Raw genomic sequence first — 62,542 nt, forward strand, 5'->3', positions numbered from 1 at the left:
GGCACGCAAAACGAAGCAGCAGATTATCATACAATTAAATAATTATTAGCTAAAATACCTAAAAAACGAGATTTCTATAGTTATAATTATTAGCTAAAATACCTGAAAAACGAGATTTCTATAGTTTTTAAGCAGCAGATTAACATGATTTTTTAAACAACTTTTCTATAGTTTTTTTTTGCATAAAAATACATCGTTTAACATTTAGGGAAGCACACGTACGAAAAAACGAGAGTAGAAGTTAGGAAGAGGGAGTATAGAACACAGATTTAGACTGAGTTACTAAAACACTTCAATTAAGCCTATTTGAACAAAATTCACTTGAATTGGCCAAAATGAAAAGAGTAATTAGACAGATTACAACCAGTTTAACATCAATCTAGGCCTAGGGTGCGGTGAGATTGAGACCACACAGTAGACAGTACATCAGAGAATTACCCCATCTCTGCAAATGCCATACATACTACAGGACTAAATTCCTCAGGGGACAGATCATCACATTTCACCAGCAAAGAGCCCAGCATAAGAAACCAAAACAAGCAATAGAAAACAAAGCCATATGAGTGAGTTCCTTTGACCAGATCAGGATATGTGTTGTTATTGCCTGTGTTGCAGCTGCTACTGTGTGTTGTGTGATGCATGGGAAGATATCTTTGTGTTGGCTTCTTTGTCTTTGTGCAGGTTTGTAGTCTTTAGACCACACATCCACTCCAAATACATGGTCTGCTTCTGCAGTAGAGAGAGTGCAATGCTTGTGATGCTAGCTTGTAGCTAGATAGGACCACACCTGTGCCTGCCTGCCTGCCATTGATGCAAGCAGACCATCTTTGTTTCAGGCTTTCAGTTGAGGACTCACAGCTGTACACATTCCAACTGCCATTCCCTCATCCTTCTCCTTACACTTTGCAAAGACTTCCTCTTTTTTTTTTACATGTAACATTGATCAGTGATTTTCGTACTAGTAGCACATAAACACATTTTGTCAGATGTTAAAAAGAAAATGCAAGAAATCTTAGGGCTCTCTACCCTTTGTGTAAGCTTTCCTTTTTCATTTTTTACATGTAGCATTCAGTGATTTCCATACTACTAGTACATATGCACATTGTGAAAAATGGTAACAAAAATGCAAGAAATATTATGGCTCTGTTGGAATATAGGAAGCATTTCGCTGACGATAAGTCGCTGTTTTCGTTCGTATAAAATTACTGAAATATGGAGTTTTTATTGTTATTATAATTCTTGCTCTTAAAAAAATTGTTTGTGCTTTGATAGGGCCAGGCAGCCGGCCAAGCCAGTGAGGCGCCCACTCACTTCTAGGTGGTACTCCTTTGAACCAACAAAATTTTAACCAAGCTTTGTCTCCAAGCCTGTTTTTGACTGCATTGGTGACTGAGAAGCTATGCAGGGTTTTTTTAACCTTTCTGGATTCTGATTTCTATTCACCCAACAGCAACCATATGATCTCTATCTCTATTCATGAACAATCTAGATTCAGAAGGAGAGAGGATAATAGTATATTATCATGTAACACTTTAGATACAAGCTATCAGATGCATCGATTGGTTGAACCATGTATTATAGTTTATCTTTTGTTTGGTCATCTTAACATTGTACAGTTGATTAGTTCGAGAAAATCTTCTAAACATGTTGATTTGATCTACTTCAGTTGGACTTGCAAATATATTTTTTTTTCTCCGGTCTTCTTGACCAGCTCGATCTGAGGTTTCATAAGATGGATGTAGATTGGAGCAGGGGCGAAGCTACATACAACTATGGGGGTTCCTAGGCATCCAGGTAAGAGAAAAGTTTTAGCTATGGTTACCCCATCTCCACCATATATGCACCCCCTCATCCCAATAATGTGTACCCTCAAGCAAACCATCAGGCCGAGCAAAGGTAACAAGGCCAACAGAGAAGCGCACAGCCATGAGGATTTTCTTGTGGTGCAGCATGTTTTGTTGACAAATTTGCGCTGCATAACAGCGCTGTTAACTACTTCACGGTGAAACAGAATGCACTCGGTGGCCAGCCGCAGCCTATGGTATTATCACCTATTAATCATAGCAGGCAAGGGGTGACGTCAAAAGAAAGTTTTGCAATTTGCTTTCATAGTTTCATTCCATTTTTTCGATAATTTCAAACGAAAAATTAAGCTGTTTTGTCTTTTTTTTTTCTTGAGATGCTGATGTTGGACGAGTAGTTCTCCAGTTTTGGCAACCTATTGGTTGTGATTTTAATCTTAACTTCTTCAGTACATTGCGCTGATAACTATCGTCATTGGGAATTCCTATTTTGGCAAGTAGTTTTATAATTTACTCCTAAGTTTTCGTTCTTATATCACTCGTTCATGTTAATGTAGATATTGAAATCAATGGTTTTAGTATTGTTTACCATAATGTTCTTTGATAAAACATGGTAGGTCGTACGTATATCATTTTCGAACATGGTAGTATATCGCTACTATAGTGGTGCATCACCCTCTATTTTGCTCTAGCTTCGCCACTGGATTGGAGAGGATGAAAACCAATGCATTTTTCTCTCTCTTTTGGTATCAAGGAATCAGGTCTTGATATGTGTGCAAAACTTTAGTAATAGCCTAACTACTGTCACATATGAAGGTTCTCATGGCTGTGATCTTAGGTTTTAATGACACTCTGGATCAGCATTTGTATCTATCTAGCCACAAAACTTGATTTTGAGCATAATAAGCACCACATAGTCAAATTTGTTTCAAATTATGTGCTTATGGAAAATACTAATTGAAATATCTGCTTATTTAATTAAATATTGGGTGACTAGGAAATGACAAGAGCTAATTAATTTTGATCTTTTTGAGATGGCACCAAATTAAATTCTTTTGTCAATCGATGCCTCGATTTCAAGTTTGACCAGACCTGACCCAAGATGTTCTAAAAGTCTAGACCCAATTCCTCTCGATCTTGGGACCCTCATGGCACAAACATGACACATTGATTAAACATATCCAATTTGAACCAGCCAGACATGCCTAAAACCTCTCAATTTTTGTACTAATTTTGAGTTCAGCTTTCCATGCACCTGCCAGCACAAAAACTACTCAACACACAAAAAGAACAGTGCTTGAGAGCAGCATCAGCATTAGTGACCATGCTTCAATGCAACTAAGCAAGGAATCCTTTTTTTTTTTCATTTTATCAGCTAAGCAACATCTGTCCATCGAAGCAAGAAAACTAAGCCATGAGGCCACATGAATGAGAGAGAAAGATGAGGAGCTGCAATGAAAGCTAGCATAGAGCAAGCATGCATTGATCAGGTTCAGAGATTCAGAAGATGGTGGTGGTGTGGCTTCAGAAAGTCACTCCATTGCATTGCCCATGGGGGCATTTTCATTGCCTGAGTGCATGCAGCTGCAGTTTGCAGGGCAGGCAGGAGAAAGAGAAAAGCTCTTTTTACCAGCTGTAAGGCAGTGTGCAGCAATGTAAGACCTGCATTAGTTAGTGGATGAACCCAGAAGACCCAACTTTAGAGGGTTAGGGCTTAAGGGCACCTCTCTGTGCATGTAAAGGATAATCATTATTATTGTATCCAAGAAAGTAATAATATTTCAGCATGTGTGTTGCTTCATCTTTTCTGCTAGGGCATGTGGCACATTTCAAGCCTCCTGTTCCTTGGTTTGCATTGTCATCAACTGAGAGTGTAGTTTTAGTGTTAAAAAAAACCTCCGAAAAGGAGGAGGGAGTTCCTGGTTTTTTATTATAGAAGAAAAGAATTGACCCGGTTTATTAAGGGAAACCAGCCCTAAAACCTTACAGCTGCACGGTTAATTAAAAGAAAACTAACAAAAAAAACCTCTACGAAGAGATTAGTTTTAATTTAGTTAGAGTTATCTTAATTGAAGAACAGGTGGGCTATCTTATTGTGTTAACCATCTCATCCCAGAAACTGAAGTCTTTCAATGGAAAGTACTATACTATACACATCTAAGTACTCTTATTTTAGTTAGATGTTGTAGTGACATTAGCTTGGTTTCTAATTAACACTTGCCTCGTGTTGTCTCTTCATTTGAACTCTCCTTTGTCCTGTGCTTCAACTAGTAAGTGCCAGAAATATCAAGCTCAAGTAGTTCCCCAGACTAAACACAGTGGTTAGGAGTCACATCACCCAAATGCTAATCTTCATGCAATTATTGTTGTAAAGTAATCTCATGTATCTTGTACTCTAATACCCTCATAAGCAACACTTGTCACCCCTTCCAACAACAGCAAACACAGCTGATACACAATTATTACCAGAAGGAGACAGTGTACTTATCAATCATGTTTGACAAAAGAGCTTTCTTTTCTTTACAGATCATCTCTTCATTTAAATTACTGTGAAAAAAATTTTTTGCAATGAAAACTATGCCATGTTCTTGTTTGAACATTTATAATGGAAGTACTGTAACAGTGGGGATTACCCATGCCTTTGTGGAATCAAGCAAGTGCAAGCTGGTTGTGCAATGTAACAGGGAAAAGTTTGCATTGGATTCTCACTTCTGACAGGGAGAGGAAGAGGAGAAAAACAGTGGACCAGAAACTGAATGAATGAATGAATGGCACTGGAAATTTTCAGCTGCAGCTGCAGAACAGAACAGAACTGATCAAGAAACCCACAGGGAGCTAGGTCACAGACATGCATGCATATACACCAAATGAAATCAGATTTCATTTCTCAAGAACAGGGAGAGGGTTACTGGTTACAGAAGCTTACAGTGACAACCAATCCAATATGGCATAGCTTGTAACAAAAACCAATGTGGTGTAGTAACCCCATGCAAGTGCAGTGCAGCTGAGTGAAACCCCACACTCTCTCACACATCATCCACTTGCAAGAAGAGAGGGAAAAAAATAACAGAGAGGCTGTATAAACAATGGCCAACCTTTTTCTGAACACTGCTGCTGGTTTTGCAACTTCTGCATGCAACAGCATCTTCACCATATGCAGACATGCAGTGCAATGAAACATGGCATCCACAATGGCATTTCAAATTGTGCAGCTTTGGACTAAAGTTTTCAGAGGAAATGTGCTCCATTTGGGCACTGGAATTTGGGGCTTCAAGTAACTCAAGCTCTCCTCTCCTTAGGAGAGCTCACTCAGCCCCTTTTTTCCTTTGTTCATTATCTCTTCTCCTTCTCACAAACCAAACCAATCCAATCCAACAACATTTGCCAAATGCCAACCAATGGCAATGGCTCAAAGAACCTAATAAATATTTTGGAAACTTATGTCAAAAAAAGGGAGAAAAAAAGAAGGGGAAAAGGAGAAGATCCAAACCAAGCGCCCCCTAGACATCTGACTAAAAATTGTGTGTCCCTGGTGGTGCTAGCTTCCTCAACGGATTCGCGGCGGCTCCGGCCTGAGCCGCTTATTCATCGCCGTCGCAGCGAAGGCGGCGGTGTCGGTAACATCATCAACAAGAACAGAATCATATGTACTGGTGGTGGTAATCTCATTGGAGTCTGAACATTGCAATGGTCGCTTGCTGCTCCTCCTGTTGTTGTTCATGTCCCCAACCATCATACTGTAGCAGGCATGTACATTCTCCTGATCAAAGAAACATAAATCACACCACATACCAAAGTCAATTACATATCTAATTTATAACGACATTTTCATAATCAAATGTTGCTCAACTACTACTTTGAATTAGTTTTTTTCTGTTCTATCTGTAATTATTCAAGTGACTGTCTGACTGACCTTCTCAATGTTGAGAAACACATCAAAGTTAATTACATCTAATTTTCATCATCAAATGATGCTCAAATCCTACTGATGTATGTTGGGAATTATTATTAGTTTGCTTCTAAAATGTATTGAAGTGAGTGAGTGAATGAGTGACTGACCTTGTCAATAAGACAAGATGGAGAAAGGTTGCTCATCTTGGACTCCAATGCTTCTTTTGTCAGTGGAGCTCCATAGGATGCAGCCAAGATTGCAGCTGCAGCAACAGTTGATGGCCTGTAATCTAGCACACTTCCAGCTGCATCAAACACAAATCAAAATCAAAATCAAATCAAATCAAATCAGAACAATGCAACAAACAAAGAACACAAATCAATCAGATGCCAGATATTTTTTAGAGAGAGAGAGAGAGAGAGAGAGAGAGAGAGAGAGAGAATATTCTGATTTTTGTGTGTACCTTCAGCTGTGGCAAAGATGAAGCCGACGGCGTTGAGGGCGACGCGGGCGGCGGCGGCGGCGCCGGCGCCGCCGTGGTGGTGGCGGTGCAGGCGGGAGGAGAAGCAGGGGAGGAAGTCGAATGGCGTGACGGCGCCCATGCGCCACCCCAGCGTGGACAGCACGAGCAGCTCCATCCGGCGGATGGAGTCCGAGCAGAACACGCGGCCGCCGCCGGCGTCGAACTCCGACAGCGCCGGCGACTGGTACTCCTCCATCTTCGCCGCCACGGACACGCACGCAATCGACAGCAGCCGCGCCGCCCACGGCATCGCCTCCCTCTGAACACACACAGATACCACGTCACCGGCGAGCTCCCAAGAAACAAAAATGGCGGCGGCGGCGGCGCCGCCGCCGCGGCGGGAAGGGATGGATGGATTAGCTAGATTACATCGACGCGTCGCCGGAGGCAGAAGCGGTCGAAGTAGGCGATGGCGAGGTACGCCGTCCGGTGGCCGAACCCGAAGTACCCCCTCGTCTGCAACGCAAACCAAACCATGGCGTGTCAGGTGTTCGACCCGGTTCTCGCATCAACAAGAGCTAATCGAGCTTAGCTAAGCTAGTGGTATCGAGCTCACTTCGAGGATCCACTTGACGGCGGCGAGGCGGGCTTGCCGGAACCAGTCCCCGTCGCCGTCGCCGTCGCCGTAGCCGTCGCCGGCGGCGGCGTCGAAGAGGGAGGAAGAAGAGGAGCAGCAGAAGCTAGCCTCCTTGGAGACCATCTGCTCCACGTACTCCTCCTCCTCCTCCTCGTCGTCCGCCGCCGCAACGGCATTGTAGAACAAGAACACGTCGCCGTCGTCGTCGTCGTCGACCACGCCGTCGCCGAGGTCGGCGCCGTCTTCTTGGCACGTCAGCGAGAAGCCGCACGCCGCCGAGCACTCCTCCGCCTCCTCCATCGACATCACCCCTACTGTTTATTCAGGTCGGTCAAGCAAGAACCATGCTACGGCCGGCGGCGATGGCGGCGGCGGCCGGAGAAGGAGGAGAGTGGGCAGCGAGAGTGAGAACCTCTCCTCCTCAATTTAAGTGGGCTCACGTTTCATTAACTTTTTTTTTTACTGCCGTGTTTTTTTTTTACCATTTGTGTTGTTGTTGACCATTGACAGTTCTGGTAAATTCAGGTTTGTACTAACAGTACGTCTCTGGGGTGTGAAAGCGCAGTCCGTGAAAAACGTAATCATCATGGATCTGGTTTAAGATCCAAAGAATTTAATGTGCCATTTACTCTGCAAATGATAAGAGTTTATGCTTACGCTTATTAGCCAAAATTTGAATTTTTAACTTTAAATATGGAGATGATTTTGGGTTTTTTTTTCATCGAATCTTATTTTTCAGTCTTTACTTTTAGATCGTTAAGAACACGTATATAAAAGTTTTATTCACAAATTACTTTTCGTTTGCAAATATGTTGTTTGGCTTATTTCACGAATAAGCGAAACGATGAGGCCTTTAATCACATTGACATCTATCTCCTCAAGAACTGTATTTTGGATGGATGCAAAACTTTGAGCAGAAGCATGGAATGTAGCTGCAATGTGATTAAGATCTTCCGTGTAAAATGACACCTGATAGTATGGTGAAGAAATCTCAAATTATATTGGTAAAATGATATACAAAAGTGAAAATGTTTTAAAGTAACCACATATTGGTTGGCTTCAGCTCATAAACCCTAAAAAATAAAGAGGGCCGGGTAGTAACGCATCCCCGTCCCCCCCCCTCCCCGCGTCGCTCTAGCGCAGGTGGCTCGGGGGTTGTGCGGCAGGCGGCGCGATGACGGTGGCCCAGGGGCCCTCAGTTGCGACTCAAGAGGTGGCGTTGCCAGTGGTGGCGCGGCTTGGCTGCGCGGCGGCAGGGTGGCAACTCGCCACTACGTCGCTGGAATGGTGTGGTGCAGCTAGGGCAGCTGGGTGCGGCGGTAGTAGAGCGGCCTACACGGAGGCACGGCCAAGCAGAGGGGCAGCTAGGTGCGGTGATGGTGGTGCCAGTGTTGGCGCGGCAGCCGGTCGGCTCAAAAGGTAGCGCAAGCGTCGGTGCGGTGATCGAGAGGCCAGGAATGGCAGTGGTGACGCCAGCGCAGACTTGGCTGGAGCAGGCAACGATGGCAGTGCCCCTTCTTGGAGCTCCTCCTCTTCTCCGTGGGGAGTTTCTAGGTTGGATTGAGGCGGTAGCTGGTTAACGGGGGAAGCTCTGACCGCCGACACGACGCCATCTAGGCCGGGTTCTCCTTTGGCCAAATATGGCGAGGAGGCCAGCGGGTGGCGGGACGGAGGAAGCCTGGGCCAGCTTCCAAGGGTGGCGGCAGGGAAGTGTGGAAGTAGGCCGGTGGTGGGGTGGAGGCCTCATGCTGCCACTGTCTGTGCGGTGGTTTCTGAGCTGATGGGCAATGAATTTCAAGCAAGGTTGCAGAGTTCTAGGCGAAAACCACGCCTCTCTCTCCCTGGGCGAGTTTCTCTAGGTGAAAACCACATCTCCTATAGATGGACGATGGCGGCGTCCTTGATGTCGTGACCTCCGTGGGGGCATCGTTTTCAGAGTCTCGTCTTGTGGTGTTGTCGTAGGCTCGGCGGCAATCAGCCACGCATAGCTAAGATCATTTTGGTTGGTTCCTCTCTCAGTGGGTTGTGCTTCTGTGGTTGGCATGTGGTTCTTGGTCGTGCACTTTAGTGCACTTCAGACCTCAATAGTTTTCTGTCACTTTTTCTTAATATATTCGGATGGCCTCCTTTGGCCTTCTCCGCGAAAAAGAAAAATAAACGAGCCAGAGAAACATAATTTAGAGCAGGACATTTATATTTCTACTCATAACGGTTTAAAAACCATGTCTGGAAATAAGAAAACAGTTAAAAAGGCCTAGAATAATGTAAAATTAAGTTTGAAAATTTAAATTTTGGCCGTGTCTTATAAGCCACAAAACAAACATTGACGGTAATAGCATGCATTATGCATCCAGCATCCATATTTGAGATACTACTCTAAACTGACAAGGCATGCTAGAATGGTCCTAACATTTTCACACAAAAAGTGGTATTTTAGTCTGTGGGCAAACCCTAGAATCTAGGAAAAATTGGCTAATGATCTGAAAAAAAGTAGGTTGAAGCCTCTGCAGGCTACATATAAAATAAGGATTTTGTTGAGAGTGTAATCTCAACTACCACCTAGCATCATCTTCTCCCCAAAATTCTAAATGCAGCCAAGAAAATGCCACATTTCCTCTGCAGAATGTACTCAGGGTTGAGACAAAAACACTCGGTTTAATTTGGCTACTAATGAATCAATGTGGGCCCCACCCCCATCAGGGAAAAACAAGCAAATTCTGTGGATGATCAGAGACATAATACAGCCACAACCATGGTATCTAATCAATAATAATGCAGCTACTCTATAGCATCTCACAACCTAATCCTCCCTAGCTACTGACAAAATTTGACAGATTTTTAACCTTGACAATTTTTTTCAGAGTTACTGTATGATTTCTTTTTCCCCTACCCATGTCCATGGAATTCTAGCCTTCCTCGTGAACTAGGACAAGCTGTCTGCAATGTCCCAATCTTGCTACTACATCCAGATGCTAATTAATAGTGGGGACATGGCAAATTTATATACACATATATATTTACACGAAATTTATTTACACACTTGAATATTTGGGGTCACATGACATGAGATGGTGCTGAAAATGTTGGGAGAGTGAACAAAAACCCAGGATTCAAGGGCCAATGTTTTGGAGTACCAAAACAGTGCCGATTCAACACGCATCGTCCCATGCCAAGATGCAAATTTCAGTAGTACCCCCAGGTCCCCCAATTGCTTGCTGCCCATTTGAAAACAAGGGAAGATGCCAAGATTTGGCCTGAACTCACACTAAGATCAAGGAGAGCAATATGGACCACTTCTTATCCTTGCTGCTCCTGCATTTGGTGATTCAGACAACATGACGAGCAAACGGTCCGCATCTGAAATCAAAGGATGAAATATAATGGAGTGCAGAAGTTAATATAATCAGGCATGTCAAATTTACATATTTGTTTTTAGATAATGTCAAACTTTCAGATGGAGTGAAAACAAATGGCAATCTGAAAGTTTTTATATATATATATGGAGCCTGAGTTTGTTGACAGTTCTTGTGATGGACTGAGACATAAAGAAATCTTTGAATACAAGCAAATAACAGATTATGGAGTTTGTAATTTGCAGAATTTGTACAATCGAATATCATAAAGAAATCTCAAATTCAGAATTGTACTTTGCAGAGAGAGCTTCAGTACCTCTTATGGAGTTTTGCTGATACAGTGCTCTTCAAACAAACATCAGCATGAACACGCAATGATGATAGCATCTAGTAACACTGATCATCAGGTTTCAACTTTCACCTGTAAGAACAAAACAAGAACCATGAACAATAACTTCTCAAGGAAATTATTAAAACGATTCACAGTTGGTCATGTTGAAATGTACTGTGACCGACGGTCCTGGATGTGGATGGAGCCGGTATACTGCATTTAAGGTTGTGCAAGCCATTCTGTCCAACATTTCCTGCAATGGACAATCGTACACAGTAAAAAAACCTGTCCTCCTACCTGAATTATAGGTTTCTTCGACATTCATTTATGGATTGCAAGCAAGCAGATGTGTGACACAGATCAAACAACCTCAGGACACATCATATCATCAAGTTTGCTACAGGACCCTGCATAAACCAGCCTTGAATTCAGGTTCCTCAGTCCCACATGAGAAAAAAAAAGGAAAATAAAACAAAGTGAAGAAAGAGGAGGACATAATATGTATCCTAGCCAACATTGAAGTTGCAGCATTCAAGGATCAAGCCACAAGTATTGACTTAACACTCATCAGCATTTCAGACTAGTAGGCAAACCTAATGCACACAAGGTGATCAGAAATATATTCAGAAAAGCAACTAGCAAGTAAACAATAGTAATCAGCATTTGAGAGAAGACTAGTATATTAAGAGGTAGAGTGTTCTTCCAAGCTGCCCCCACTTTGGTGAAGCAAGGGGTTCAGAGACTATAGTGATGCTATCTACTCTGCCACTTAAGACCACTCAGTGATGTCTTCTTTGACCAATGCTTCTACACCTTCACAGAAGCAAGATGATAAATAAATGAAGCCTAAGTTTGGTCATGTCAATGTCTCAATGCAAGGGGCCCTTCACCATCTCTCCCTATTTCAATGAAAGCAGTGAACTGTGCCAATCACTAGGGGACACAATGGGCCTTTGCTTGTGAGATGAAGCAAAGCATTAGGAGGAGATCTTGTCCACTAATCCACTAAAGCCACACAGTGGCTAAACTCTACTAGTGCCAAACTTGGGCATGCTAGTTCTAGCACTAACTTAGCTTACCCTTTTTTGAATCACCAAAACACCAATGATATTATATATAGAGTATGAAATGAACTAGATTATGGAGCTAAGTACAAAAGGGGGCAAAAAATCTTGTAGACCTATTTGTTTACCTTTTGTTTTCCAGGCCTATTTGGGGGTCAAGTCTTTCTGTCCAAAGAATAAGCTATTTCTTCTGAATCAACCAAGGAACCAACTCTACTGCTTCTAGCAGTAGACATAGTACCATTGCAGTGTAATGGACAACAATACCTCAAGGACAGGTTGATTGGATAGCTCAGGACAGATATTGTGCCACTATGTTACAAACATTTTGAACAAGACCTTCAACAGGAATTTGAGTGCAATTGAAACTATTTTGTAACTACTAACTGCATGTGATTTAATTCCCTCATAATTAAAAATGTACTTCCATGTTTCATTTACTCGAACCCAAACCTAACAGCGATTTATAGTTGATCACGAATAATTTTCCTTGATTATTAATTGATATTCCCGCAATTTATCCGTATAACTTTAACAAAGAAAATTGTCTGAAATTTGATGATTTTGCCAAGTTTCTGTCAAAATCCATCCACATCAGCTGCTTGACACTTCGACAGTACAGTATGGTATTTATATAAAATAAACAAAACCTTGCTCCAACCATCTAAAATGAAAGCTGTGTAGGCCCTTGGGAGGCTTTAAGTTATGCACTTGTGTTGCCATCATTGATGAAAAGCTGGATAAGTCCCTGCACGTCGGCTAAGATTATCAGCCAGGCTTTATGCCAACCCAATCAGATTAAAGTGGCTAATCAAAAAGTCTAACCTTTTACAAGCTTTAACCTAACATTAGGACAGCTTCCCAATGTTTGACTGGTACAAGGGTTCAGTCAGTCAGCAACACCAAGAGGAGCACATGCAAGCACTCATGGGAGGCACTTATCTTGAGTTTCACAAGAAAATGTTACAATACCAACTGTTGTAATATGCTGGTTGGCAGATGAGACAATGAACCACAATGCAAAGGAAAAGACAGCCGACTAATAGCAAAAAGGGACTTACTATCTCAGAAAGCATATATGTAAGTGACATGATAATGAAGCAAATACATGTAGATAAGATAGTTATACAAAGGTTAATGTAGCAAATACATGTAGATAAGATAGTTATACAAAGGTTAATGTAGCAAATACATGTAGATAAGATAGTTATACAAAGGTTAAGTGGGAGGGACCACTAATATGTAGTGGTCTCACCATTTTGTTGGCACCAATTACCTGTAGTGTATCTGTGCATGCGATGTATTGTTTGTGATTTTGATTCTTATTTTGCAACCATAATAGAATGATCCATCCTTCAATGATTCAATCTTACCAGGCAATTAATAACAAATATGCAGTATATATGTACAAAGTTAATTTTAAAAGTTTCCTTGAAGGCATGATAAATGGGAAGAGCCAACAGGACGTTGTACTTGATTGAAACCATAGTATGTGCAAATCTTGTATAGAGAAGATTGTTCCAAAATAATCGAATAAATTCTTCAGGTTACAATCTTTTGCAGACAGAATAGTTGGTACAGGAGATGTGACCAATCAGAATACTGTAATCACATGGAAGTTTCTGTCCAATGTCTGTGGTCTTGAGATCGGTGGAAACTTGCTGGCAAGTGACGGTCTGCCCCATCAGGCTATCACTATACGGATTTCATACAGGTTTCAACTCTTAAGAGTAGGAAGGACGTACAGAAACATCAGGAATTGAGTCAAGGATATAATGTGTTGAAATTGTAAGTATCTGGCAGAATTCTGAATAAACCAATGCCATGCTAGATAGAAACACTATTATCTGAAGCAAGTTTGGATTATGTGATTATGCCATGGTGAGGAGCCCAACTAGGCAGGAATCTCTGCTGTCTTTCTGGCACTACAACAAAACAATTTGAAGAATATATGTCAGCAACTCAGCATAAACTATAAGATAAATGATTACCACATTCCAAAATGACTTTTACAGCATTACCGTATGCAGAGAAGATTTTTACAGCACAAAATAAAAGGATGAAGCGAAAGATTCTCTCTTACAATATATTCGGGCTTCACTGAAATATCAAGTTCAGTTTCCATCATCATTTTCTTCAAGCAGGTACTCTTCTATTTGATCTCTGAAAAAAAAATGCCATAAACAATTTAGCAAATCAGTGCACTGAAGGACTGAATAGGGCAGGACTTTAACAGACGAATGGGCCAACTGCACATACTACACATGGTCACGTTAAATCAAACATTATCAGACAAACAAGCTCCAATATCCAAAGGTTCAATGTTTTCATTTGCTAAACTACCAATAGCGCTCACTGTTTATAACAAGAAATGAAGTACTCCATAAAGAAACAGAAACCACTATCACCTTAGCAAGCTATGGCTGTCAGATATGGTATCCATTTTTCCAGTCCATAATTTTGGTAGTAGTGAAAAGAAATGTTCATTCAAGTTTTCACCGGCTGGTAGAATCTGGAAATAACAGCTTTGACAACAATGAGCAGTATAAAGATCAATTTTCTTCTGAGCCTTGTGTTTTGTGCTTTCCAAATTCTGGAGTTCTGATTCACTGAACGGACTTCCACACATCAGACAGAGAATCTCAGAAAAAGTGGACTCATCGCTATCAAACTTCTGGAATTTTGGACGTAGTCGCGATGGTAGGAAATCATGATAGCCATCTGCCGAGAATTTGTTAAAAGAGAAGGGCTTGAGCTTTTGCGCAGTTCTTACAATGGTATGCTCTCGAGAAGGGTTCTCTTCCTGCAGATGGTAATAATAGCTGTAAAGATGTGTTGTCCTCCAAACAATTAACAAAAATAACTGCTGAGCAAGGATGTAGTTCAACTAAGAATAGGTGAAGTGTAATTTGACATGTAGTAATTGGCATGATAGGACTGAACTTACCCGTAGTCGTTTAATAAAGGATGCAACTAAACTGTTGATGCCGTTCAAAGGCCTATCGAGATGTTGCTGTGTTTTTAAACTAAACACATTCAGTTAGAATCAATGGCATTTCAAGAAATAAACAAATAAGGTTTTTTCCCCTTCTCTTACCTATCTAGTTCACAGAGGAGAGTAAGCTCTTGGGCTAGGCAATCACGGAGTGGGAGAACAACAGGTATTTCCCACCGTGTATCAACATACTGGACATCAGCAGGTAAAGAGTAACCTTGCCCCTGGGTAGAGATATCAATTTCATAGTGCTCCTCTAATTTCCATCATGTTCTTTTCAAGAATTATGAATTGGTAACAAAGAACATAATACAGAGAAAGCAGTACATGGTATACCTTCACAGTCGCGGACAGAACATGGCATGCTATTGCAGAAGCACATGATCCTAGCATGATCTTAGCGTACCCGTTTTCCATAGCAATCTGATCAACAACACATCAACATGAAACAAATAGACATTAACTCATCCACTGATCAAAAAGCATAATACAAGAGCAAAAAAGCACACTGACGGACCTTTTGCAACGAAAGCATGCGTAAGCACCGAAGGAAATCCTCCCTCCCAGTGTCATCACCAATCATATCCACCGCCTCCCTCAACCTGCGTTCCCCATCCTCCGATTCGGTGGAGAACACATCCTCAAGACGCGCAATGTGCATCGCTTTAACGCCTGTCGACAAACTCGACACGATCGACCTGATATCTTCAATTGCCATCTCAATCTCGTCTCTCGGCTTCGAACAGAGAACACTTTCATCCACGAATGCCACCCCGACACCGAATACCGGTAAGGCTTGTGAATTGCTCACGTCCCAGCTCTCAATCGCCTTGCACCGCATCTCATGTATGAATTGCAGCGCTACCCTATAATTACATCACGTAGTAGTACAATTACACTTCCACTCTAATGATCATAAACACATGAAGATTCTATGCAAAGTACTATAATACAATAACACTTCCACTCTAATGATCATAAACACATGAAGATTCTATGCAAAGTACTATAATACAATAACACTTCCACTCTAATGATCATAAACACATGAAGAATTCTATGTAAAGTATAATACAATAACACTTCAAATCTAATGATCATAAACACGTGAAGAATTATATGCAAAGGAAGAGTAATAACTTTATGTAGCACAAAAGAAATGAAAATTAGGAAGGAAAAAAAAAAGAAGAGGGAAGCGAACCTGGAGGCGGGGCCGCCGGAGAAGGCGAGGAGGACGGAGTCGGTGGGGCGAACCATGGCGTTGCTCGTGACGGCGAGCTTGAACTTCCCGAGCAGGTTGGCCCGGAAGCACTCGCCGCACAGGCCGAGGCCTCCGGCGACGGCGACGGCAGCGGCGCCGCCGCCGCACTTGCCGCACTCGCGGGAGAGTGACAGGCGGCCTACCTTCTCCGCCGCCGCAGCAGCAGCATCCTCCACCGCGGCGGCGGAGGCGGAGGAGGAGCAGTGGGGCCCGCAGCCGGCGCCGCCGCAGGAGGAGGCGGCGGCGGCGGCCATGGTGTGGGTACGCGAGGCGGGTAAGCACGCGAGCGCGTAGGTTTAGTTTAGGGCTTTGGGATTCTATACTACTCCTCGAATTGGGCCTAGCTGGGCCGTCTCAGTCCAGGCCCAATGGGCTTTGACCTGGGCCGTCCCTTCGAATTAGGCCCATTTTTTCCCTTTTGCTTTGAATATTTGAAATGAAACGCACCAGCTGGTGTTAGGTTTCAGTGTTTCATATTGATACAGTACTAGCACTTTGCTACGTGATATTTGGATGAATGTATGTTACATCATAGAAAATATGTATATGTTTAAATAATGTAAAAGTAATGTGGAGATGACGATTTGACATTGTTTACGTATTAAGTTTTAAAAATACAACAAAATCATAAATTATACTATGTCATGCTAACATGATATTTAAAATAATCGATATAATAATTGCTAGTAAGTGATGATGTGACGTACTTGTATATGATTTAAAATACTATAGATAATACTTAACAGTGGATGACGATGTTGTACACTTGCATACTGAGTTTTAGAAGTTAGTGATACCAACTATATTAGAAGTATAAGGGTTGTTTAGATTAGTGTCATTTCAAACCATGTCTTTTTAAAAAAAATTGCCAAAGATATACATTTAGTATTTTTACCAAACTTTGGTAAATACATAAGGAATCCTATCAAAATTTGACAATATTACCCACTTACCAAAATTTTGACATTGCCAAAATTTGATAAGATTTATTTTGATAAAATAACAGCCAGTTAAGAATAAGTTAGAAGATTATAATCATGTATAAGGCTATAATTAGAAAAAAGAGGAAAAAAACGTACTCAGGGTTCACAATCTCTGAATTTTGAACATCTCGAGCTGGCCCGAATGTAGATCTCAAATGTTTTTGTTTGATTATTTTTCAATTTCATTCAAAATTTGTCGAAATTCATCAAAATTAACAAAAAAAAAATCTACGTCTCATTGTGGCTTGAAATTCACTGGCCAATCGAGATTGTGAACCTTGTTGTCAGTTCGGTATGTTGGCTATTTACAAATTCATTTAAATCAGGTCAACTCCACGCATGAGCCAACATGAACAAGTAAATAAAATTGATAAAATAATAATTCTACGTGTGCTTAAGATCATGCTTCGAGGTGGAAACTGGAAATGAGATATTGAGACAATGGGACTTAAAAATTTGCTTCCAAAAAGAATCAAAAGCGACTAGATTTTGCATTGCTTACAAAATTCACAGCAAACATATAGTATCTTAATTTTACAAATTCTCTTCAAAAGTATATGTCTTTCATGAAGACAACAAAAAAATTGTCACATGCAAATTTGGGGGCAAATTGAACCGTCCCATGATGCAAGTGTAGTAGTGCACAATTAGCCTTGCTCGTCTTCAGTTCTTCACAAGTTTCAGGACCAGTTCCAGTTTGATACCGGTGTTACCTATGATCCTTCAGTAACTGATGACGAACTGGAACTATATAAGTAATTCCAGAATGGCTAATTTGTGTTGAATTCATTGCATGGTTAGTATGAACTCGTTGTGATTAACATGAACTGCATTGTCCAGTTGTGAGCTGAGACTTCTGAATCATGTATCAATGTTCAGATCGAGCCCAATGTTCATCCCGTTGTACGCAATTGGCGCATACATCCACATTTCATCGGAGCTGAGGAGCTGCAGGATTGGACAAAATATGATAAGTGGATCTTGTTACAGGATAATGGATGATATGAACTGAACTGTATTCTGTAGATGCTCACCTTGATCTGAAGCTGCAGGAACTTCACATAGTGGACTGCCTCCTCAAGCATGGTGCTGATATCAACCTACAAGATCAAGACAAGCATTGTTCTATTAGCCATTTGGTTCAAGAATTCCATGTCATGTGAGTGTAATTGGTAGCACTTATGTTCAGAAGCTTACTTTGGTGCCATTGGGCACAAGGTTCTGAAGTGTCTTGAGCCTCTCATTGATCCTCTCTCTCCTTTTCTGATTAAGCAGAGAACTTATGTTAGCATTTTTTTTTCACATTCAGTTGTTGAAAAGATTATGTTTTCAGGAGATGATCATGTTCTAGTACCCTTGCATAGAGGCTCTGGGGATCAGTGGCTGCTCCGCGGCCAGCCCGGGATTTGCCTTTCGAAGTAGCACCAGCATCTGCAACCTCCTGGGATGAACTGGAATCATTGTCAGAAATGGAACAGCTCCCATTTGGGATGGCAACACTTGCATCCTTCTCCACAGTTTGCTTGGCCTTCTTCGCTCGCTTCGGTTCAGCCTTTCTCGCGCATTTTGAACCCTGCATTTCGATCATTCCAAGCGATTTTTACATTAGCACTCCAAACATCTTCCTGAAAGATAACAAGAGTGAAGAATGATCACTGATGAGCAAGGACTTACTCTTGTTTGGCCATCAAATTCTCCTTCTGCCGACTGTTTTCTCTTGTTAGTCCCACTAACTGAATCAAGATCCTCGTGGCCCAGCTCGCCATTACCGAATGAATCAAGGGAATGGTTTGGGATCACATTCAGAAACTCAGTTGCACCTTGCACCTGGACCATGCTCAGGTCATGTGGTGCAATGCTGGAGCTGACACCCAGGGCCTCATTTGAGTCACTGAAGCAGTATCCTTCATACTCAGATGGAGCAGGAATGCTACTAGCATTGCTGTTGCTGTATGCAGTGCTGCTAGCATTGCAGCTATAGTAGCATGGATTGGAAGATTGATCAAACCATGGGAGCTGCTCATGGCCTTCCTCCTCACCATGGATGGGGAATGCACTGAAGAGCTGCGCCATCATCTCCGACTCATCGCCGTGCGATGGCAAGTCGAAGACGGTCCAGCTCATATCGGCGATCAGTCCTCCACCCTCCATTCTGATGTGAATTCAGGACTTGGAGGTAGACAACTGAGATATGAATATATGATGTCTTTAGGAGTGTGGCTTGACTGTTGAGGTGCTTGCTGGATGATGACAATGGCACAACTGTTCAGGTGCTTATATACTGTTCAGAAACCAGAATTCAGAAATGTTGCAGGACACACATTATTTGCTAAAATTAAAAAATTGGACCATGATTAAAAAATTGTCAGTCCACGATTGGGTTCAAGTGTATGGTGAAGATTAAAACAAGATTAGAAAATTTCAACTGCTAGTTGGTAGACAAGGACAGTGACTTATCCAACATTACAGTTATGTGGCCTGTCTGTGAAGGCTGGTTCAATGATTGGAGACATTTTACTAATCATTTGATTCATCAAGGACAGGCAAAGGAAGTAAAGAGTTTACCTCAGCATATAAAATTGTATAAATTGCAGAGAGTTGTGTTGGTTAAGGAGATGGAATAAATAAAGTTAGGAGATGCAGAGTGAGGCCTGCACGAACATGGAGGGAATCTCAACATTCTTAAGAACTCAATGAAGATATTACAGCGCCTCGGCGATATCGAGGCATGTTGCCTTCTTGGCTTCTCCTGTGGGCTGTTCATTCTGCCAGGCTCATTGATTCTGCAAACTTGCAAAGGATTCCATTTCCATAGAGTGGTTTTCTCATATATTTGTGTCATTAACATCTGAAACAATTAGACCAATCCAGTATACTTTATTAACTTAACCTGTGATAGAAACAAGATTATGAACACAGTTGAATCAATTTGGAATACAACAACAATGTACCTTGGGGAAATTCAACAGAACCCTTCCATAGGTTTATTATCAGATTGTCTGTTAATTGTCACTTCTCTGAAGGTCAACCAGAGTAAGATCTGCTGCAAGATTACCAAATGACTGCATAGAACTCAAATAAGATCTTATATTACCATAATGGCACGTTTTAGGAATAAATGAGCATGTGCATCATCAAACAAAATGGAAAGCCACAATGCAGGTCTCCATTTAAGGTGTCAGGTTTGCGAAACACCCGACAAATCTGAGTCTGCTTGAGATCTGATGCTGATATCCCCCCAGCAGGAATATGATCTGCATATTATCCAGCAATTAAAGGCTGCACATGACTCAGATCCACCACAGTGCACAAATCTGGTGTATTTCTGTCATGTCCTCAAGAGGGACTTCCTGCCTCTCCTTGGTAAACAAGAACAGCTAAGATGCTGGCAATGAAAGTGATATAAAGGGAACAAGATAAGATTTGTTTATGGCGCCATTCTTACCCTTTAGCTGTATGAAAGGAGCATGTAAGCATCTGATGTTATGCGGCCAATTGCATGGTTATGTATTTTTCAAATGCCTAAACAACCAACCAGATATCATTAGTAGCACAAACAATGAACATAATATAAGATATCATTAGCATATAAACACTAATGTTTATTTTCTGACTTCACAACATTCAACTTCATAGTCTGGGAAAGCCAAATTGCTTCTGAGAGACTGAGACTATTCCCTTTGGGACATCCTAAGAGATATTCTCTTCTTAGCATTTCTTTTTTGGGTTATAAATTAAGTGCACAAACTGGCCATGATAAATTATGCTGAGGAATAGCTGCATTCTAGTATGAGCATAATTGCTTGCATAGATAAACATACATATGCACTTCCATATCTACCATTGTTTCAGCCATGTATTTTTCTAACCTCCCTCAAAGTAAAGTCATATTTTCGACATTATTAAGAAAATAAAGAAGGAATATGCTGTGAAGATAAATTTCAAGAACAATTAAAGCACAGACATAACCAAAGCATTCGAAATCATTCATAGTTGTTGTTGGTTTGTATCCTGTTCCTTGAAGAAAATTGTAGCAAACAGATGAAGTAACTGAGGAAGGCATCAAGTGACAGCATGACAATACTAAGTGCTCACAATCCACTGAATTCTAATATACCAAATATATTACTATGCATAAAACAAAAGGAAGAAGACAAAACAAGTACTAGTTTTTTTCTGTCACTTTCAGTTGACAATGCTAACGCAAATCTTTACAATATTCTTGACTTTTATTGATTAGCTTACGCCAAATGTCAATATAATAAACTAAATTCTTCAACGGTGTATCCAAGCAAGTTATTGTCAAAAATAAATAAATATATTATGGAATTACACCCATGTGTAATTAGTAATCGAAGCTCTGTTCTCATGGTCAGGTAAACTAGTCAATTAGAGATGCTGCTGCTACTGAACTTGCATGTAGCTGCTTCCAAGATTTGCAGGCAGCATCACAAAGATATTTTCTGCAACTTGGATACATAGGCATCCATCTTCATCTAAGAAAGAAACATCAAGTCCTCATCACTTTACACCAAACAAAAAGCAACAGATGCCTCCCATCCCCCACTAACCACTATGAATAGTGCAACGGAAATAGGTCAAAGTAATAAGCAGATGAGACTTTCAAAAGAAGATGGAACAAGTCAGAAATTCTCACAGAAAAATAATGGTACAAATTAGAAGTCAGATTATACACAATAGCTGAAGGTCAAAAATAAAGAAATAGGCAGCTATCCAATAAAAAAAGGCAGGTACAAATCAATGCCTTCAATCTAGAACAATGTTCAAGTCAAACAAGACTCAGGGCATTTTTCAATCAGAATATCAAAAGAAGAAAGCATCAATCAGGTATTGCACTTAGATGCAGCTAGAGAAAAACCCTCAAATTAACAATCTCCACAATTCCAAATGGTAGTATATATAGCTTGGTATGAGTCTATGAGACCATACTTGTTCAAACAATACATACTATACACGAGGCATGCCCACATAGAAATGAAGTTTTATCATGTCAGATTGCTCATCACTCATCAGTGATAGGAAACCAAATATTTCACCAAACTGATAAACAAAACTAAATCATGACTGTTGAAGTAAATACGGTCACTGAACACTCGAGAACATTGTTGCCTGAGCAACTACTTTGTCTTCAGAAATTCAATTTTGACTGAGCTCTGAAAGATTTTAAAGTCACAAACTGGTACGAGTAACAATATAGCACGTCCACATGAAATCTTTAGTTGCCAGATGCAAACGCATTGTGCCGATCTAACATATGATCAGTGGCCACAGAAGATAAGATAGTGTCCAATTGTGTTTCAAAAAAAATGAAGTACCACAAACCACTGGGCACCTTGAATTGCCAGCATCATGATCTCCACAAGTCAATGCAGAAGTCCATGATCACAAATTGTCAGCGAAAGTTGTACAGGAAAGCAGGAATGCAATAGTGATAGCAAGCAGAACAACAAACTCCAAAATAGGTGATTCTCATTCCCCATGAATAATTGGCACTCCTTTAAAAAAAATTATGCCGTGTTTTGATGTATTACAAGGATCATTCAAGTCCGAATTCCCAAATAACTCATGTGCCTACAAATTTAAAGATGAGACTTTTATTGCAGAGCACTGGATAGAACAAGCTAATATTGTCACGACCGATATCTTAGTTGCTTCCAACATGCTTCGAGAAGGACACTGATATTAATAGGGACAACTTGAGAGGCCCTTAGTTGTTTCATTCCGCTTAGTCTGCCTTCACAAGGACAAAAACTGGCTTGTTCCCCAGCTTGTCCCGACCCTGAAAAAACATGGCATAGTTAGAGCACTGGATGTCATCTTAAGCCATGTTATTTCTAACCAAAGTTTTAATCTTGATCTAAATTCCTGGCAGTGACAAATGCAGATAATCCCAAAGTTTTTTAAAAATGAGATTTCGATCATGAAGAGCACATCTTTTGAATTATTCCAAAGTCTTTTCAATGAGTTTCTAGTCATGATTTGTTAATACTTCCTTTCTTGTAGCTAATTTCAAATTTAATGTTAATCTTTGCATGAGTATTACCCAAAAAATAATGTACTGCCAAAAGGAAACTTCCTACAGTCGACGACTATATAACAGTCAAGCACTACCACGAAAAATCTCCTTATTCACATCTAACTAAAGCTTCTTTTTCTTTTCTTTGCTTGAGCATGCAGATCAATTACCCAACACATACCCACATGCTAACTTAATACACTGTTCTGTATAAGAGAATCAGAGATATTGATGCGTCAAAAGAATTATACCTTCAGTTCTGGTAGTTCAATGACACATGCGCACTCAACAACCTCTGCTCCAGCACGCTCTACAAAGAGCGAAGGTTAATTGAGTTAAGTAAACCATATCACAAATCATAGGAATAAATCCCAAAAGTATATTCAGAATGTTAAGGCATATTCCATTCAAATATATTAAAAAAAACAAAGAAAACATGAACAGCATAGCTAAATAAACATAAGTCCTTCGAAACATCAATTCACTAAACTCCATATATATGCACTACAGCGAATTTATCTCAAAGTTTGGAAAATAAGTATTGGAGTCATATGGTTTTCAAATCTACAAGTATGAAAGTACAAATCGAATGGACCGGACATAAACTATATCTATTTTGTAGCTCAAGAAAAGGGGACTTTTTATGAATAGCATGTCTTATAAAATTTAAGTAGCTGAATTTAGGACATTATCTATAGTGTTCAAACTACAAAAACAAAGCTTAAACAGGACCTTACCAATAAGTTTAACGGCTGCAGATAAGGTTCCACCTGTAGCAATTAGATCATCAACAACAACGGCCCGGTCATTTGGCTCCACAGCTCCTACATGCATTTCTATTTTATCTGTACCATATTCCAAAGAATATTCTTCCGAGATCACCTCACCTAGTATAAACATGTAAGATTAGCCACCACATCTCTTAGGCAAAGGCATAGTTGTTCAATAACTGTAGGCAATGTATGCTAAATAACAAAAAGTTTAGTACATACCAGGTAACTTTTTTGGCTTCCTCAATGGAACAAATTTTGCACCTAGTGCTAAAGCAATGGGTGGACCAAAAATGAATCCTCTAGCTTCAACACCTGATATTTCACAACGAGGGAAATTATGAAAAGAAAATGTACAACAGAATATATGTGCATCTCAGTTGCATCATTTATAATTCTAACTTTTTAACCATGAATGCATGTAATGTCACAAAAGAAGTAGCACTTAATTTTACATTACCAGCAATTACAGTGATCCCTTTGTCCTTGTATCGCTCAACGAAGAGCTCGATCGTGTCACGAAATGCATCTGGCTTGAGAAGCATTGTTGTGATATCTTGAAACATAATCCCTACATAAAGAAACAGAAAGAAGAAAGGTTTTTATTTTATATCTGAAAACATGAAAAATATATTACACATAAAAATGTGGCGCATTTTTCATTTTTTATTTCTATAGCTATGTTGAAAAACTAACATGTCATTTTAAAAGCATTCTGGCCAACATAACACTAACCCAAGTTCCATACAACACCCCACTTCACCATAGAGAAAATCAATGTATGACCGTCTAGAGAGAACAAAAAAAAAGGGCATCGCACAAAACTAAGCTAACTAGCAAACAAGCAGCAGGACAAAACCTCCACTTGGATAAATAAAGATCTATATATAATCTATTAAACCAGGAAAAAAAACATTGTTAATTACTCCACTCAGACAGTTCATACTCAGTTACGAACTAACTACTGTTTAACCCTAAGTACAACCACACAATCTGCGTGCTTTAGACGACGATGAATAAATATCCCAGCGCAGAGCTGCTACACTCTCGTGAAATCCGAGATGAATATTTCACATGGCCGAAGCAAAAAGCGGGAGGGAGCGAGGGAGGTGGGGGGCGGAACACCAGACCTGGCTTGGGGAAGTCGGGGATGACGCGGATGGTGGACGCGATCCGCGCCACGCGCGCCTCGAAGCCTCCTCCCCCTGCCGCCGCCGCCGCCATCACCGCCACGCCGCGATGCCCCCGCCGCTGCTTCCCGCCGAGGGATCCGAGCCGCACGCTCGCACTCGCGCTCCCGCCGCTCGACGCGGAGGCAAAGCAGCAGCAGCGCGTGGTCGGGAGGCGGCGGAGCAACGACGACGGCGGCGGCGGCGGCGAGGTCATCTGCTTCCGCTCCTCCGCTTCGCCTCGCCTTTTTATTGGCCGGAGCAAAAGCGGGTCAGCAACCGAGATTGCCACGCGGAGCAACCCGAGCTCTTCTCACTGACGTGTGGGCCACGCTCTCGATGGGGCCCACGTGTCGGTGGGTGAGGGTAGGTTGGTGGGTGGGGTGCGAGAGAGAGAGGGCGTGGTTCATGATGCCTTCACCAACCCGTGGGGGTGTGTTGGATTGGGCCGACGACACGTGGGACCAGGTGCGGGCCCACGGCGGTGTGGGTGGGGGGGTGACATGTGGGGCCCAGGTGGAGGTGACAGCTTGGGCGGCTCGATTCTTGCGTGTGCGTCTTCCTTCCTTCCTTCCTTCCTGGGGCTGCAACCTACCGCAAGTGAAAGTGAAAAAGCCAAGGATTGCATCATCGGCCTAATCTAGAGTTGGATCATCTTTCGCGTGGTTCGGTTGCTCAAAATTTCAGGGTAAAAAAAATGAAGAGGTTCAAAAATTTTATGGGCTCACCTTCGAGCTGCATCAGTGTCCTGGCTGGGTTCGTTTGAGAGGGTTGAAAACCTTTTCTCGCACGTAAAACTAAGCGATGAATTAACAAATAATTAATTAAACATTAACTAAAAAATTTAAGAAATAAATTAATATGTTTTTTATATTTATAATTTTTTTTTATAAATATGTACCTTTAACCGTTTGAAAGCGTGCACGTGAAAAGTAAGGAGTAGAAGTTACTACTTTCAAAGTGTTCAAAAGAACACAACTCACATGGGAAAAATGTATAGTGCAAACCACATATCTAGTGAAAATATGAAAATTATTATTGGATCTAAAAATAGACGTATGAGATTTATCTACATCATCGAGAGTAAAAATTTTACTTACAAATTTAGCCATGAGTAAAAGTTTTACTGGGAATATAAATTTTACTCTTAGTAACATAGACAAATTAATCAAATGCGTCCATTTTTAGATGTAACAATAATGTTTAGGTTTCAACTGCATATGTCATTTGCACCGCATATTTTCCCACCTAGAGGAGTCCTATAAATATCTAGTACTAGTAAAAGGTTTCCTCAATTAGTAAAACCAGATCAATTTATCTCTAAATGGGCGATGTTGATGTGCGTTACTTTTGATCTAGTATTTTATGCTGACATATGGTACTTACATGACATTTCTTGTAAGTCTCTCTAAGGAAAAATGGATCTATCATTTTTTTTTGGGTGAAATCATGCATCATCCTAGATTTCTTAATGGCAACTTTCTTTCTTTCCTCTTGTGCCAAGCTCCAAATTAACTCAAATACATCCCACCTATACAAAATTACTTTCAAAAACACTAAAAACTAATTGCAAAGTGCATCTTCCCTTTTGGGCCAGCCCAACCCATCTAACTGTAAGCCACACCTAGTGCTAGCCCAGCCCACCCGATCCAGCCGGCCCATCTGCCCTAGCCACAAGGCGTCGCGCGCCGCCACGTCGTCGATCGGATCGGTGACCCCGCGGCGGCGACACGTCGTGCAGCAACCAAATTAAGACTTTCGGATAAGGGAAGGACGGAGGTCCTACCAAATTTTCTTCCTTAAATCACATAAAAACTTTTCACCTAGCACATCGAATATTTGATAGTATTAAATATAAAAAAAAACTAATTACACGGATACGAATCTTTTAAATCTAATTGCGTCATGATTTGACAATGTGGTGCAACTATAAACATTTGCTAATAATAGATTAATTAGGCTTAATAAATTCGCCTCGCAGATTACAGCGAAATCTGTAATTTATTTTGTTATTAGACTACATGTTTAATACTTTAAATATGAATCGGTATATATCCGATTTGACATGTCATAACTTTTCACACTTCTCAATTATGTGTCCGTATACGTTTAATACGGCATGGAGATCGCTTAAAAAAAAAAAAGGTGATCTTCACCAATCCCAGTGTAAACTACGAAATTTCTTACTGGTGGAAAGCAAACCCTAAATCCAAACTAGTCTCGCCGATGAGTCCGCCGCCGCCGCGGCGATCGAGAGCCCGGCCGAGGAGACCGCCGGACACGATCCACAGCTGGATAATTCTCGACCGGTGCGCCCACTGCAGCGACGGCGACGTCGTCGGCGACGACGACGACGACGACGTGACGGCGTCGGAGATCGCCCACACCTGCAGCGGCCGCCGCATCCGGGCCTCCCTCCGCGTCGCCGACCCGCCCGCCGTCTCCCGCCTCCACCTCCACCGCCTCGACGGGCCGTGGCCAGACGCCTACGACCTGCACCACGCCGAGGTCCTCGCCGCCCACAATGGCGCCATCCTCTTCCGCACCGGCGTCCCCTTCTCCGACCCGGGCTTCGTCGCGCCGGGGCACTTCCCCGTCGACTACTTCGTCTACACCGCCGGCGGCGGCGCCGCCGCCTCGCCGCCGTCGCTCACGCGGCTGCCACCTTGCTTCATCGGCGGCTTCTCCGACCCGGCCGAGGACGAGTACTACAAGCCGTACCGAGTCCAGCGGCAGCGGATCATGCTGGGCGAGAACATCGGCTTCCTCTCCGGCGACGTCGCCGGCGAGTTCACGGTGGCGGACATCAGAAACTACGACGGTAATTCCCTCGAGCTCTGCATCTTCAACCACCATGCAACCTTGCCGTCGCCGTCGCCGGAGCAGTCGCCGGAGCAATGGAGGATCCAGCGTGTACCCAAGATTGGCGACGACGACGAGCTCCCCAAATGGGTGAACGACCTCGTCCTCCCCCTGCACGGCCACTACCTCTGCTGCGTCGACTTCTACAACGGCATACTGCTCATCGACGCCGATAACCTGCAGCAATTCAGCTACATCCCGCTGCCGGAGGAGGCCATGAATGGCAGCCGCCGCGTCGACGACGACGAGGACGACCCCGACCCAGCTCGCCGCGTCTCCGTCACCGGCGCCGGCCTCGTCACGCTCGTCTGCGTAGACAAGATCGCCACACGCGGCAAGATCACGAGAGATTTCACCATCAAATCATGGGTCCTGACCAACATCCACCACCACCACAACAACAAGAGCAGACGACGATGGCGGCGCAGTTTCGCCATGGGATCCGACGAGTTCTGGCGCATCTGCGCCGAGAACCACCGCCGCCTCCCGCGACGGGGCGCGGCGGCGGCGCCTGCCTTTCCGGTGGTGAGCCTCGCCGATCCGCATGCCGTCTCCTTCCTCCTCAAGGACGATGGCAGGGACCTCTACTGGATTGTTGAGATCGACATGGTGAAGAGGGCCATGCGTTCACCGGTCGCCCTCTACATCCACGAGGAAGAGGAAGGAGAAGGAGAAGGAGAAGGAGAAGAGAGGGAATGCGGCGGTGGCAGTTGCATGCTCTGGAAGGCCTTCTGTGGCCATTACTTCATCCCCAGCTGGTTCCCCTCTTATTTGCATGAGGATCCCCATCCAAAGGTTTGATTATGCATGTCTTGTGTTTATTTGTGCCTATATATGCTTTTGCTCTAGCCACTGTTTAGGAACTACTCCATCCGTTTCTAAATATTTGACATCATTGACTTTTTTAAATATGTTTGATTGTTCGTCTTATTCAAAATTTTTTGTGAAATATGTAAAACTATATGTATACATAAAAAGTATATTTAACAATGAATCAAATAGGAAAAGAATTAATAATTACTTAATTTTTTTTAAATTAGACGAACGGTCAAACCTGTTTAGAAAATTCAACGACGTCAAATATTTAGGAACGAAGGGAACAATATTTTGGAACAACCAGCGAACACTATAGTTAAATACTCCATCCGTTTTAAGTTATAAGATGTTTTGACTTTGGTCAAAGTCAAACGGTTTTAAATTTGACTAAGTTTATGGACAAATATAATAATATTTATATATTACCAAATTGGTTTTATTAAATTAGTAATTAAACATATTTGTATAATAAATTTATTTTGGTTCAAAAATGTAACTATTTTTTCTATAAACTTAGTCAAACATCTTATAACCTAAAATGGAGGGACTAGAAATTTCTAGTCCTTAATAAAGTATCTGGAGATACCAAGATTTTACACTACAAATTTTGGTACCTCAAGATACTTAGTACGTAGAGGGACCAAATTTTACACTATAAAATATGGTACCTCCCGGTACTTTCTAAAGTATGGTAAAATTACCCATAGTTAAATTGCTAGAGAGTTAGCATGCATATTGAAACATAGTAGCATATTTTTATTACTCCATTCGTCCCAAAATAAGTGCAGTTTTACATTATTCATGTCCAATGGTCGACCATTCATCTTATTTTAATTTTTTTATGATTATTATTTTTATTGTTATTAGATGAGAAAACATGAATAGTACTTTATGTATGACTATTTTTTTATTTTTTTTTATAAATTTTTCAAATAAGACGAATGATCAAACGTTGGACATAGATTTCTATGGTTGCACTTATTTTAGGACGGATGTAGTATGAGCTAAGTGACTAACGTAACTGATACTTGATGATTGGTTTGCCGTGTTGAAGAACATGGAGCATATTTGTCTGAATGCCCTGGCGCTCTATAAATAGTGATTCAAGTAGTACCTCACTATTATCCTTCTGTACAACTCTATACTTCTGTCATTTAGTGGTTTGCCAGCACACGACCTTATGTACTTTGGCAGCTAATTTAGTCTGGTCTAACCAGTTACTAACTGTAATCACGACAGCTTGATTTGAGAGAGAATGTCGTGATTGCAGTATCAAAAACTAGAGCATAATCTACGTACTAACTGTTCTTCTGGAAAGAAAATATCTGGGGCAATAAGACAGCCAGCAGAACAGTTCAGACTTTCTTAACTAGCGTGTTGTGTGTACATTATTTGCTTCTTTTCTCAGAGCCTGTACCTAGCTAGTTGCATTGATCGCCTTGTGACTTGTCTTCTTTTCCATTGTTTGCTGCAGTCGGAAACGGAGTGAAACGATGCAGAAGGCAAAGCAAGAGAGAACAATGGACAAGGTTGGAGGGATTGGATGTATATGGTAAGCACAATCGAACAAGTTGTCTGCATTTGTTTTTCTTTTTCCCCCTCTCATCTAGCCTGGAATTAGTTTCAATTGCTTCTGACATTTGCTTCTTTTCAATTTTTGGTTGCAGTCTGGAACGCATGGAAATGTTGAGACAGGAGAGGGAAAAACAAGAGTTTGCAATGCTAGACAGCATAGATTGGTAGCTTATGGCAACGGATCCAATGAAGGTCTTGCACAGTTTGCAGCTGGTTGAATGACATGGGGGACCCACTTTGGTATTAGCCATATGTCAATAACAAGAAGTGCACTGAGGAGTTTGGTTCATTGCCATACTTATGGCAAGCCACACTTACCATCTTAAACCATATGTCAGACTACAAATTGTAGGCCAAAAAAGTGTGGCAAGCCACACTTGCCTAACATTGCCTAAAATGAGTTATGGCAATGTTAGTTAAGAACCAAACAGCCCCTAAAGATATTATGCCGTACTTACTTATTTATTACACCATCCGTCCCATAATATAAGGGATTTTGCATGACGATTTCCATATAAACTGTATAATTTGTTTTTCTTTTTATCTATACTAGAAAAATGCCCGTGCGTTGTAATGGGTGAATGCTATCTTAATCTTATTATTGTTATACGGTTTAGCTAAAGTGAATTCACTGTAGAAATTTGCTTGGATATAATTTTTTACAAGATCATGAGCTACAATTATGAGTCTGATCATCTCAAGTTAGCGTGCGAATTTTTTAAAGAGATTTCTTATACGACTCCTTCTATATTTTCAAAAGCAAACGAATTTAAAAACCTACTCAAATACAAATTAATTCCAAAAGCAAATGACTTAAAAATCAACTCAAACACGGATGACGTACCAAAGTACCAGCAAAAATATCTTTAATTTTTATAATAATAGAGATTTAATACTCCATACATGTGTTTAAAGATTCGATATGATATTTTTTGGGAAATATTTTCTGGGAACTAAACAGGGCCTAATTAACATACCCATGCAACAGCCCCATGGAGCAGGAGCATATCCGATCCGATTGGTAAGAGCGAGGCCACTTACCAGGCCTGGCAGTTTCCTAACACAAAAAGAACCGCGGGATTGAAGCATATACCCCCTCCATTTAACGCCGTTGGCTTTTTAGCATATATTTGACCATTCAACTTATTAAAAACTCTTGTAAAATATGTAAGACTATGTTTATATAAAAGTATATTTAACAATAAATCAAATGATGGGAAAAAATTAATAATTACTTAAATTGTTTGAATAAGACGAACGATCAAACATGTTTAAAAAAGTCAACGGCGTCGACGGAGTGTATATATATACACTACAAAAATTGTGCGTGCGTTGCAATGGGTGAAGACTATTTTAATAATAATAATATTATATGGTTTAATTAAGGAGAAATTTACTGTGGGAATTCATTTGGTTATATATATTTTTAGAGCTGTAATTAGTAGTCCGGTCGTCTAAATTAGCATGCGAGTTTTTTTTTGTTAAAAGGATTTCTTATACGACTCCTTTTGTATTTCCAAAAGCGAAAGCGTTTAAAAACCGACTCAAATACTGATACGTATTTCCAAAAGCGAACGAACTTAAAAACCGACTCATATACAGATGATATACCAAAGTACCGACAAAAACATCTTTTAATTTAATTTTTATAATAGTAGAGATATTGATAGAGGTATACACGCTAGCATGCATAGCTTTTACTCATCGTGCCGCCGTCCCCTGGGTGGAGGCCGGCAAAACCCTAGATCATCTCACGGTGGCGACATGGAAGCGCATGGATGGATGGTCCTGGACCGCATTGTCCGCTGCTGGAGCGACGACGACGACGTCGTCGGCGGCGACGATGACCCCACGGCGTCGGAGGTCGCCTACACCTGCAGCGGGCACCCCATCCGCGTCTCCCTCCGCGTCGCCGACCCCCCCGCCGTCTCCCGCCTCTACGTCCACCGCCCCGGCTGGCCGCGCGTCTACGACCTGGGCGACGCCGAGGCCATCGCCGCCCACCGCGGCTCCATCCTCCTCTCGGCGCGCGTCCCCTTCGCCGACCTCGGCACCGTCGCGCCGGGCCAATTCCCCGTCGACTACTACGTCTACACCGCCGGCGAGGGGCTGCGGCGGCCATCGCTCACGCGGCTGCCCCCTTGCTTCATCGGTGGATTCTCCTCCCCGGAGGTCGACCGCCACTTCAAGCCGCACCGGTGCCAGCAGCAGCGGGTCATGGTAGAGCAGAACGTCGGCTTCTTCTGCCACGGCGCCGGCAATTTCACGGTGGCGGACATCAACATCCATAAGGGTAAGGCCGTCGAGCTCTGCGTCCTCAACCACTATGCTGATTGCCCCCAACAACCCCAATGGAAGGTCCAGATCCTGGAGATGCAGCAGCAACCCAACCAAAACCACCACCTCAGAGGTTGGTGGACCGACGCCGTTCTTCCCCTGCACGACAGCTACCTCGCCTGCGTCGACTGCTACCATGGCATCATCCTCATCGACGTCAAGACCCAGCGTTACTTCAACTACATACCGCTGCCGGCAGAGGCGATGCGTGGCCGCCGCGTTGACAAGTACAACCCTGATCCTGCTCGTTCTGTCTCCATCAACATCGCTGGCGATATCACGCTTGTCTGCATAGATGACAATGCCGCAGCAGGAGGCCGCAACAACAGCTCTGCTGGCTCTGCTTTCATCAAGTCATGGTGTCTGGTCGACATCCACGAAAGTAGATGGATTCTTGATTTCACCATGGAAGCCGGCAAGTTCTGGGATATTTGCTCTGCTGCAAACCAGCCCCTCCTTCCACATGCGCCGCCTACTTTCCCCCTGGTGAGCATGGCTAATCCATTTGCCATCTCCTTCCTCCTCTACGACAAGGCCAACAACTTCCTCCTCGAGGACAAGGGCAATGGCCTTTACTGGATGATTGAGGTAGACATGAGAAACCAAATCCTGCTGTCACCAGCCACCCTCTACATCAGTGAAGAAGAAGAAGAAGAGCTCTTCATCAATGGAAAAGAAGAAGAGCAAGAAAGATGTTGTGATGAGAGATACCCGCCCATGAAATATTTTTATGGCCATAACTTCATCCCCAGCTGGTTCCCCTCTTACTTGAAGAAAGGTGGCGACACCACAAGGTTTGCTATGTTTTCTTTTTTATTTGTGATACAAAAACATTTACCATTTGTGTGATGTGTTCAAATATGAAAATAATACCAGTTGGAATATCCATTCAATTGCTTTAGCCACTGTTTAGGAATTAACAAGCAGATAACTGGATAGTTAAATGGCTGAGCAGTTAGCATATTGGAATAGAGCATATCTTTATTAGCTAAATGACTTTGACTATTGGTTTGCTATGTTGTAACATGAGCATATTTGATCGAATGCCCTGCCAATCCTGCAAATAGTGATTCAAGCAATAACTCGGAATTATTCTTCTGTACTCCTCTTCTATACTTGGACATTGCCTCTTAATTAAATTTTCATTACATTCATTTTTCTTTTCGCACAGTTAAACTAGTAGAGCCTTTCATTTGGTGAAAGTTTTACTGATTTGCCAGCACATAACCTTAAGTAATTTGGTTAGCTAAGTTCTTGGTCTAATCAATTACCAACTGTAAACATCATAGCTTGATTTGAAGGAACATCGGGATTGCAGGATCAAAAACTACAGCCTAAACTGTTACTGTTTCTTCTGCTGGAAAGCAAATATAATATTAGGCCTTAAGACAGACAGCCACAGAACAGTGCAGACTTTCTTAACTAGTGTGTCGCATTTGCTTATTTTCTTACCGTCTGTATCTAGTTGCATTGATCGCCTTGTGACTTCTTTTCCATTTCTTGATGCAGTCGGCTGCGGAGTTTAATGATGCAGCAGGCAAAACAAGAGAGTGTAATGCAAAAGATTGGACGGTAATTAAGCACAATGAACAAGCTGTGTCCATTTTTTTTTATCTAGCCTGGAATTAGTTGCATTGCCAGGGTTTTCGGTTTCGATTTCGGCCATTTTGGTTTTACCAAAATTCCTGAAATTTCGGTTTTCTGCACTTTTTGGACCCCATTTTTTGAAATTTTAACATAATTTAGCTGATTTTGACCAAATTCGTAAAAAAAAAAAAGAGAAACCGAAAATTTCGACCAGATAATCACTTGCCGAGGGATCCGAAATTTCGAACCGAAATTACAATCAGTGTATATAGCTGTTGTCTGCCCATGCCAACTCCCGCAACATCGCAAGGCGTGACGAGGTGATCATGGCGTAGCTGAACAATCCAGCAAACCTTCGCACTCAACGCCTACTACCACGATAAGACAGACAGAGCGGTCGTCTCCTAGAGAACTTTTATTTTAGTTTTAGGTTTGATTATACAATCGGGTTTTAACCGTATGTAGGTTATGTTCTTGATGGTGGTTTAAGATGTTTAACATTATAGGATGGGTTATAGTTCGATGTTAGAATTATTCCCGTACCTGGACTACTATTGTTTGATGTTGAATTTACAAGTTCAATATGATGTTTTGCACAACTCATTTTAGTTATCATAGAGTTTCTTTTTAGTTTTCTCGTTGCAACGCATGGACACTACCCAACAATAAGAGAAAAGCTCTCTTTAAAAATCACGCCTATTTATAATCTACTTCGTTAGCTTCGATGTGCTCTTCTTAATTATCATATATATACTCCCTTCATCCCGGTTTAATCATCACTTTCCATGTGCTCTCCTTAATTACCATATATAACACATAGTATTATACTCCCTCCGTCCCAGAAGGGAGGACGTTCTGCTTCTAACCAAAAGTTCCATAATTCTTGACGTTGGCAGCCTGGCAGCCTGGCAGGCACTAGCAAACTCCTAGACAAGCACACATAAAAAAAAGAAGTGGAGCCATCTAAAACAGTAGCGAACTCTTTCTCCTCCAAACGATTTTTGCTCTGAAGCGCTACCTTATCCTCTCCTCTCGTATTCTCTTCTTCCCCATCGCTCGTCTCTCGTTTTCTTCTCCTTCCACGCCGCGTCTTCCACACCAGCACCCCGCTTCTCCCTCCCATCAGCACACCGCACCAATCCCCATCCATCCCCCCTCCCCTCCCCCACCCCCAGACGAGCAAGCCATATCCGGTGTGCGACAACATGCTCAACGGCCGCGGCAACACTGAGAGCGCCATCAGCAGCAATGGCGGAAACCCTAGGGGTTGCAGCGGCGGCGAACCTAGGGGCTATGGCGGTGGAGGCCGTAGGGATGGCTACGGCGCTGGCTTTGGCGAGAGATCGGGTTGTGGAGGTGATGATGGAGGCGGAAACTGTAGGGGCCGCGATGTCGGAGGCCCTAAGGGCTACAACAGCAGCAGCCCTAGGGGTGGCGGTGGCGGCGGCTTCGGCGAGAGATTGGGATGCGGCTTCGACGATGGCGACGCAAACCCTAGGGGCTGCATCGGCGGCGAACCTAGGGGCTGCGGAGGTGGAGGCCCTAGGGGCAGCGGCTTCGGCAAGAGATTGGGTTGTGGCGGTTATGACAGCGGCAGGTTGCGAAGTGCCAGACAGATGTGCGGTAAGAAACGGCGTCGAGGCATGTGGTACTGTCGAATATCTGGCCAATTATTGGAAGAAGGTGAGAATTTTGTTTTGGATACACAAGATGGGTCCGACGACGACCAGATTGAGTTCATCCCTGATTCTGATGATAAAGGCATCGAGTACTGCTTCTCCTCAGATCAGGAGTTTGTGCCCGAAACTGAGTTCCAGGATTGTGGGGAAGTGGAGGAGAAGGGTGGTGGGATTCAGGATTGTGGGGAGGTGAACGAGAAGGGTGGTGGGATTCAGGATTGTGGGGAGGTGAACGAGAAGGGTGGTGGGATTCAAGATTGTGGGGAAGCGAAGGAGAATGGTGGTGAGATTCAGAATTGCGGGGAAGTGGAGAAGGGTGGTGGGATTTGTGGCGGCAGCAACATAGTGCACTCAAATGATGAATGCAAACAGCCTGCCCAGATGTGGTGCGGGCAGCGGGTTCGAGGCAAGTGGTTTCATCGTGAATCTGGCCGATGTTTAGAAGAAGGCAAGAACGTGATCTTTGATACCCAGGATGGGCCCGATATGGATGAGTATGAGTTCTGGCCTGATTTGGATGATGAAGGAGGCGACTTCGTATTTGAAGATTGGTTCATTGACGTTGTGCCCAAGAAAAAGATGCACGATGGTGTTGCAATGGAGAAGAAGTGAGGCGGTAAAATTGGCAAGCTGATGAGCTCCAATGTGACTTATGGCATGGGACGACCCAGTTCTACCATTACCAAGGCATCCTTTTCGTCGAATGCTTCTTACCCGCAGGGAGGTGACCTGTGGCAGGGACAATGGCCAACCACAGTGCTAAACCGAGCAAGCACTTCGTGGTGGAGTCCTCCAATATTAGTGAGCAGAGCAAGGTGTGTGCTATTAATTTATTTGAGTCAACTTTGCATAAAAAATTGAAAATATATTATTTAATAACTATGGAAACTTACAGATAAACTCCTGAGGAGCCTGCTATGTATAATATATCCATATACTTCTAGCGAGTAACAATTAGGTAACCATAGATATTTAATCACTCTAACTTTAATGCATTATGTAATGTGCAACCAAAGCCACAAGTTAGTAAGCAGTATAGTGCCATATAGCTGGAAGACTTGATCTGTTCAATAGAGAGTCATGCACCATCTAATGTTCTAGCCGTTACCACACAGGATCTTTATTGCAATCCATTTAATATTGTTTTGCCATGATAAGAGTCCTGCAACGCATAATATTACTATTATTAATTTTAGCTTTTATAAAACTAAGATAATAAAATGTGTTGTGAAGTCTGAACATAGTCTCTATCTGCCACCTACTGATTTTGTAAGTATGTAACAAAAATAGAAATTCATACTTTTCAGTCCTCTTCTTCTCTAATACTGCAACTTGCCTAGTAGACCAGATATTATAATTATTAGACATGTGCTTAAACATCAGAAACTGGCTGCAACAGAGAAAAGGAAGTTCAGCATTTTAACTCCATTGAATAAAATTATTGGTAATACATAATTTAGTACTGCATTTTAACTCCATTAAGGAAGTTCTTACTACATACTTTGTCAAACCGGTGTAGTACCATTACGCATAAATGCATGGTTTGGTCAGCCGATCATGAAGCATCAATTCAATTCGCAAATCACAGAATTGGGGAATGGAATTGAACAACCAAGAATAAACCGAGTGTATAGTGGATCTATAAACATGTGCCAAACACAAAAATGCCCTTCTTAAAAATAATATAATAAACAATATAGAAAGAATAAGTAATCTAATCTTTTTTATGAACTAATACTATAAATAAAAGCAGGAATAGCAGTCAGGATGTCTACACCTTCATATGAACTAGAAAAGACTATGAATGGTTCCAAAGTGATAAACTAAGGAAATTCTTGAAAATAGGTGCTTGACATGAATATTTCACACGAACAAAATATATGATCTTGTGCAAGCACTCGGCATACAATGTATTGATTACTATTATTAAATTTCTGTAGCTTCCAATTTTGATTTGTTTTCATATATGTTCAGGAGGTGTCCATCCAATTTATGCCCAACGAGGAGGAGATACCCAGCGAGGAGAAGATGCCGAGCGACAAAGAAAATGGTGATGGTCAGTTTGTAGGCGTGGACCTTTGGGTTGATTCACAGGAGGAAGAATACGAGCTCATTGATGACACGAAGTTGGAAATGCTACGTCTACTGATCCCAGGTTACACCGAGTGTTTCCAAGTAAAAAAAAGTAGTGTGTTGATTAAGTGACATGAATAGTTTGCCGTCTACGTACTTCTTGTTGTTAGTCCGAAGTACGAACTCATAATTAGTCAGCTGCATAGTGGCATCCTATCATGTTATATATTATGTGGTTCTGTTTGGTGACATCTTTTGGAATATATGGTTATTCAACATCTTATTGAAATGTCATGCATCTCTATGAAATACTAGTGCTTGTTTTTTTATTGTGCATATGGACAATCAACTTGTTAATAGAACCTAGGATAAAACATTCATACAAGCAAACATATTATATATTTAGTTTCCACAATTACATAGACGACACATGTACATAGATGACAAGAGTACATATTATGACACAAGTGCACAATTAGTTGCCTAAAAGTTGTATGACTTTCTCATACAACTGACGATCACAGCGAAGGGCTTTAGGAAGAATGCCAAGTGCCTCTAGCCTCGCTTTGTTCATGTGAGGGATCTTGTACTTATTCCCTCCATTAGCTTCCATTACTTCAATGCAGCAGCTTTGTAGTGTCACGAACACTCTATTCAGAGTCTTTGGATCGTAGTCATTATATTCCTTCTGAACATTCTCTATTAGCTCCTCCATGTTTTTAGACACCCTATTAGCAGTTAAGGACTGAAGTGATGCAAAGAAGCCAAGATCTAGACAATTCATATCGGGGGAATTGGGAGGTTGATTCACGAGGCGAATATCAAACCCCATTTGAGCTACTGCAACACAGAACTGCTCATCGTCAATTGGTACATGAGTTCTAGCATTGTCTTGTTGAATAAATATTGTTCTTCTTGCATCTTCTAGAGGCCAACCTGCTCTAATAGCTGGGAGAACTTTAGAGATCATAAATGATCTCATAGTGTCTCTATCAACCTTAATTGTCTTTGTTACAAGTGTCCCCCTCTCTCTATTATGGCTTCTCCTTTGTGCGGGTTCCTGTTAGTACATCAAATAGGCTAGGTTTAAACATAAAAAACAGAAGTAAATAACACTTGTATAAGAAGGTTGTGTTACCTTTCTAACAAAAGGCCAAATGCCTATCTTAGCATCAAAAGTACAATTGCCTTCAGCATCATACCTAGGCCTCGCAACTGCTGATAGAAACATAACTTTCTCAATTGCATTCTTATTTTGGACAGGTCTATAGGGTTCCTCCTCAAGGGGATGCAGGTAGAAAGTCCTGTCCTTTTTGGTGGCATTGAACCATTTTTCATCTATGTGGACAATGTTTTCCATTTCAATAAACTTGGGGTCGTTTGGTAACGTACGATGATCTAGCATACCAACACACCACTGCAGCCTTTCTTTTTTGTTTGCTTCCTTCAAAGAAGGCTTTAGTGAGTTAGAGTCACGTCGTAGATGCCCTTCTTTGAACAACCTATGCAATGTGCTTTTTGACACACCTAGGGCTTTAGCAAGTGACCGTATAGTGCTTCTTTGGCGCAATGGAATAGCTGATACAGCCGACAAGTCTATTACAACCTTTTTGCGGCCACAATTGTAACGCTTCCTCGAGTCAACATTAACTTGTACTCCATGTGCGATGCAAAGCTTTGCTCTCTTCCAAATACGCTGGACTGTACGGATGCTGACATTGAACACTTGAGCAACTGCACGTGTGGTGTCTTTTTCTAGTTTTCCATCCTTACTTTTTGCAAGCAACAATTCATAAATTCTTTGCCTTTGTGGGTTTGTCAATTCTCTAGAACTGTTTTCCTCATTTCCATTTGCATTTGGATTTGGATTTGGATTTGGATTTGCATCTTCTTCTTCTGAGTCCGACAACTCCTCTCTATCAAAGACAACATTGACAGTATCTGTATACACGCCATAGTCCCGAAGATCATCCTCCAAGGCTTCCAGCTCATGTTGCAATTCATTGTCATTGTCTACAAAAAATTTTACATGGTAAGTTAATGTGTGTTAATCAGATTGTGTAGATTTATTCAGTCCTAAAATCAAGAATGTAAACATGTTTGTAACTTATCAAAAAGTAATGAACTTTTACCCAGTTGAATTTCCTGTTCCTCATTTCCATTTGCATGCATATCCAGGTCATGCTCCATGTTTTGCTAATAATTGTCTAAAAAAAAAAACTACTTGCTAGTCAGTGCCGCACAAAGAATATTGAATATGTTTAGGATTTGCAATGTTATGACTCATAACTGTAGTTTACAATAGTACTAACTCTTCCATATTTCCATATCAAGATCCATGACTTATTCATAAATCTGTTCGTAAGGTAGCATTGATTTATTGTCATGCTAATTCAGTTATGTATTTAATTCTACCTCTAGCTCTATTTAAGTTCTAGTGCTGTACAAGTAATTTTTTTCAGGTACTTAATTCAGTTCTTGCTTATTTTCAGTAGCAGGTCAACAGGAATATTGTGTCTGGGACTGGGAGCTGGAGTTAAGGATGCTTCACAATTCAAATTTCACAAGTATGTGACCATCTAAGCATGATTCAATATTTCGCATCATAAACACGTGATTTGTTGATGAATATTAAATACTAAAATTTGGCAAGGCGTGTGGGTTCTTGGCAATAAATTGGTTCTTTGTACTAGCAATTAAAAAAATCAGTTAGTAAATCTTGACATCGTTCTGCTCACCAATAGGTTGTGCCTGTTAATTCTTCCAACATGCTGTGGCCATGACCAAAGTTACTTCCTCCCTAATTCGATGTTAGGTAACAATGTGCTATTTACAGTTCATTTGTTTTCTCTATCTTCTGTAAAGTCCATATGCTCTAGGATTCTGAAAAGAAATGGTTAGATGTGAACTAAAATTTCATACTAGGCTCTGAAATCTAATCTATTTGTTTGCCAATGCTTTAATCTGTTTGAAACCATAGTGACATGTCTTGAGTTTTACTCTCTATGATTACTACACCTGTTGTCTAGTTTCTAAAGTGTCTTCTGATACATGATAATGGAACTAGAAGAACTAAACTCTGCAAAACTGTCACAGTAGCAACCTTTTGTTCTTTTCAGATCGTGTGTGTGTGTGAGAAAGAGAGAGAGAGAGAGAGAGAGAGAGAGAGAGAGAGAGAGCATGTGTGCTGATGAGGGGGTATAATCTGCTGTTGCATGTCATACAACACCATAGTTTTTTAGAGCCAGATTTACTAATGCAATCAACATGCACTGAGAAAGAACCCATTTTATACATTGAGAAAGATTAGATGAAGTAAAAAACCTGGATGCAGTTGTTCTTGTTCTTCTGTTGCTTCCAAGTTGAGATCAAAAGCTCCCAAGTTGAGATCAAAAGAATGTACAACTTGATCATTTCCATGGCAAGCAACTCGAGCAAGGTCATCTACCTGGATAACATGCCTTCCAGGAACTTCTTCTTCTAGATTGGCTTGTGCTTCATTGAGGTCAGGTAAAGCCCCTCCATCTTCCTCTTCTTCTGCTAATATGTTTAGATCTATAGCCATTGTGATGGGTGGGTGTGGAGTTAGTTTGTAGGATGATGGATGAAGTGATAAAAGGCTTGTAGCTGCCTCGCTGCTTGAGGATTATGGAGGGTACCCTTGGGCGGCAAAGCACCATCCATGGAGTTTTTGAATTTGATTAGACCGGTTGGATTATTTTAAGCCCTTATGTTTTGGCGCCATATCACTCGAATTAGGTGTATAACACCAATCTGTAGTGTTGATACTAGTAGTAGCACCCAGCATTAATTGGATGCTTCAAATATTCCTTTTGTACAGATGTGGCAGTGTACTTGTCGTACTCCTACTAAGCATTCAAATGATTAGCCCCAATCCTATAAATTGAGGGCAAAATGGTCATTTTCACACAACACTAATTTTTCCTAACTAACCTAGAACGTCCTCCTTTCTGGGACGGAGGGAGTATTACGTAAAGTCTCACTAAAAGTACACCATCACATACATATATATTACTAGGTGATTCCTCGCACTTTGCTATGGACATTACTAAGTAATATTTAATATATGTTTTTTTTCAACAATCGAACAAGGAGTAAGCATGATGTTAATTATTAACAACAAATAAAACTGATTTGTCAAGCCATGTTTGAAGATAAATAAATTTAATAGACTTTGTAGAAGATTATAGATAAAATTTAGGTTGTTGGCCAGTATTGCAAGAAGCGAAAGATAGGGGAAAAAGAAATGAAAAGCTAGGATTTATTAGCAGTACACATGAAATAAACTAAATAATATCTCTACTTTGATACGGAATATATAGATGAATGTACGCTAAGTATTATGAAAATGATGGATATATTTGTTGAAATATTGTGGAAACTAATGATAAGAGAGGTTATGATTGGATCTATTTGCATTTTGATTTGTAGAATTAAATAAATTATGGATGGTATTGCATGTTTGCATGAGCTTTTTGATAAGTAGTTATTGCTAGTGGATGATGAAGCCGTCATGTTTGCATGTTGAGCTTTAGACTTAGTGAGCTCTAACTTTATAGTAAGAGATGATAAGTCTCACTGAAAGTGCACGTATAGAAGGTAAGATTTTCTTAAATAGTGGCGGGTTCTAGGAGTTGAGTCTGAAGTGGAGTTGTGGAGCAGCCTAAACCTAGCTCCAACTCTCTAGTTCATTTTGTGAGAGAGGTCCACCCAACTCTGCTCCCATTTTAGATGGAGCTGAAACTATTTGGCTGAGCTGGTGTTCTTTTCCCCTAAAGATGAAGATTGAGTTTTTTACACAAACGAGGTGGTATTAACGTATGATTAATTGAGTTTTAATTATTACAATCTTGAAAAATAGATTAATATGATATTTTAGAGCAATTTCATATAAAAAATTTTCGCACGAAACGCATCGTTTAGCAGTTTGAAAAGCGTGCCATGAAAATCCAAAATTTCATCCAACTCTTGTCAGAGAAATGAACGGGATGTGGAGCTGGAGCTGTGCCAAACATGCCTGATCCCTTTAATATGGCTCTGCTTCAATCAATCAAACCTATTTCCCAGGGGATGTGGGCCAAGGGCCGATGAGGCGGCGGCGGCGTCACCAACATGGCGGGGAAGAGGGTCAGCGCAGCCGACAGGGAAGGAGCGGCGGAGAGGAGATCGATCGGACGGCTCCCCACCCGGCGAACGCGAGGAGGAGCACGCACAGGCGGCGCACGTGTAGAGGAGCAGATTGGCCATGTTCGTGCTGGTGCAGGCGCTGGTCTACCTCATCCTCCGTAGCTTGTCGAGCGTCTTCTCCAAGGACAGCAAGCTCGGCGGTGACGTGGCGGCGGAGACACGGGAGAAGGGGATGGTAACGGCATGGCGAGACGGCGTCGGCGGGCGAGCGCGATGGCAGAGAGGCTGCGGTGGCGGCAGGCGAGTGCAGCTGTGGATGGGGAGTGGCGACGCCGACGACTCCGGCGCCACTCGGTCTCATCGTCGTCGGCGGCTCCGTGCACAGACGGAGGACTCCTCTAATAGGCTATGTCGGCCACAGTCACTGCGCCACCGGACCGAGCACTTTGTTTCCTCTTCTTATCCACTCTTTGTGCGACGGGAAGTGGCTGGACCGGACCGAGGTGGCGAGCGTCGACAACGACGAGGCGTGCGAGCTGGTGAGCGGCGCGGACCTCGTCAACGGTGTCGACGTTGATGACGAGGGCGAGGACATGTCCGCGCCTCACCTGCCAGCCGCAGCGTCGCGCCACCATCGTCAACGGCAACGACTTGATGGCGGCGTCGTCGAGTCGATCTTGGTGATGATGGCCATAGCCGCACGCCACCATCGCCGACCGCACGAGTGGGACGGGGATGCCAGCGAGCTTGCTCCACCCTGAGCCCGTGCACCGCCACCCGGGAGCCGCTGTTGTCGGTCGCACCACCCTCCGGCCACGCGCGCTGCCGGTGCGAGAGCACAGAGCGAGAGGGAGGAAGGAAGGAGAGAAATAGAGAAATAGAAGAGGGGGAAAGAGAGTAGATGCTGACGTGGCACCCTGACATGTGGGGCCCACGTGGGTCCTACAGTGACTCAGCTGCCACGTGGGATAAAACCGGGGTTAAAACCACCGAGGGATCTAGTTTGCACTGGTTTTATAAGTTGGGAGATGTGTTGTATCCGGTTTTGCGGTTAGGGGACGATTTTGTGACTCGATGACAAGTTGAGGGACATTTGGTGTACTTTTTCCTTGTGTTAAAGCCCACTCTGCTAGTCTCAAGTCCAATAACTCTGGTTACCAAAGCCCCTAAAGCCCACTCTATCTGGTAAAGGAGAGGTGGTTAAGGCTATATTAACTCTGATGTGAAAAGGACTTCTTTAATATGGGTGCCAAAAAATTACCTTCTTCTCTGATAGACGCTCCAGTTTCTTCCCCTCCTGTTACAGAAAAACCCCAATCCAATCTAGCTTCGCTGCCATCGCTTGCTGCAATGGCGAACACCAACCCTAATCCTCACCGTTTCCTATGTGCTGATCACGTGGTTCATCAAGGAGGAGTCATGAGGATTCCCCGCGTTGATCTCACAGCTGCTACAAAGCTCCCAAAACACCATAAACAGTATGCTTTGGCCTTGCTGGAACGGTTGATTCCTGAGAACCTCTGGAATGACCATTAGGTAACTAGTACGTACCCCGCTGCGTTGCTGCGGACTTGATAGATGACTTAATACATAAATTTTTTTGACTCAAACAATGATGAAATGGGAAATTAAGTGCCTTCTCAAAATCATAATTTTAGTTACATCTATATTCAGATCTGAGATACGTACGATTATCCTTTACAGTGTTTATATTGAAACCGTACATGCAAGCTTCGGTATATATGTAGCTGTAGTAAGTAGCAAAAAAGGGGTTGCAAGTAGCAATATGTATACTGCATACCTGTACGCTGCTAACCTGGTCAATTGATCTATTCCATTGTACTGTATCATATCATGATTCATAGAAAACCAAGCACACAGATAATACAAACTTATGGTCACGTAGAATTACTTGGAGATTATACTCGCGCCTTTGATCAAACTGAGAACACAAAATGTTTTGACAGTACATCTCTCTAGTAAAATCCAAACATGATTTCTTGGCTGGTGGAAGAGGATCAATAGTCATCCACATATCGATGTGTTCGAGAGGGATAGGAAAGCATGTGGAAGAATTGGGAATGGAACAGTAATTAGGATCCGTGGAGGGTTGGGATGGAATGCAATGATGGTGATTAAAGCCATGAAGCCTCCGTCAGTCACTCAAAAACATACGCCAGACAATGGTTTCATTGTGCAGGAAGATGGTCAGATGGGGAGATTTACGTGGAGATAGCAAGACGGCAGGAGGTGTTTCTAGGTCTTTGCTGTGGAAACAGATTGGCTTCCTTTACACCTGCTGGCTTCTATCGAAGGAAGACAGGCGTCGCTGACAGGCAACGCGGTTTTGGACGCAAGGGGGCATGCGACCGTGAGGATTATTGGATGGGCCGTCCATACATCCACCTAACTAGAAAAAATACCCGTGCGTTACAACGGGTAAAACATTTTTTATCGCTATACACTTTTCAGTCCCAACCCACCCCGCTATCTTCCTCTACTTGCCTATCTTTGATGTAGCCCACAAGTGGAGCTGTAGGCTCAGCTCGCATGGTCGGCTGTCGTATCCAACCTCCGGAAGACAGTTCTGTGTCCGTACGATGCCAGAACTGATCATTCCTATCAAATCCGGTTGAATATTTCTCGATTTCCCAAAATTGGTTAAGGCGTTTTGATACACTCAACCTCCTCTTTTTGTTTTTATCAAAATCAAAACGGATCTGTAATTGGTTGAGGGCTTTTGATACACTCAATCTCCTCCTTCTGTTTTTATCAAAATCGAAACGGATCTGCAATTGGTTGAGGGCTTTTGATATACTCAATCTCCTCTTTCCGGTTTTATCAAAATCGAAACGAATCTGGAAAACTCGGATAGAATGGTGACTTTTAAATGGTGATTAAATCCAATAAATTAAAGCGGAATTGAAAGGGAAAATCATGTGGGGAAATGATGAGGGAGTAGTGGGGAATCGACTTTTGCAATCAATTGGAGGAAAGAACGTATGAGGAAGTAGATCGACATAGCGGCGACGTTAGGGTTTCGTCCGGTGACGAAAAAACTGAGCAGATAAAAAACAATCCTTACCAGCCAGACGACGGAAAATTCATGCAAATAAAGAACAAATCCTTACCGCATGCGCACGTACTCTTACGCATGTTAAAGAACACTTAACACGACATTAAAAAATAACGAAAAAAGGATGAAAAAGAAAAGAAGTCAGCGGAAAAAAAGACGGATAGAAAGAAAGGGCGACAAGAATAAGACGAAAAAATAGGGAAAAAAGACGGGAGAAAAAAAGGCGAAAAAAGGGACAGCCAAAAAAAAAGGAAAAACGGAGAAAAAACGAAAAACGGAGAAATGGCAAAAAAAGGGAAAATCGGAAAATCACCAAAAAAGAAACGGACGAAAAAAACACGGAAACCTTGTGTATTTTTATATTAGGTATAGATATAGATATAGATCTGGGATTGGCCGCTAAACTCAGGAGATGACGTCTGCTATCAGACAGCTCAGATCAAAGCAAGACCGACGATCCAATGGCTATGACATATCGATGATGTGGCTGCACCAGAGGGCTGCTTTATAGCAATAATTGCTAGTAGTGGGTATCAACTATCTAGGAAGAAGGGATTACTTCTGATTTTCTTGAGCAGACTTAGCATATTACTGTTTGGCGTTCTCCTTCAGCTCTCGGCGACGGCGAAGGTGACGGCGGCCATGGCTCCTTAGATCGACGATGACGTGGGCTTCGGCAATGACGGCGGCGGGGTCGCGGGGCACCGTCGGGAGAGCTCGTCTACATGCCAATTGCCGTCTACCTCGTCCTCTTCGTCAGTTTGCTGATTTGTTGCTTTCAATTTGTACATATATTGTGGATCTGTTGTGCATGAGCTTGGGATCTATATTCTATGAATTTGTAATGTGGATGAAATGGTTGATTTTGTGCATAAGCTTGGGGAATCTATCGATTTGTGATCCAATCCCATAATTTTTTGAATTTGAAGTTGGGATTTAGATCCGTTTTTTCTTTCTTTCTTTTTTTTTTGCGAAAAGTAGGTTTTCATTGGCGGGCCTCTTACGCTAACGCCTCTGATAATCAGATCTTCACTTGCGGTACCTCTAAAGGGGCCACCTGCCAAATGTTTTTTTTATAGCGGGCATGTTCCACCTATGAAAATCATTGACTTTCACTTGCCTTTGATCTCTGTAAAATCAAAGTGTGTTTGATTCTTATTCTATGATGAACAATTGGCATATGTGATTGTTGGTTTTGATATTTGGAGATTATCGGCGAAGTGGTTTTAGAGATAATTGGATTTGCAGATGATTTACAGGTGTTGCTGTTGTCGGGTCCGGTCAGACCGGCGCTATGCGAGCGGTCTGACCGACCAGCCCGCGGTCTGACCGGCCGACTCTGTGTCGGTTTCGGTTTCGGGTTGTTTGTTTGGATATCCATGGATGTTTCGTGTTTATGGCTTCTCGATGGATACTATGTGTATGTAATACTGTTGTTTGTTAACAATGAGTCAAGTTGGAGATAGCTTGGTCTCGGAATATATGGTTTCTTTGTTTGATTCATGTGTAGGTAACTTGATGTCTCGGGAGAGTATTGTCGGTGATGGATCGGGAGTAAACTTGGAGATAAGGTGACGTCTGGACGGTCAGATATCATGCGGGATACTTAGGCTAAAGATCAATGCACGTGGTTGGTAAAGATTCCATATGTCATACGATGGAGATATTGTGTGCGTATGGGATGCGGAGTCGAATTTGGAAAGACTCCAAATTTGGTATGATTGGAGTTTGTAAAGTTTGTTTCTTGTACGGAAATGTTATCTAGGTGGATTAGGACTTCTTGTATGAGTTTGGTTCGTGGCTTTAGGCTAACTACCTCATGTATAAATAGAGAGGGAGCGTGAGGCTTCCCGGTATCGCTTTTGAGAGCATTGAGCTGAGAGTTTAGTTAGGGTTTTGAGTTTAGTCGAGATTTTCGTGAGGAGTATTGTTGTTGCACTTTGTAAACACAGAGAGAAGTAATAAAGTTGTCATCTACATCAAGAGTTATTCGATTTGTGTTTGCTCAGGTTCGGCGGTCTAACCGGTGAGACACCGGCGGTCAGACCGGTGGCATCACGGCGGTCAGACAGGCGGGTACACGGCGGTCAGACCAGCGATGGCGACAGGGAGCAGAGGCGACTTTAGAGCGGTCGGACCGAGCGATCTACACCGGTCAGACCGGCGGCGCAGGAGCAGTCAGACCGACTGATCAACCTCGGTCAGACCGATCTACATCGATTTGAGGGTAACTTTTAATTCCACTAAAACTTTGAATTTTTGGGTACACCAACTATTCACCCCCCTCCTGGTTGGCTTAGTTCTTTCTATTCGATCTTACAATCTCTAGCAACTGGCAGTGCCGCTACCGAAAATCGATTTTGGCTGCCAAGAAAAACGCTTTTTTAGTAGTGTAGTTTCAATGCATATGAATGCATGAAAATTCCGAAAACGAGCAAAATGATCTCAAAAGACAAAGGGGGCCATTTCACTGATTATAGGTTTTACTATTTTTTTGATCTATTACAATATGTGCCTTCACAATTCACTGGTATCTAGAGTTCTAGACAGTTTGAAAAAAAAAAGGAAATCTATATGTGTTCCTGTTATTTGATGCTTAGAGCTCACCCATTAATGCAAACAAGAAAGATGTATATCTTTTCGAAGTTCCTGCAATATTTGAAGACATGATTAGGAAGGAATTACTTTATTGCTTGCAGGCCAAACTAATTAACCACCTTTGGATTTTACAATTTATTAAGCTTTGAATTATGGGTGTTATCGTACTATCGCCCCACAAGAATATGGATAATTAATTTTCCAATTGATCAATAGCCATATTTAAAGTATAAATATTCAACTTCAGTTTGGATACATCGATATAATGTATGCATGTATTATACACTATATTATCTTCAAAGGCTCGACTCCAAGAGTATAATATACGAATTCAAGTAGATGGATTCATGTATGCACTGCGCTGCTGTGCCAAAGAAATTGTATATATATATAGCTAATATTGCTGAGACATTTTTTTTTTTGTGGAACTGGGAAACACTCCCAGCTCCATTTTTTCATTAAGGAATTACTGAAAATAAATAGTCTTACAAGACAAGCGAAATTACCGAAAATAATAGTCTTACAAGACAAGTGGAATTACGGTACTACATACTAGCAAGCTAGGTTTAGCTAGTCACGACACACGACAACACGATAAAAGCAATTAACTGCAGATCATCTCACAGAGTACGTACGGGCTTAAGAGTACTCAGTCTTACAGATAGTGCAATGGCATTAAAAAAAGCTACTCGAATTTAATTAATTATTAGCACCAGGCATTAAGGAGCGAGGTGTCTTGCTAGCTTCTGATCATGCTACGACATGGTACTTGGTTATCTTAGGAGAGGCCGGCCACTGGAGTTAAGCAGCAACACCACCAGTCGTCCGGCCTTCCTGTCAAAAAAAAAAAGTTAACAGATATATCAGATACTTCATATTGCAAGACCAAAACGAGCTCATCAAAAGAAAAGTATATATGATATTTTAATCACTATGCCAATTAATTTCTTGAACGTACAAGATTATCTATCTATAGTTAGGATGGCATTGTTGTAGATCAACCAAAGAAAACATTTTAACTTTCAGGTACATGTACACTACTGTCTCTGTATCATTGGGTAGCTAGCTAGGTTATTAGTTCCACATTCGCATTAACTGCTTCATATGTATCATGGTCCCATTGGGCCTACATGATCTCCTAGACTAAATAACCCCAAATAATCACGTTCTCTATTAGCCCTTGACAATCAAATTCATCATTAATCAACCAACAAGGAGTCAGCTAGCTTCTCAGATCTGGCAAACGAAGTTCCACTACAAGCTAGTCCGAGTGTCTTTCAAGTATCCAATTTGTTGTTTTTGTCTCTACTAGTATAGGTTTGTTTTGAATTTACATGTTTATGCAATGTGTATGTATATATATATATATATATATATATATATATATATATATATATATATATATATATATATATATATATATATATATATATATATATATATATATATATATATTACATGCATATTGATCGAGCTTATCATTTTTTAAAAAAAAAATAATGAATTTTTGAGCGAGACATGCATAAAATAAGTGGATTTCCCCTTAAGAATGGCTTGTCTGTTTAATATCCTCCACCCAAGTAGACAGAGAGAAATTTGGAGGGATTAATTAATTCCATACCTATTGTGACATGAAATTAATCCCCTCAATCCCCTCTAATCTCTTTCTCATATGGATTTTAAACGAACAATAATAATAAAAAAAGGGATTGAGGGGAATTAACTTTACACCATAATCCCTTGTGAGAAAGAGATTAGTTGAACAAAGCCTAGGAATGAAAATCCACTTCTATATAGTATATATACAAGTACCATTCTCGGCGCATAGAGGATATATAGATTTTCTCGAGAGTTAGCGCTGTTCGCTTATACTACTTGGGAAGGCAGACATGCATATACATATATATATATATATATATATATATATATATATATATATATATATATATATATATATATATATATATATATATATATATATATATATATATAAAGAACTCACATGAATATATAATGAAATACTTATATCTTCGACTATACCCTTCTTTCTTTGGATAATGAAATACTAGTAGATGAATACTCCTAGACAGGTGAGAATAATTAATTACTAGACCAGTGAACACGCTCAACTCAAGGTCAGCCGTACGAGGTGATCTGCTGCCTCTTTATCGGCGCACCACCAAACACACTACAGTATGGCAGACTAGCTACAAATGGTCTTCAGATCATTGAATCTTTTGTAATTAGCAATTATCATCATCACTATATTAATTCATTAACAAAGTTGCTGAGATAGTCAACAAAAGTTTGTACCCTGAAGCTCATGATGAGCCTTAATTCCAAAACTACCAAAAAAAAAGGAAACTGTGTTCATCATATATGATAAAACATATTAATATGTTGTGTTTTACGCGGTGGTTGACCAGGCTAATTAATTGAAATTGTGGTCCTCCAAAATCTCTCTAGTTGTACATATACGAGTAAATTAATATGCATCTCTCCAGTATAATAACATGGCCAAGATTTATCCAAAAATAACGATTTTGCTACTACAAAAATAATATTGGATAACTTTCAAACGCACCTAGCAAATATGTGCTGCAAAAGAGTATATATAGAGCATATATACCTGTCCTCAAGGGCTGCAGATGGGATTAGACACACTTTACCCTAGCCGAGAACAACCTATACAAGTTACAACATGTCAAAGACTTTCAACTCTTACAATTATTGGCTAAATAAATTAAGATGCTAAATTTAAATCATACTCATCGGTGATGTCAATTCCATCCAGGATTACTTTTGCAACAATCCGTGCAATAAAATCTCCTAGGTGATAAGGTATCATTAATTCAATCCCACTGTCATCCGGAAACTTTTCTTCCTCATTGTTTGTCTACAAAAAGGAAAAAAAGAAAAAAAAAGAAGCAAACAAATTCAAATAATAAATAATAAACCCAAACTATTTGTTCGATCAAGTCCCTTAATTATTATTGTCTAATATTAAGATTTGTTTTGTAACTATACAATGTATCCTTCAAAAGATGGTGCACAACATTTCATAAGAATGAAATAATCAAATACTAGATTGGACCATGCATGATTACTTAATGAGATACTCCGATCCATTGGTTAATTCAAAAAGTCAAAGTACACGTAAAACATTAAATCAAAAGTACTTTATATAACTTGCCTCAAATCGATAGTCTTGATCTGCACCATGCGTCATTACGTCTCTAGAGAATCTAAAAGCTTCAAAATTTGTTTTCCCATAAGTCCTTCCATCTCAGCTTTTGTAACGATGTCCTTAAAAAATACCACATTGGACACTTTGGTTTTCCAACCACTTGCGCAAACAGCAGTTTTTATCGCAGTTTCCCACTTGTCATTTTGATCACCACCCTGATAGTTTCTATACAGACCGATAATGAAGCAACCTCTCTCATATGATGGCATAAAGCACATATGTGTCTCAAGAAGTAGTTTGTACTGGTTAGATAAGACATTTTGGATTATCTCGAGGTTTCTAAGACGGAATGTAAAATCACTGAAGTAAGGTGGATATGTGAAACGCAGTCGACTATCCCGGCTTCTAAAGACAAGCTCTATTTCTTCAACAAATTTTTCCATATCATTTTTCATTCCCTCATCACCAAATTTTTTTGGCTTTTTATGTTTTTGAACATGACCACGGCAAACCTTAAAATCTGCCAATGTGAAATCCCCATTCCAACTCTTGCCTTTCGAGAAGGCTTCCGTGAAGCACTTGGTCCAAGTTAACAGAAATAGGCACCCTTCAGGTGTGATCTCTAGGGAATGGTTTTGATCAGGGAGAAGAGCCACTGTCAAAAAGGTTTGTCGTGCTGCATTCACATATTGTTGTAGAGTGATGGTCCTGCAATCACATAAACATTTTTTTAAAGAACCATTTTTTTAAAAGAAAAAAATAATCTCGCACAAGCTAGTGATTAAGCACAGGTGACAGTTGCAGTATTCTTGATGGTTCTTGCACTGGTATACCAGTTTAATGGGATGGAATATGGATGTGTTCTTTTCAATATGTAAGAATAAAACATCCTGCATCTGGTAACATAACTTGCAGCATGTTGCCTCCATGATAAATATACAAGAATCACAAGAATAGGAGATTCCGTACTTAATAAGGATTAGCATGTGATGTGTTACGACTTATGAGCATGCTTTCAACAAAATGAGTGCACTATTTTGATGTTAACAGAGAAATTACCTACATCTACTGGCATGATTTGTAAACTATCTGCATTCATTTTAGTAAAACTGGAGAAATTTTGAAACATCTAAGAATCATTTGCAATTCACAGATCCCAACTGTTCTTCGAGAATACTCCATAGCATGACATCGGTAACAGAAGGCATTGATGCAATTGCAACTACTACGTACTAGAGTGGTTGTCACTGGAGATGTCAGCGACTCGAAACATGCTTTGACTGGTCACTCCTTCAGCCGGGAATTCAGGTTATAGTCCTTTATATACTTTTTTCACTGGGCACCTTCCTTCTATGATGTTTCCAACATCTATTATTGTTATTATCAATTTAATTTTTCTCATCAACTAATAATTTCTTTGCCTATTGACCTCAGTGGGAGAGGTGCCGCACTGGATATTGTTGTTTCCAGTGTGCGAGCTTACCTGAGTGCCCTGAACAAAGATGTCCTGTTTTGTTGGGCCTATCAAGGCTAATAGTGAAGTACTATCTGAAAGCAAAAGAGTTCAAGCCACAGAATGAGTCTTGACGTTCCTTTTGGGTTTTCATATCCGATGGTTCTATGTTTCGCATTCCCAACAAGGAGTATGTGCTTGTTGAAACATGGTTTTTCCGTCCCCCCAAAAAAACATGGTTTTCCGTTTAGTGCAACTGCCTCGATCGCTTGCACAATCACCAAAGCACTCCAGCAAAACCATATATAATTTCCATGAATGTTGTCTTAATTTTTTTTAATTTAGTTAAAAAAAACCACACAAAAAATAATATATATAACAGCAGTGAGCACATGCATGAGTTGTGTTTTTGAGAGATCTAAAACATTATTGGCGTACGGAAACCAAGCTCAATAATCCCACCAAACTAAAGCTCGCAAAACTTGACCACAGCATTTGACGTCGAATTAAAGAAAAGAAAAAAAAAACACATCCAACAGCTTAGGAAATGTATAGCAAGGGAATCAGAAGAAGTTTCTTGTTCACTTTCTCGTCAGCCATGGTCAACACTCCTTCACTTCACTTCCCCGCGCGCTCACCGGCCAGTAGATCACCACGGCTGCCTAGCTAGCTGATCTCTGCAAAGAAAGAAATGGAGAGATCGATGAGAGGTATTCGTAGATCTAGATCAGACATAGTGAGAGAGATCGAGTACTGATCAGTCGAATATATCAAAGTAATGACATGAAATATATATATATATATATATATATATATATATATATATATATATATATATATATATATTAATTTCTTGCTTAATTACCTTCCCTGCCTGCGCGAACGGGCTAGCCTACCCAATAGCCAATACAAACCAACCGGAGAGCCACTGTCTCGAGCGGTGTATGTATGAGCTGAGGCTTGGCGAGACGACGCTAGCTGAGAGAGACATAAATATATAGGAGCACAAGAGAGGCCGACCGGCCGGGGAGCTGGAGGTGAAGAGAAACGTACGGATAGGATCTACTCTCCTGTTCCAAAATATAAATATTTTTAGCATAGTAACAAGTTAAATATTTTTAATTTTAAATATTAATAGCAAAAAAAAGACTAACAATGTAAAAGTAATGTTAATAGATTTATCATTAAACAAACTATCATAATATGAAACTTCTTTTATTTAAAGCATCTTATTTCTATAAATATTGTTGGTCAAACTAGTATTTTGGAGACCGTGTCAGAGTCTAAAAATGTTTATATTTTAGAACTGAGAGAGTACTGCATATATGCACTTAATTTGCGTTTAAAAGTTTAGTTATTATTAGACACAATGCTAATCGGCTGAATTGTAAGTGAGAGCTGCAAGCGGAGTATAGTTAGTACTACTACATACTGTAATGTCGTCTCAGATCGAAGAAAAATAATACCGTATGATTTTTACTGTAAAGAAGTGGAGTAATTAAAGTCAGATGAAAAATGAATACTATACCCTGTAGCGTGCTAGTGATCAGTCCGGCCTACTGTAGCGTCCAGATGCGTATATACGAGATACGTCATACGTCTATCTAAACCTACAGACTTTACTGGCTAGCTAGTAGCTACGTCCTACTCATGTCATATGTAGTACGTAGTAGCTCGTATTATACGCCTGTGCGCATATACGAAAGTTTACTCCATGGATCAAACATTCACATCGGATGTTTAGATATTAATTTAGAGTATTAAATATAGACTAATAATAAAACTAATTGTATAAATAAGAGATAATTCACGAGATGAATTTTTTAAGCCTAATTAATCACATAAGCTAATCATGAATTAATTAGGCTCAATAGATTCGTCTCGCGAATTAGTTCAAGGTTATGGAATGTGTTTTGTAATTAATCTATATTTAATACTCTAAATTAGCATCCAAACATCCGATGTGACAGGGACTGGAAAATTTTAGTCCCATTGGATCCTCCTGGGAGCGTTCTCGTGGATCCTTCCTCTCCCTCTCCAACCCAGTAGCCAGATCGTTGTACTCCCGTTTGTTCTCAGGGAGTTCTTTTCGTCGTAGGCGTGTAGTCTAGTTGTTTTTCTCTTTTTCTGATTATAACCTCCCAAGTTTATGGTCTTGTAATTTTTTCTGCTATATCAATATGAAACCTCACACTATCTAGTGCGGTTCGTTAAAAAAAAACTTCTTCGTACATGCCCGCCCATATATTTATCATGGCTCTTGATAGCCCTAAAGGCCGCGGTGATGAAGTGCGGATTTGAAGGTCGAATCATATATGTAACTATTTTTGCAGATAATATATACTACTCCCGTCCCAGAATATAAGCATTTTTAGGGTTAAATAAGGGTATTAAGAAAGTAGTAGAATTAAATAGGGAAATGTTGTGATTGGTTTAGAAGTAGATGTAGGTGGAAAAAATTGAATGGTGAAGGATTCTGATTGGTTGAGAAAAGAATGTTGGTGGAGAAGTTATTATATTTTTGAAATGCTAAAAGTTGTTATATTATGAGAGTATAATTTATTTTGGCCTTTAGTTACTTCGAAACGCTATAACCAACTACTCCCTTCTTCCAAAAATCTGAGACATATTTCATTCTATGGTTTTTCTAAAAATCTAAGTCCTATGTATAGTCCCTATGTGTTAAATTCAATTGTTGATCGGAAACCAAGAATTTAGTACTTGTTGGTTGCATGTTTATTGGCTTTGCTACATAGTGAGCGAGTTAATTGCTTCTTGGTTTTAATGAAAAAGAAATACTAGATCTCAGATTTTTGGAAGGAGGGAGTATTATACTATAGAGTTTACAGTCAAAACGACTGCACTCTACAGATCGGGCACAACTCAGAATCAGGCGCCCGATCTCGGGATAGGAAAATCGGGTGCCCACGTCATGCTGACGTCAGCATGATGCATGCATGAAAAATCACTTTAAACTAATTTTTGTCTTAAATTATTTATCCAAATTATGATCCGATTGCACCATTAAATTAGTTACAATTAAATCTTTAAAACAAAACCACACATGGATATATTCCGACGAAAATTTTTTAGCTTATTATTGAATTATTTTTAAATGTTGCACTTTATTCCACCAAATATATGGGAATTGTTTCACTAAGTAGATCGAAAATGTTTCAATCGTTTAAATCGGGCGTTGTTTCACTTTATATAAAAACAATGTTTCAGCAAATAGCGAAAGAACGTTTCAGTTCACTGCAACATTTGATCTATACATAGTGAAACATTATAAGTACACTAGGTGAAACATTTTTGGTGGAACAAAAAATGAAACGAATTCCCTTGATAGAATGTTTCCATAATATGTGGGTGATTTGTTGCAAAAGAATGTTTCAATTCATTGCAACATTAGATCTATACATAGGGCCTGTTTGGCACAGCTCCAGCTCCAGCTCTACCCCTCCTAAAGCTAGAGCTCAGCCAAACAGTTTCAGCTCCAGCAAAACTGGGAGTGGAGCTGAGTGGAGCGCTCTCACAAAATGAACTAGAGTTGTGTAGCTGGGTTTAGGCAACTCCACAACTCCACTCCAGACCCAACTCTTGGAGCTAAATTTAGGAGTTGGAGCTATACCAAACAGGCCCATAGTGACACATTGTGAGTACACTAGGTGAAACATTTTTGGTGAAACAAAAAATAAAATGAATTTCCTTAATAGAGAGTTTCCAAAATATGTGGGTGATTTGTTGCAACAGAGTATGTGGTGGAGACACATGGCAAGTGGGGGCAGGGACATGTGGTGGGCCTAGTGGGCACGTGCGCCGGGGGGGGGTGGCGACCGATTTTGCTCCCTCCCCCCTTATCGACCGATCGGGAGGATTCCCGTTACAGATCACGTGTAAGTTGACCGATGGTGTTCTTTGCAAAGAAAGAAAGGGAGAGAGGGTTGAGTTTGTGGATGTTAGAAATTAAATGATCATATATTAGAGAGTTAATTTATTGTGTGTGCGGGCGACCAGGGTGAATCGAATAATGACCTCAAAATTTTAGGGTGTGTTTGGTTGAGCTGTGGCTTTTAAAAAAGTAGCTGTGGGCGGTGGCTTTTTTAAAAGTAACTATGGAATATGGGCTGTGGCTTTTGAAAAAGCTCGTTTGGTTCAACAGCTGTGGCTTTTGAAATAACTAGTTCCGCTGATAAACAGGCCCTACGTGTCATACACGTTGAAAAAAAAAAGGGAGAGATGGAGATGGCCATGGCCATCGACAGCCTCGGCGGCAGGGAGGTGGCTCGGCAAGGAGGAACGGCGGCGGCGATTCGGCGAGGAGGAGGACGCGCGGCGGGGAGGAGCGGCGGCGGCGGTTCGGCGAGGAGGACGCGCGACAGGGAGGAACGACGGCGGTGGGGAGGACGATGGGCGAAGGGGTGGCGGCGCCGGGAGGAGGAGGCAGTGGTGACATCGTCGCCGTCGACCACCTCACTTCGTCATCACGCGGCGGCGGCGGCGGCGGCTGGGGACGAGTAGGGTACGGCGTTGGAGGGGACGAGCAGGGGTCGGCGTTGGCCGGGACGAGCGGTGGAGGCAGCGGCTGGTGGGGACCAGCAAGGGCGGCGGCGGCGGCGGGTGGGTCGGCGTCTGCCGGGATGAGTGACGGTGGCGTCGGGTGGAGCAGCGTCGAGTGGAGACCAGTAGGGGCAGCGGCGAGTGGGACTGGACGGGAGGCGGCCAGCCGGCCGGAGGGTGGCGGCCAGCGGCGAAACCCTTCGGCCCCCGTTGCGCTCCACCTCGCTGCTGCGTTTCACATGAGAGAGACGGGGAATAGATTCAAATAAGACGGACAGTCAAACGTTGGACACGGAAACCAGGGTTTGTCTTTTTTTTGACAAAGGGAGTACAAAATACTAGTAGTACTTGTAGAGCTGCACGTTCGTGCTTGTGGCTGAATTTTTTTACTGTGAAGTGAGGGTGTCTGTAGTTCCTGAAAAAAGTTAAAAGTTTTAAGAAATTGCAACGATGTGACGGAAAAGTTAAAAGTTTATGTGTGTAGAAAAATTCGACGTGACGGAAAAGATAGAAGTTAAAAAAAAAAAGTTAGAATCTAGACAAGACCAACTCTAGAAGTTGATTTATTGTACGTACTACTGTAGTCTACTCCTCTCGTGAGTCGTGGAGTATGCGTTGCGTTGCGGTTTGTTGCATACGAGTTGGCAAACGACAAGTGTGTACAGGAGTTGAAAGGCACCTTTAATTTTACTCCTGTTGTTGGCTGGGAGTGCACGCGTGTCAAAAGAGGAAGTAACTCGTGAGTAATAATAGTAACTATTCTTTTTTAAAAACATCACATCGAATTTCTGTACACATATATGAAAGATTAAATATAGATAAAAAAACTAATTGTACAGTTATAATGAAAATCACAAGACAAATCTTTTAAGCCTAATTAGTCTATAATTAGCTATAAGTGGTACAATAACTCATATGTTAATAACGGATTAGTTAGGCACTCAAAAAGCTGGAATTGATAATCCCTAGATGCCATCAATTACACTAAACTGGAGGCCTAATTGATCGTGTTAATCCTCCCCATCTTTATCTAACATATTTATCACTAAAAGTTGTTTTTTTTTCCTTTACGGAGGGTGTACCAAAGAACAGACCACCAATAAAGCTTCAAAATGCATTGTTGGGCAACACGACCACAATCTTTCTGTTCGTCTGCAGGATACTCGACCTCTGCAGGAGTAGGAATTATAATCCTATGCGTAGACTACTACTACTACTATAGTACTCTCGTGAGTCGTGGCGTATGCGTTGCGTTGCATACGAGTTGGCAAACGACAAGTGTGTAGGAGTAGGAGTTGAAAGGCACCTTTAATTTTACTCCTGTGGTTGGCATACTCTACAGACTAGCATTCTGCGCCTACTACGTGCGTACTACTAGTAGGCTGCTTCTGCTGCTGCTTGCCCACGCGCATAAAGTCACTTTACCTCTGGCACGGCGTGAATCACACGAAGAAGCTCGCCCACGCGCATAAAATGCAACTTCATTTTGATTTTTCGTTCAAGTAATGGATTATTTTGTTATTTTTGGAAAGGCACAATAGTAAACTCTCCATCTCAAAATAAAATAAATTTAGGATCCCTCTTTAGCCTACGGTGTATATCATTTTTTTAACATTTTTAATGACTTACTTCCTCCGTCCAAGAAAAAGCTAACACTTAAATGGGACATAATATATTACTCCCTCTGTCAAAAAAAGACAAAATCTGAGTTTCCGTATCCAATGTTTGACCGTCCGTCTTATTTAAAAAAATTATGAAAAAAATTAAAAAGATAAGTCACGCATAAAATATTAATCATATTTTATCATCTAACAACAATGAAAATACTAATTATAAAAAAATTTCATATAAGACGAACAGTTAAACATTGGACACGGAAACCCAGGATTTATCTTTTTTTGGGACAGAGGGAGTATGTCCCATCCAAATCTAGGTTAGCTTTTTCGGGACAGAGGGGGTATGTCTTTGAAATCACATATAAAATCTATTTACACCATTGTACTCTACATACAAAATGTGACAAAGCAATATCTATGTTGAATATATTCAAACATTTTATTAATTTATTTAAATGGTAGAAATAACTTAGCTATGTAATACAAGTAACTCTCTATGTATAGCATTAGAAATAATTACATATGACTGAGTTGAAATAACTATGTAGAGTAAATTAATTCACAAACAAAACGTAGAGAAGTTTTTTAAATAAGTGCATTTATGAAATTAAATTCGATAAAATCTGAAAGTAATTTAGAAGTAACTTAGCACAAAAATAAAAGTAAGTTATTACAACATTAGAACTAAATTCATTGTAGAGAGAAAAATATGGTCTATATAAAAATTACATTTAAAGTCTACAAATTATAGAATTGACTAAAACCAATAATTAAAATAATCAACTTAGAGCATTATTAATGTATAAGAAGTAACTTAATCAAATCTAAAAGTAAATTATATATATATATATATATATATATATATATGATAAAAATAATTTACAAACCTAAATAATTTTCATCATAATATAATCATGTAAAATCTTGTTATAAATATTTAATTACAACAAACTCAATGGTGTAATCGGATTATTGGTCAGATAAGTAATTTAAGAGAAAATTTTATAAAAAGAAAAAAAAAGGCATGCATATCTAATAGCAAAAAAAGATATATATATATATATATATATATATATATATATATATATATATATGTAGGACACTCATATGGGCCACCATGGTATGTAATGCACAAAATCACTCAAAATTTTCAAAATTTTCAAATTATGAGTATATACCTAGTTATAATAATTCGATTCATACCTATACCTATCAACAAACAACTCAAATTTAACTTTATTTCACAATCCATGATTACATACCTAACTAATTATATGTATGGATGCTATATACCTAGAATCAAAATCTAACAAAAACAAGTTCAAATTCAGTACAAACTTGCTTTGAACTAGTTAGTAAAGTAGTTAATGTTAATACCTAAGTAATTAAAAAAGTTTCATACTCATTTGAATTAGGTATATACTCAATTTCAACAATGGTGCCCGGACACCATGGAGCACCAAACAAATTATATGTATGTATGTATGTATGTATGTATGTATGTATGTATGTATGTATGTATTTCTCTCATATATGAGTGTCGCTAGTAATTAAGCCTAAACCGAGAAGCTTCTCAAATTAAATTAGATTTTTGTGATCTTAATACTATGAATATTTTAAATATGCTCTTTATCTATATTTGTAGTATTAGGATATCACATCCAACTAAAATCACTTATACTTTAAGATAAAGGAAAGTACAGAGACGTACGTAGCGCATAAGGGCAACACCGCAACATCTACGGGCTACGCGGCCTAATTAAAAGTTAAAATCGATTCATGGCTATGTGCCTATGCAATAATTCAAAGATACTCTAGTATCCTACTACTGTGCATATTCATGCGTCTAACCTAATCCCTCTGTTGGAAAATAAATAAATCGCTCAAATTCGGTGAAGAATTATATATATATTTAATAGTGGGACGTGACTACACAGCTAACTAGCTACCACTTCATTTATGAGAGATCCTATCCACCAATACTTCAAATAAAGTTTTCTTTTAAACTACTCATCCGATCTACGATCTGATTACACCGTTGTGTTCGTAACAATTAAATCTTTATAACAAGATCTCACATGATTATATTTTGATAAAAAAATTGTAAATTATTTTTATAATATATCTAAATTACTTTTAGATTTCACTAAATTATTTCTTAGACATATAAAAGTAAATTTTTACTTTTTATAATATATTATAGAAGTAACTTGTAACAAAAAGAAATTAACTTTAATGCATGTCTTTTTTCATTGGACGTGACTACACAGCTACACTCCATCTAGTGTCTCATTTCAACTTGAAAAATGCAATAGTATGTATCTTTTTTTAATCTCTTTAATAACTTATATCTTTTAAATCACATATTATTTTTAAGGTCTATTTGCATCGTTGTACTCCACTCAAAATATGTGACAACGAGATCTATATTGAATATATTCAAATATTTTATTAATTTAAAAGTCATTTATTACATGTTAGAAAGTAACTTCATGTTATTAGGAAGTAACTATTACATCTTATACATGATTAATTCTCATTAGTTATTCCATCAATTTTATTATAATCCATCAATGGTTTTATCTTCTTTTCTCATTCTACATGAAAAACAAAAATAAAAGAAAAAAACAATCGGTAATTGTCGACGAGTGGTACTCGTGGACCAGATGATTTGGGTATTGGGGTACGTTGGAACAAGGATCTACGTAATACGACAACAAGCAGACAAAAAGACAAGGATTATACTGGTTCAGGCCCCTTATTTGGTAATAGCCCTAGTCCAGTTTATATAAGATTGATAATGAGGAACCACATATTACAAAAGAAGTAAATGAAACGGACGATACCGGTGAGATCGTAGTCGATGTACTCGACGAGATCTCCCAGTTACTTGGCTCCGTGTACTCCGGCTCCGTGAACTATGGTGGGTGTGTAGGCGATGAAATTCGATGCCCTGCACCCCTCCCTGGGGGTCCCTTTTATACCGTGGATCATCTTAATGCCCAAGTAAGACTCGGAGACATTAGATCTGGTACGGTATAACAGAATCTCTATCCCTTCCGAGTAGGACTTTGGAAATCACTAATCTCGTAGAGATATTTCCGTAATTTGCAACAGATTCCGACAACGTATACGGAAACAATCCGTATATGTGAAGGTATACCATATCGGTACATTCCATAAGTCGTAGGATAGGAGGTATGCCTTACCCGTAACCC

General features: G+C 40.8%; 6 protein-coding genes, 2 long non-coding RNA genes and 3 pseudogenes across 8 annotated transcripts; 4 read left to right on the forward strand and 7 right to left on the reverse strand.

The window, feature by feature from the left end:
* Positions 1 to 4,661: 4,661 nt before the first annotated feature.
* Positions 4,662 to 7,207, reverse strand: LOC127756558 (cyclin-D5-2). Its single transcript, XM_052281913.1, has 5 exons — positions 6,774 to 7,207; positions 6,587 to 6,673; positions 6,158 to 6,476; positions 5,862 to 5,998; positions 4,662 to 5,562 (listed from the first exon to the last, which is right to left on the reverse strand). Exons 1-5 carry the CDS (start codon positions 7,098 to 7,100, stop codon positions 5,350 to 5,352), a joined length of 1,083 nt encoding a protein of 360 aa, XP_052137873.1. The 5' UTR covers positions 7,101 to 7,207; the 3' UTR covers positions 4,662 to 5,349.
* A 2,578-nt stretch (positions 7,208 to 9,785) lies between these two features.
* Positions 9,786 to 10,899, reverse strand: LOC127756231 (uncharacterized). The gene is made up of 4 exons (XR_008013206.1): positions 10,848 to 10,899; positions 10,654 to 10,731; positions 10,464 to 10,568; positions 9,786 to 10,151 (listed from the first exon to the last, which is right to left on the reverse strand). It is a non-coding gene; the product is annotated as an uncharacterized LOC127756231 (long non-coding RNA).
* A 2,116-nt stretch (positions 10,900 to 13,015) lies between these two features.
* LOC127756230 (cytoplasmic tRNA 2-thiolation protein 2) lies at positions 13,016 to 16,075 on the reverse strand. The gene is made up of 8 exons (XM_052281627.1): positions 15,739 to 16,075; positions 15,055 to 15,403; positions 14,874 to 14,960; positions 14,640 to 14,761; positions 14,490 to 14,568; positions 13,951 to 14,345; positions 13,626 to 13,705; positions 13,016 to 13,467 (listed from the first exon to the last, which is right to left on the reverse strand). Exons 1-7 carry the CDS (start codon positions 16,050 to 16,052, stop codon positions 13,657 to 13,659), a joined length of 1,395 nt encoding a protein of 464 aa, XP_052137587.1. The 5' UTR covers positions 16,053 to 16,075; the 3' UTR covers positions 13,016 to 13,467; positions 13,626 to 13,656.
* A 1,258-nt stretch (positions 16,076 to 17,333) lies between these two features.
* Positions 17,334 to 19,009, reverse strand: LOC127758005 (transcription factor RSL2-like). The gene is made up of 5 exons (XM_052283603.1): positions 18,456 to 19,009; positions 18,136 to 18,354; positions 17,979 to 18,044; positions 17,816 to 17,881; positions 17,334 to 17,729 (listed from the first exon to the last, which is right to left on the reverse strand). The coding sequence occupies exons 1-5, from the start codon at positions 18,930 to 18,932 to the stop codon at positions 17,643 to 17,645; spliced, it is 915 nt and encodes a 304-aa protein (XP_052139563.1). The 5' UTR covers positions 18,933 to 19,009; the 3' UTR covers positions 17,334 to 17,642.
* A 3,242-nt stretch (positions 19,010 to 22,251) lies between these two features.
* Positions 22,252 to 24,989, reverse strand: LOC127757650 (adenine phosphoribosyltransferase 1-like). Its single transcript, XM_052283215.1, has 6 exons — positions 24,719 to 24,989; positions 24,049 to 24,159; positions 23,811 to 23,903; positions 23,556 to 23,705; positions 23,070 to 23,128; positions 22,252 to 22,581 (listed from the first exon to the last, which is right to left on the reverse strand). Exons 1-6 carry the CDS (start codon positions 24,972 to 24,974, stop codon positions 22,528 to 22,530), a joined length of 723 nt encoding a protein of 240 aa, XP_052139175.1. The 5' UTR covers positions 24,975 to 24,989; the 3' UTR covers positions 22,252 to 22,527.
* A 1,994-nt stretch (positions 24,990 to 26,983) lies between these two features.
* LOC127756401 (uncharacterized) lies at positions 26,984 to 28,159 on the forward strand (the record flags this gene model as incomplete). The annotated part of the gene is made up of 1 exon (XM_052281741.1): positions 26,984 to 28,159. A coding segment is annotated over exon 1 (1,176 nt), but the record flags the coding sequence as incomplete, so codon positions are not given.
* A 14-nt stretch (positions 28,160 to 28,173) lies between these two features.
* Positions 28,174 to 30,478, forward strand: LOC127757932 (uncharacterized). Its single transcript, XR_008013560.1, has 3 exons — positions 28,174 to 28,414; positions 29,910 to 29,987; positions 30,103 to 30,478. It is a non-coding gene; the product is annotated as an uncharacterized LOC127757932 (long non-coding RNA).
* A 1,296-nt stretch (positions 30,479 to 31,774) lies between these two features.
* On the forward strand, positions 31,775 to 32,934 carry LOC127757689 (uncharacterized; annotated as a pseudogene).
* Positions 32,935 to 35,139: 2,205 nt separating this feature from the next.
* LOC127756403 (uncharacterized) lies at positions 35,140 to 37,818 on the forward strand (annotated as a pseudogene).
* Positions 37,819 to 38,161: 343 nt separating this feature from the next.
* On the reverse strand, positions 38,162 to 41,251 carry LOC127756404 (uncharacterized). The gene is made up of 3 exons (XM_052281742.1): positions 41,011 to 41,251; positions 38,825 to 39,699; positions 38,162 to 38,746 (listed from the first exon to the last, which is right to left on the reverse strand). Exons 1-3 carry the CDS (start codon positions 41,249 to 41,251, stop codon positions 38,162 to 38,164), a joined length of 1,701 nt encoding a protein of 566 aa, XP_052137702.1.
* Positions 41,252 to 49,092: 7,841 nt separating this feature from the next.
* Positions 49,093 to 52,420, reverse strand: LOC127757649 (uncharacterized; annotated as a pseudogene).
* Positions 52,421 to 62,542: the final 10,122 nt, after the last annotated feature.

Source organism: Oryza glaberrima, chromosome 12, assembly GCF_000147395.1.
Source record: "Oryza glaberrima chromosome 12, OglaRS2, whole genome shotgun sequence".
Lineage (NCBI taxonomy): Eukaryota > Viridiplantae > Streptophyta > Magnoliopsida > Poales > Poaceae > Oryza > Oryza glaberrima.

What these genes read in the sequence shown, in the direction of transcription:
- LOC127756558 (XM_052281913.1), bottom strand. Translation starts at nt 7,100, where the DNA reads ATGTCGATGGAGGAGGCGGAGGAGTGCTCGGCGGCGTGCGGCTTCTCG. An exon ending in CCGTCAAGTGGATCCTCGAA is followed by an intron (nt 6,674 to 6,773) that starts GTGAGCTCGATA and finishes TTTGCGTTGCAG; the next exon opens with ACGAGGGGGTACTTCGGGTT. An exon ending in CATCTTTGCCACAGCTGAAG is followed by an intron (nt 5,999 to 6,157) that starts GTACACACAAAA and finishes TGTTTGATGCAG; the next exon opens with CTGGAAGTGTGCTAGATTAC.
- LOC127756230 (XM_052281627.1), bottom strand. Translation starts at nt 16,052, where the DNA reads ATGGCCGCCGCCGCCGCCTCCTCCTGCGGCGGCGCCGGCTGCGGGCCC. An exon ending in GCATGCTTTCGTTGCAAAAG is followed by an intron (nt 14,961 to 15,054) that starts GTCCGTCAGTGT and finishes GTTGTTGATCAG; the next exon opens with ATTGCTATGGAAAACGGGTA. An exon ending in CTCCTCTGTGAACTAGATAG is followed by an intron (nt 14,569 to 14,639) that starts GTAAGAGAAGGG and finishes GAATGTGTTTAG; the next exon opens with TTTAAAAACACAGCAACATC.
- LOC127758005 (XM_052283603.1), bottom strand. Translation starts at nt 18,932, where the DNA reads ATGGAGGGTGGAGGACTGATCGCCGATATGAGCTGGACCGTCTTCGAC. An exon ending in CCCAGAGCCTCTATGCAAGG is followed by an intron (nt 18,045 to 18,135) that starts GTACTAGAACAT and finishes CTGCTTAATCAG; the next exon opens with AAAAGGAGAGAGAGGATCAA. An exon ending in TCCTGCAGCTTCAGATCAAG is followed by an intron (nt 17,730 to 17,815) that starts GTGAGCATCTAC and finishes CCAATCCTGCAG; the next exon opens with CTCCTCAGCTCCGATGAAAT.
- LOC127757650 (XM_052283215.1), bottom strand. Translation starts at nt 24,974, where the DNA reads ATGACCTCGCCGCCGCCGCCGCCGTCGTCGTTGCTCCGCCGCCTCCCG. An exon ending in TGCAGCCGTTAAACTTATTG is followed by an intron (nt 23,129 to 23,555) that starts GTAAGGTCCTGT and finishes CGCTCTTTGTAG; the next exon opens with AGCGTGCTGGAGCAGAGGTT. An exon ending in TTGAACTACCAGAACTGAAG is followed by an intron (nt 22,582 to 23,069) that starts GTATAATTCTTT and finishes ATGTTTTTTCAG; the next exon opens with GGTCGGGACAAGCTGGGGAA.
- LOC127756404 (XM_052281742.1), bottom strand. Translation starts at nt 41,251, where the DNA reads ATGGCTATAGATCTAAACATATTAGCAGAAGAAGAGGAAGATGGAGGG. An exon ending in ACAAGAACAACTGCATCCAG is followed by an intron (nt 39,700 to 41,010) that starts GTTTTTTACTTC and finishes AATTTTTTGTAG; the next exon opens with ACAATGACAATGAATTGCAA. An exon ending in TTTGGCCTTTTGTTAGAAAG is followed by an intron (nt 38,747 to 38,824) that starts GTAACACAACCT and finishes ATGTACTAACAG; the next exon opens with GAACCCGCACAAAGGAGAAG.